This window comes from Bidens hawaiensis, unplaced genomic scaffold, assembly GCF_021521415.1.
Source record: "Bidens hawaiensis isolate Kalapana, Puna unplaced genomic scaffold, B.hawaiensis_p1.1 tig00008819_1, whole genome shotgun sequence".
In the NCBI taxonomy this organism is placed as follows: Eukaryota; Viridiplantae; Streptophyta; class Magnoliopsida; order Asterales; family Asteraceae; genus Bidens; species Bidens hawaiensis.
The window spans coordinates 110,798-182,886 of record NW_027491636.1 but is presented as its reverse complement, the minus strand read 5'-3'; the positions used below and the strand labels follow the sequence as shown (position 1 = coordinate 182,886).

General features: G+C 38.0%; 6 protein-coding genes across 6 annotated transcripts; 4 read left to right on the top strand and 2 right to left on the bottom strand.

Moving 5' to 3' along the window:
• Nucleotides 1-17,381: 17,381 nt before the first annotated feature.
• LOC143530018 (uncharacterized) lies at nt 17,382-18,230 on the bottom strand. The gene has a single exon (XM_077025661.1). The coding sequence runs from the start codon at nt 18,228-18,230 to the stop codon at nt 17,382-17,384; it is 849 nt and encodes a 282-aa protein (XP_076881776.1).
• Nucleotides 18,231-49,086: 30,856 nt separating this feature from the next.
• On the top strand, nt 49,087-50,976 carry LOC143530028 (premnaspirodiene oxygenase-like). Its single transcript, XM_077025669.1, has 2 exons — nt 49,087-50,089; nt 50,219-50,976. The coding sequence occupies exons 1-2, from the start codon at nt 49,211-49,213 to the stop codon at nt 50,831-50,833; spliced, it is 1,494 nt and encodes a 497-aa protein (XP_076881784.1). The 5' UTR covers nt 49,087-49,210; the 3' UTR covers nt 50,834-50,976.
• Nucleotides 50,977-53,672: 2,696 nt separating this feature from the next.
• On the top strand, nt 53,673-56,377 carry LOC143530027 (cytochrome P450 CYP71D312-like). Its single transcript, XM_077025668.1, has 3 exons — nt 53,673-54,414; nt 55,346-55,501; nt 55,763-56,377. Exons 1-3 carry the CDS (start codon nt 53,950-53,952, stop codon nt 56,375-56,377), a joined length of 1,236 nt encoding a protein of 411 aa, XP_076881783.1. The 5' UTR covers nt 53,673-53,949.
• Nucleotides 56,378-57,560: 1,183 nt separating this feature from the next.
• LOC143530026 (histone H2B.2) lies at nt 57,561-57,968 on the top strand. Its single transcript, XM_077025667.1, has one exon. It carries the CDS (start codon nt 57,561-57,563, stop codon nt 57,945-57,947), a length of 387 nt encoding a protein of 128 aa, XP_076881782.1. The 3' UTR covers nt 57,948-57,968.
• Nucleotides 57,969-59,860: 1,892 nt separating this feature from the next.
• On the top strand, nt 59,861-60,534 carry LOC143530025 (histone H2A-like). The gene is made up of 2 exons (XM_077025666.1): nt 59,861-60,119; nt 60,188-60,534. Exons 1-2 carry the CDS (start codon nt 59,913-59,915, stop codon nt 60,428-60,430), a joined length of 450 nt encoding a protein of 149 aa, XP_076881781.1. The 5' UTR covers nt 59,861-59,912; the 3' UTR covers nt 60,431-60,534.
• Nucleotides 60,535-62,904: 2,370 nt separating this feature from the next.
• Nucleotides 62,905-67,080, bottom strand: LOC143530050 (uncharacterized). The gene is made up of 3 exons (XM_077025685.1): nt 64,365-67,080; nt 63,720-63,790; nt 62,905-63,446 (listed from the first exon to the last, which is right to left on the bottom strand). Exon 1 carries the CDS (start codon nt 67,073-67,075, stop codon nt 64,391-64,393), a length of 2,685 nt encoding a protein of 894 aa, XP_076881800.1. The 5' UTR covers nt 67,076-67,080; the 3' UTR covers nt 62,905-63,446; nt 63,720-63,790; nt 64,365-64,390.
• Nucleotides 67,081-72,089: the final 5,009 nt, after the last annotated feature.

Below are 72,089 nucleotides of genomic sequence, written 5' to 3'. Positions count from 1 at the left end.
TATGCCACTTTAATAACGAAGACACGCGTAGACTCACTCTACCACGTGCTCACGTTATGCCCCTAACTCTATTACTAGACCCCTATCCACTTCTATGACACTATACTTCTACTTGTCTATAACCCACTTCCTATCAGCACATTATTTACATAATAAGCAAGTCACATCAACAATCATACACACTAATAACGATGGCACGTACAGGCTTTCCCTATCACGCGCTCGCGTTATGCCACTAACACCCTTACTAGACTCTTGCCACTTCTAACACACTCTCCCTCTACCTGCCTATATCACACTTCATATCAGTTCAGTATTTACGTAATAAACAAGTCACATCATAACATTCATACACACTATCAACCACTTGGAATTTACTATCCTTGGCGATACGTGCAATATCCGAAGATCGTTCACGTACCGACAAGCATTATAAAATATATACCTCGTATAACATCTATAGCATACACTTACCACTTAAGGTAAGTGTATTCACACTTCACATCGAGTATGCACACAGCCCCGAAAACATAACAAGGAAATGGGGCTAGAAACTCACCTGAACTCTGCTTCTTCCTCCGATAGTTGTAAATCCCTTCTTTAACTGAGCTCGGCTGACTGTATAAGTTACACGTATCAATACTCGCCTGATCTAATCTGGTGGCCTAATATTAGCTTACTTTTACTTATCGTTTTTAATCTATTTTCTAATCGAACTTGACTTTAGGCGAACTTAGCTTTAGGCGAAGTTAAACCTTAGGCGAACTTAGCTTTAGGCGAAGTTGTCATCAGGCGAACTCAGCTTTAGGCGAAGTTAAACCTTAGGCGAACTTAGCTTTAGGCGAAGTTGTCATCAGGCGAACTTAGCTTTAGGCGAAGTTCATCAGGCGAACTTAGCTTGCAGGCGAAGTTCATCAGGCGAACTTAGCTTGCAGGCGAAGTTGTCGGCTGCAGCTACTGTTCGTTCTTAAATCCTTCGTTTCTTAACCAAATAACTCGATTTAGGTATCCACGGAATCGTCTGACCAGCGCCTGCAAACCCCAACCATCAAATCGACCTAACATCGATGTTTAAAGGGTGCGATTTAGGCATATAGGTTACGGGTTCTTTTTATCAATCGATTAACCCATCAAATCATAACCATTTTCAGTAAGTTTAGCTTTGTTGGATTCGTTTTTACCATACAAACTCAGATCTATCATTCCTCAAATCAAACCGAACCTATACGAACGATTTCTAACTATAAGCGTACCTTGAACGAGTCGAACTACGAACACGGTTAAGCCTTGATGTTGTTTTGGTCCGTCACGGCGTTCCAGCACCAACAAGCTCGGGTTTTCGCCTTCGGATCTTGGTTCGGGTTATAAGATGGTGTTGTGTGTGTTTTGGTGGTGTATGGAATATGTGAGAATGAGGATTAAAAGGTGATTAATGGTATTTATATTTAGGGATCATGGGCTTAAGCCCATGGACTCTCCTTCCTTCTTTCATAACCCAAGTCCATAACCCATAACCATTACCCAACACTAGCCCGACCCATACCAACTCCTACTCTATTTATTTATTTCCCGATAACCCGAGTAAACTTTCCCTCTATTATTAAGTAATATAATTAATATTATTTTGGAAATTTCGGGATGTTACAAGTCTTCCCTCCTTAAAGAGGTTTCGTCCCCGAAACCAAATTTATCCCCTAGAAAAGGAAAACTTCTTATATTTACACACTTAATTGAATCGCCTTTGCTTTCTGGGTTATCCTTCTTACTCCTGACTTGTAGTCATCGAGCGGTGATCATGTGTTTTAGCTATTAAGGTAGCTTATCCATGAGGCCCTCAACGTGCCAAGTCTCATCTCACCTTCCCGAGAAACCTTGTTTTATATAATAACGCTAACTCCTAAGGCGACGCTCTAATTCAACACATCTATTTATCATAACCCACATGAATTCAAAACAGTTCACATCATAATTAATAAACACCAGTCTAAACTTCAATATAAAATAACACGCATAGTCATTAATAAGTCAAACATAACATAAAATAAAGTCATGGCTAGTAGCTAGCCTTCTTGAATGATCTTTTCCAAGCATGCAGAGGAAACTGTTAAACCTCAAGCACTCTTCTCCGCTTCACGCCCTTCATTCGGTATTCTGCAGTCCCTTGCTAGGTGTCCACGTCCTCCACAGTTGTAACACCTATGGTGATCCTTACACTCCCAAGAGAGATGTCCTACTTTTCCACACCTGAAGCACACACCTAGTCCCACTCTGCACTCTCTCGAGTGTTTCTTCCCACATTTTCCACAGATCGAGTACTCACCTCTCCTTGTTCCTCCCACCGTTATTGCTCCCCCACAATCTCTAGCTAAGTGACCCGACTTACCACACCTGTAACATTTCTGGTCCTCGGTGCAATCACGAGTTATGTGTCCCTTCTTCCCACATCGGTAACACTGGTTTGAACCAGCCTTGCATTCTCCTAGGTGCATCTTCCCGCACACTTTGCATGTTTCCCTCCCCGCAACCTTTGGTATCTTTTTCCCCGCATACTCCACGACATCTACAGATCTTTTGGTTCCTTTCGCTCCTCCCTTATCATCATCACCCTTCTTACTGTCTTTTCCTGCCTTCTCAGTGGCCCTTGCATGGTTTTCAGCAGACTTGTCAGTACGAAATTTCTTCTCTGCAGCAGCTACAGCGTAAGAAATGGCAAATTGAACAACAGGATCCAGCTGATACCCTTCATCGCTGCTTGGTCCTTGCAAAGTTTCACTTTTCTCCTTTCTCGTGGTAGTAACTAGTTCTTCAGAAGGTTTTCGGACAACGCGTATTCCAAGAGGACGTCCAGTGTGACCTCCCTTACCAACAAACCTTCTTGCTCCAGCCATTAGTATTCTAAAAGGGAAAACACAAACGTCATCACTCTAGGAATTATTTAGCACATGATTTGTAAAGTAAGTAGTTAATGACGTTGATCAAGTGTAATTAACTATTTGCGTTACTCCTCAGGTTCTACATACTTCCCTTCATGATTTCACTTGTGCTTGTTTATACTCTTAAACAGTTAATCAGTTAAGATCAACTAATCCTATCCCTAACCTGCACTCATTCTTCATTTAGCAATTAAGCCAACATTAACATACACCATTTACCATACACTTTACCTTTACTGAGCTTGCTTGAGTGACACATGGCTATCTTGAACTGGCATCTTCTTTCTTTCTCGTTTTAAATCTCATTCTCTGTTCGAGTCTAAGCATGTAGGATGCTTAAATCTCTCGAACTTATGCTCTGATACCAACTTGTAAGGCCCCGAACCCGGTAGCCCTACTTTAGCGTCGGATTTACTCATAAACACAGTTCTTACAAATCAGAGTTCATTAAAACTTTCGCGGAATATAAAAACTTTCATGAAACATTACAGCAAATCCAAAACTTGCCTTAATTAAACATTCTTGTCTTTCAAAATAAACGTCAATTACATTAAAACATCTTGAGTCTTCAGATGCCAGTCTCCTATTCGCCCACCATGTGCCCGCTCAAGCTAGCTGTCTCAATCTTCTCACCTGCGTGCATACTAAAAGTCAGCTACGCTGAGTGAGTTCTAGTTAATCAAGCAACTTATCATACAACCACTACATACATCATATACGTGTCCGAAGACACATAACCCACTGTCTAACCCGCTACTGCTTAACCACTTAATTACCCCTACAACTTAGCCACTTAATTACCCCTACAGCTTAACCACTTATGCCACTTGATGCCACTTATGCCACTTTATGCCACTTGTGCCACTTTATGCCACTTATGCCACTTTATGCCACTTGTGCCACTTTATGCCACTTATGCCACTTTAATAACGAAGACACGCGTAGACTCACTCTACCACGTGCTCACGTTATGCCCCTAACTCTATTACTAGACCCCTATCCACTTCTATGACACTATACTTCTACTTGTCTATAACCCACTTCCTATCAGCACATTATTTACATAATAAGCAAGTCACATCAACAATCATACACACTAATAACGATGGCACGTACAGGCTTTCCCTATCACGCGCTCGCGTTATGCCACTAACACCCTTACTAGACTCTTGCCACTTCTAACACACTCTCCCTCTACCTGCCTATATCACACTTCATATCAGTTCAGTATTTACGTAATAAACAAGTCACATCATAACATTCATACACACTATCAACCACTTGGAATTTACTATCCTTGGCGATACGTGCAATATCCGAAGATCGTTCACGTACCGACAAGCATTATAAAATATATACCTCGTATAACATCTATAGCATACACTTACCACTTAAGGTAAGTGTATTCACACTTCACATCGAGTATGCACACAGCCCCGAAAACATAACAAGGAAATGGGGCTAGAAACTCACCTGAACTCTGCTTCTTCCTCCGATAGTTGTAAATCCCTTCTTTAACTGAGCTCGGCTGACTGTATAAGTTACACGTATCAATACTCGCCTGATCTAATCTGGTGGCCTAATATTAGCTTACTTTTACTTATCGTTTTTAATCTATTTTCTAATCGAACTTGACTTTAGGCGAAGTTAAACCTTAGGCGAAGTTAAACCTTAGGCGAACTTAGCTTTAGGCGAAGTTGTCATCAGGCGAACTCAGCTTTAGGCGAAGTTAAACCTTAGGCGAACTTAGCTTTAGGCGAAGTTGTCATCAGGCGAACTTAGCTTTAGGCGAAGTTCATCAGGCGAACTTAGCTTGCAGGCGAAGTTCATCAGGCGAACTTAGCTTGCAGGCGAAGTTGTCGGCTGCAGCTACTGTTCGTTCTTAAATCCTTCGTTTCTTAACCAAATAACTCGATTTAGGTATCCACGGAATCGTCTGACCAGCGCCTGCAAACCCCAACCATCAAATCGACCTAACATCGATGTTTAAAGGGTGCGATTTAGGCATATAGGTTACGGGTTCTTTTTATCAATCGATTAACCCATCAAATCATAACCATTTTCAGTAAGTTTAGCTTTGTTGGATTCGTTTTTACCATACAAACTCAGATCTATCATTCCTCAAATCAAACCGAACCTATACGAACGATTTCTAACTATAAGCGTACCTTGAACGAGTCGAACTACGAACACGGTTAAGCCTTGATGTTGTTTTGGTCCGTCACGGCGTTCCAGCACCAACAAGCTCGGGTTTTCGCCTTCGGATCTTGGTTCGGGTTATAAGATGGTGTTGTGTGTGTTTTGGTGGTGTATGGAATATGTGAGAATGAGGATTAAAAGGTGATTAATGGTATTTATATTTAGGGATCATGGGCTTAAGCCCATGGACTCTCCTTCCTTCTTTCATAACCCAAGTCCATAACCCATAACCATTACCCAACACTAGCCCGACCCATACCAACTCCTACTCTATTTATTTATTTCCCGATAACCCGAGTAAACTTTCCCTCTATTATTAAGTAATATAATTAATATTATTTTGGAAATTTCGGGATGTTACAAGTCTTCCCTCCTTAAAGAGGTTTCGTCCCCGAAACCAAATTTATCCCCTAGAAAAGGAAAACTTCTTATATTTACACACTTAATTGAATCGCCTTTGCTTTCTGGGTTATCCTTCTTACTCCTGACTTGTAGTCATCGAGCGGTGATCATGTGTTTTAGCTATTAAGGTAGCTTGTCCATGAGGCCCTCAACGTGCCAAGTCTCATCTCACCTTCCCGAGAAACCTTGTTTTATATAATAACGCTAACTCCTAAGGCGACGCTCTAATTCAACACATCTATTTATCATAACCCACATGAATTCAAAACAGTTCACATCATAATTAATAAACACCAGTCTAAACTTCAATATAAAATAACACGCATAGTCATTAATAAGTCAAACATAACATAAAATAAAGTCATGGCTAGTAGCTAGCCTTCTTGAATGATCTTTTCCAAGCATGCAGAGGAAACTGTTAAACCTCAAGCACTCTTCTCCGCTTCACGCCCTTCATTCGGTATTCTGCAGTCCCTTGCTAGGTGTCCACGTCCTCCACAGTTGTAACACCTATGGTGATCCTTACACTCCCAAGAGAGATGTCCTACTTTTCCACACCTGAAGCACACACCTAGTCCCACTCTGCACTCTCTCGAGTGTTTCTTCCCACATTTTCCACAGATCGAGTACTCACCTCTCCTTGTTCCTCCCACCGTTATTGCTCCCCCACAATCTCTAGCTAAGTGACCCGACTTACCACACCTGTAACATTTCTGGTCCTCGGTGCAATCACGAGTTATGTGTCCCTTCTTCCCACATCGGTAACACTGGTTTGAACCAGCCTTGCATTCTCCTAGGTGCATCTTCCCGCACACTTTGCATGTTTCCCTCCCCGCAACCTTTGGTATCTTTTTCCCCGCATACTCCACGACATCTACAGATCTTTTGGTTCCTTTCGCTCCTCCCTTATCATCATCACCCTTCTTACTGTCTTTTCCTGCCTTCTCAGTGGCCCTTGCATGGTTTTCAGCAGACTTGTCAGTACGAAATTTCTTCTCTGCAGCAGCTACAGCGTAAGAAATGGCAAATTGAACAACAGGATCCAGCTGATACCCTTCATCGCTGCTTGGTCCTTGCAAAGTTTCACTTTTCTCCTTTCTCGTGGTAGTAACTAGTTCTTCAGAAGGTTTTCGGACAACGCGTATTCCAAGAGGACGTCCAGTGTGACCTCCCTTACCAACAAACCTTCTTGCTCCAGCCATTAGTATTCTAAAAGGGAAAACACAAACGTCATCACTCTAGGAATTATTTAGCACATGATTTGTAAAGTAAGTAGTTAATGACGTTGATCAAGTGTAATTAACTATTTGCGTTACTCCTCAGGTTCTACATACTTCCCTTCATGATTTCACTTGTGCTTGTTTATACTCTTAAACAGTTAATCAGTTAAGATCAACTAATCCTATCCCTAACCTGCACTCATTCTTCATTTAGCAATTAAGCCAACATTAACATACACCATTTACCATACACTTTACCTTTACTGAGCTTGCTTGAGTGACACATGGCTATCTTGAACTGGCATCTTCTTTCTTTCTCGTTTTAAATCTCATTCTCTGTTCGAGTCTAAGCATGTAGGATGCTTAAATCTCTCGAACTTATGCTCTGATACCAACTTGTAAGGCCCCGAACCCGGTAGCCCTACTTTAGCGTCGGATTTACTCATAAACACAGTTCTTACAAATCAGAGTTCATTAAAACTTTCGCGGAATATAAAAACTTTCATGAAACATTACAGCAAATCCAAAACTTGCCTTAATTAAACATTCTTGTCTTTCAAAATAAACGTCAATTACATTAAAACATCTTGAGTCTTCAGATGCCAGTCTCCTATTCGCCCACCATGTGCCCGCTCAAGCTAGCTGTCTCAATCTTCTCACCTGCGTGCATACTAAAAGTCAGCTACGCTGAGTGAGTTCTAGTTAATCAAGCAACTTATCATACAACCACTACATACATCATATACGTGTCCGAAGACACATAACCCACTGTCTAACCCGCTACTGCTTAACCACTTAATTACCCCTACAACTTAGCCACTTAATTACCCCTACAGCTTAACCACTTATGCCACTTGATGCCACTTATGCCACTTTATGCCACTTGTGCCACTTTATGCCACTTATGCCACTTTATGCCACTTGTGCCACTTTATGCCACTTATGCCACTTTAATAACGAAGACACGCGTAGACTCACTCTACCACGTGCTCACGTTATGCCCCTAACTCTATTACTAGACCCCTATCCACTTCTATGACACTATACTTCTACTTGTCTATAACCCACTTCCTATCAGCACATTATTTACATAATAAGCAAGTCACATCAACAATCATACACACTAATAACGATGGCACGTACAGGCTTTCCCTATCACGCGCTCGCGTTATGCCACTAACACCCTTACTAGACTCTTGCCACTTCTAACACACTCTCCCTCTACCTGCCTATATCACACTTCATATCAGTTCAGTATTTACGTAATAAACAAGTCACATCATAACATTCATACACACTATCAACCACTTGGAATTTACTATCCTTGGCGATACGTGCAATATCCGAAGATCGTTCACGTACCGACAAGCATTATAAAATATATACCTCGTATAACATCTATAGCATACACTTACCACTTAAGGTAAGTGTATTCACACTTCACATCGAGTATGCACACAGCCCCGAAAACATAACAAGGAAATGGGGCTAGAAACTCACCTGAACTCTGCTTCTTCCTCCGATAGTTGTAAATCCCTTCTTTAACTGAGCTCGGCTGACTGTATAAGTTACACGTATCAATACTCGCCTGATCTAATCTGGTGGCCTAATATTAGCTTACTTTTACTTATCGTTTTTAATCTATTTTCTAATCGAACTTGACTTTAGGCGAAGTTAAACCTTAGGCGAAGTTAAACCTTAGGCGAACTTAGCTTTAGGCGAAGTTGTCATCAGGCGAACTCAGCTTTAGGCGAAGTTAAACCTTAGGCGAACTTAGCTTTAGGCGAAGTTGTCATCAGGCGAACTTAGCTTTAGGCGAAGTTCATCAGGCGAACTTAGCTTGCAGGCGAAGTTCATCAGGCGAACTTAGCTTGCAGGCGAAGTTGTCGGCTGCAGCTACTGTTCGTTCTTAAATCCTTCGTTTCTTAACCAAATAACTCGATTTAGGTATCCACGGAATCGTCTGACCAGCGCCTGCAAACCCCAACCATCAAATCGACCTAACATCGATGTTTAAAGGGTGCGATTTAGGCATATAGGTTACGGGTTCTTTTTATCAATCGATTAACCCATCAAATCATAACCATTTTCAGTAAGTTTAGCTTTGTTGGATTCGTTTTTACCATACAAACTCAGATCTATCATTCCTCAAATCAAACCGAACCTATACGAACGATTTCTAACTATAAGCGTACCTTGAACGAGTCGAACTACGAACACGGTTAAGCCTTGATGTTGTTTTGGTCCGTCACGGCGTTCCAGCACCAACAAGCTCGGGTTTTCGCCTTCGGATCTTGGTTCGGGTTATAAGATGGTGTTGTGTGTGTTTTGGTGGTGTATGGAATATGTGAGAATGAGGATTAAAAGGTGATTAATGGTATTTATATTTAGGGATCATGGGCTTAAGCCCATGGACTCTCCTTCCTTCTTTCATAACCCAAGTCCATAACCCATAACCATTACCCAACACTAGCCCGACCCATACCAACTCCTACTCTATTTATTTATTTCCCGATAACCCGAGTAAACTTTCCCTCTATTATTAAGTAATATAATTAATATTATTTTGGAAATTTCGGGATGTTACAATTGGAGGGAAAGTGAATATTTGAGATGGAGAATGCAAGGTCTTAAATTTGAATCTGATCTCAATAAGGTTTTTCCACGGTTGATGATCACGGTCGAAGGCACTGATCAAGGATTGAAGATTTATATGTACCTATTCAACTTAAGCTAGTTAGGACAAGTATGGTGTCGAATCACGAGAGTTTGTTTAGTCCCATTTAGGGGTGTTCAAAACTATCCGAATCCGAATCCGTATCCGACTATCCGTATCCGAACTATCCGAATTTTCGGATATCCGAATCTCGGATATCCGAAAATTCGGATTCGGATATCAGTTTTTCGATTTTTCGTATATCCGAATTATCCGAACTATCCGATATTTTAATTTTAATATTTTTTAATTTTATTTTATATAACATATATATTAGTAAAACCCTAGATCTGCCAACTCACATAGCATAATAACAACATCGCCTCTTCTCTTCTGCCTTTCTCTTATCAACCCTAGATCTCCTCTTCCATACTTCCAACACCCATCATTGATCCCGTCTCCAGCCACCTTCCAGCAATCCCTTCAAGCACCACCATCTCCAGCCCCCTTCCAGACTTCCAGCACCACCGTCTCCAGCTATCATCGCCCGTCTCCGGCCACCATCGCCCGTCTCCGGCCATCGTCGCCACCCGTCTCCGGTCTCCAGCCACCCGTCTCCACTTGGTTGTTTTATGTTTAGTTTTTTTGGATTTAGAAACTTGTTATTTGATTATTGTATGTTTGGTTTCTTGGATTTGAAAACTTGAAATGTATGGTTTTTATTATTAAAATAAGTTTTTTTTTCTTTTTCGGATATTCGGATAGTAATTTTCACTATCCGAAAGGTTCGGATATCCGGTTTCAGACATCCAAAAGTTCGGATATCCGGTTTTGAACAACCTTAGTCCCATTGATGAATCATAATGATATCATGAAAATGCAGCACATACCCATCTATATGGAACACGGAAAAAGAATCATGCAAACACCAACCAGATAAGATGTCAATGTTTGTAATTAACTTATTTTAAATTATGAAGTTACTAGTTTGTATTTTTACACAATATAATGTAAAGGTTAAAAAATTTGATTAACGAGTGAATAAACTCAAATTGCAAGTAACAATTGACAAGTAAACAATTTAGGATTGGTAAACAAATAATGGAAATATAATCACACTAGAGTTCAACCAAGTAATCAATTAAAGATCCTCATTTTAACAGTTAACTTCTATGAACAATCAAGTTTTCTATCGTATCCTAATCAAGGACATCAATAATCGTCTATCGATTGCGACTGGCATAGAAATTCCTTCACATATCAATTAACAATTGCACGCGTATGTGTTTGTTGACCTTAATGCTTTATCATTGTTTTTTATTCTTTTTAATTTCTTTCAGATTAGGTCTTTAGATGTTCACAAACTTTTTGAGAGGTTTCCTCACATTTAAGAACAATCCTCACATTCATCTATCTTTGATTGTATTGTTATTTATGTTACTAGTATGAGGTGTGTTCCTGTTGATCAGTTTCTCATGATGATAATGAAAAACATGAATAATATGATAAATCTATAATTATATGTGTACTTGTTACAGTAGAGAGAGTGCTAACCGCAGCAGGGTATGATGTAGACGTACGACATAGTTGTTAGCTTGATCGAGTTCCCCTTTAGGATGTATAGTTAAGGATGGTGTTAGAGTTCTTGAGATGAACCCGACTTTAGGAGAGAGGAGGCACACAAAATTTTTATGTATGTATGATTAGGTTGTGATGTTAATATTTTTCTCTCATTACATACACCCAAGGGGAATTCCTTTATTAGTTAATTAAAGGTAATATGACTCATCAACAATTACCAAACTAATATATAATAATGTATAATTAATATTTTGATCTAATATTATAATGATAATGATGACCATATAATTAAATATATATTTATTATATGTATTCTTACATTCTCTTACTTGGCCGAATAATCATTTATTATGAGTATTAGATTAGTCTGATCAGAAGTTAATACTCATTTTAGCTTTTAACTCAAATTGAAGCAGAGAAATAAAGTCATTGAATTAAACATCGGCTCAAGACCCCCATTAATCATGTTGTGGTCCTTATTTAAAACCTAAGTAGTTATGACCAAATTTCAAGTAAGCCTTTCAAACTTTTGATTTGTATAATAATTTTTCTATATGTCATTATGCATTCTAAACATATTAAGAGACATACAAAATCAAAATTGGTGAGGATAATTAATACTTAATCATTCATAGTACGATATGCAGATGTACATGGTCATTAATAAACCCCTCATGATTATAAGCCCTTTCATAATACTTATGGGTAATAGACCTTTAGTTATAGGATCCTTAAGCATATCATGAATGTATTGGATATGAAAATTTAGATTCCTCAATTCGTTCATCAATGAATAATTAATTTCATATCAAAATTTAATGCATCACCTCTTAAATTGTTACTGTCTGAAAAACACATGATAGCTGACTTTATCAAAATAAGTCTCCAATATATAATTTATATGGAGTTTAATAAAACTTATGAGTCCACTAATAAATATTCAACAACATTTATTGACAACATCATTGTAATTAATCAACATATTATGTCGTTATAACTTAGGTTGTCGTTATCAGTTCATTATGACTCCTCCATGAGATAGATTTATCTACTGACATACGAATATATCCCGAAAATTACATTTTCTTATTTCTGAATATGACAAAGTTTGGAGTAATCTACCGGTTTGAATTCTCACTTCTTTTAAATTATAGTCTTTCGTTTTTTAAAGATATTTTAATACTCTTTTAGATGCTTCACATTAATCTAGACATATCTAGTGTGTTGCAATTTAGAGTAATATTTGAATGAGTATAGACTTGAACCCATATAAGGCTTCTACTCAATGAAGCATAAGGTAATAATCTCAATAATCCTACTATCCTCTAAATAGAGCAATTTGTGTGTTACATGTGTAACGACCCATTTAAGGTAAAACTTATAGAACAAAACTAACATCCTTTTGGGTCTATCTCAGAATGTTACGATATCTATTAGGTAAGGGATATCTCTGAGATCTGTCATATCAAAGTATATGCGAACAATGCTTTAACTTATATAACATATACTTGTCAGAAGAATGTCATCTATATAAGGACAAGTTTGTTTTTAGTTGCTCCCACTCATCTTGAGGTAGGTACATTAATACACTCTTTTTTTTATTTGGATTTAGCTTAGTTATGAACACTCTTAGGTGATTCAACCAAATCTCAAATATTATTTTGACTTATGGAGTCAATTTTGCTAATAATAGCTTTATTCCATTATAAAGATTAATTGATATTAATGGTTTAATTAGAAGATGTATGATTAATAAAGTTTCCAACATCCATTTCAACTTAGTTAAGGAGGTTACATAATCATCAAAGTAGTTGGTTATAAAACCTAGATGACCTCATGAGTTGATTATTGGTTTTATTAGAAGTTTTCATTTTATGAACTAACTATGGGTTAGGTTGCTATCATTTTCAGGATTCTAATTGTGTAAGAGTTGGTGCAATATGGTATACAAGAGGTGTAACTGGAGTTAAATTTGGAGTAAAATTTAATGAATCTCTCCCCCTGCCTCTTGTACTTTTGTCAAGTCATTATAAGGACTTTTATTGCTCCCACTGACCTTAGAAACCTGTAGAAAATTAGCATGCTTAGGGTCAATATTTACAGACCAATTGATTCTAACAGAGAAACAAGTTAATAATATAAGTTGTTGCAGTTTCTCTTGATGAGGATTAGTTTAGTAAGAAATATGAATTTGTCCACGTTTAAGCAACAATGAAACTTTTGTAAGAGTAATTGTAAATTCTAAAGAGATAAGTTTTGATAGAATAATGTTGTGATGGAGCAGTGTTTTGTACAAGAGGTGTAACTGAGATAATATAAAGTTTTCACTCCCCCACCTTGTAACATCCCGAAATTTTCAAAATAATATTAATTATATTATTTAATAATAGAGGAAAAGTTTACTCGGGTTATCGGGAAATAATTAAATAGAGTAGGAGTTGGTATGGGTCGGGCTAGTGTTGGTTAATGGATATAGGTTATGGACTTGGGTCATGAAGGAAAGAAGGATGAGACAATGGGCTTAAGCCCATGATCCATAATTATAAAAGCCTTAAACCACCATTTAATCCTTCATTTCTCATATTCCATACACCACCCAAAACACACACTTAGCTCTCACTCATCATACTCTCCCTCTCTAAGAAGAAGAAGAAGGAGAACCGATTTCCGACCCGAGGTAATGATAGTATGATATTGTAGAGGTCCAAAACTGTTAGATCTAGTTACGAAAAGACGAGCCAACACCGTTAAACCGTTCAAGTCACGAGATCCGGGTGGAATCGGGTTTAAACCAAACCTAAGATGAGCTTAGGGTTCACCCTAGCTCAAATCTGGATCGAACGGGACGAAAAACGGTGAAAACGGTGGTGAAACGAGCGAGATCTCGCTTTTCCAGCGAGATCCCATTATTCCGGCAATGGCGGCGCCGGAAAGGCGGCGCCGGAGATTCTGGTACGAGGTAGGGTAGTGTCAAGGAATGTTCTGACGTGATCCTAGTTCGTTAGCGGAAGCGTAACGAACTAACTCTGATTCGTTAACAAAGACATAACGAATTAGCAAGTAATTCGTTATGCCCATTCGCTAAGCCGAGATGACGAATTGGAAACATTTCGTTAATATGGGATAACGAACTAGAGGTAGTTCGTTAAGGGAATGAATGACGAACTAAGTCAAATTCGTTAAGCAGTTCATTAAGGGTTCAGTTCGCTATGAAGTTCAATTCGTTAACCAAACCATACGAATGAGGTCCAATTCGTTATGAGGACTGGTTCGTTACATAGTCCAATTCGTTAAGGACTGGATAATGAACTAGGAGTTGGGCAGAATTACAGAAGTGGTCCCTGGACTTAGATAAGAATGAGATAAATACATTATAGTCCTTAGACCTTGATAAATTATGAAAGATACCTTTAAGGGTGAACGATTAAAGATTAACTAACCGGGTAACGATTCAATGAAGTAAAACCGGCTTAGACGCGTAAGGCTAGTTAGGTAGCAATGAGAGTGGCTAGAGTGGTATTTGATATTCAATTATTGAACAGTTAGACGCGCACAGCTCGAGAAGGAATACTATTAGCTGAAGAAGTAACTGAGTTCAGGTGAGTTTCTAGCCCCATTTCCTTGTTATGTTTTCGGGGCTGTGTGCATACTCGATGTGAAGCGTGAATACACTTACCTTAAGTGGTAAGTGTATGCTATAGATGTTATACGAGGTAGCTAGTATATAATGCTTGTCGGTGCGTGAACGATCTTCGGATATTGCACGTATCGCCAAGGATAGTGATTGTCAAGTGGTTATTAGTGTGTGTAAATGTTATGATGTAACTTGGTTATTATGTAAATGATGTAATGATATGAAGTGTGTCGTAGACAAGTAGAGGTAGAGTGTGTTAGAAGTGGCAAGAGTCTAGTAAGAGTGTTAGTGGCATGATGATAGTACGTGGTAGGGTAAGCCTATACGTGACTTCGTTATTAAAGTGGCAAAGTGGCAAAGTGGCATAAGGTTATTACGTTATTAAAGTGGCAAAGTGGCATAACGTTATTCGTTATTAAAGTGGCTAAGTGGTAGGGGTGAATAAGAGGTTAAGTGGTAAGGTGAGCAGGTCTGATAATGGGCTACGTGTCCTTCGGATACGTATATGATGCATGTAGTGGTTGTATGATAAGTTGTTTGATTAACTAGAACTCACTCAGCGTAGCTGACTTTTAGTATGCACGCAGGTGAGCTGAATATAGAGTTAGCATGAGGGTGACACATGGCATGGATTGAACGGCTGGCATCTGAAGATAGAAGAAAAGATGTTTTAAATATAATGTTTTTTGTGTTATGGTATCAAAGAAAAAGGTTTAATGTTTGTAACGAATGATTTGAGTTAACGTTTCCGCGAAAGTTTAATAAACTCTGATTTGTAGAACTGTGTTTATGAGTAAATCCGACGTTAAAGTAGGGCTACCGGGTACGTGGCCTTACACACCTCTTGCAAATCTTGTAAGTTATGATTGAGACACTTAAGGCTCCCACTGATATTTAATATCTCTAGAAAAAATACAAGAGAAATTTCAATGATATACGTGATGTGAAAATTTGTTATATATATGTTAGACTTGATTTGATGTCATTAACGTCCACATGTCATAGTAAACTTAGGGGCATATTTAAAAGAAGTCGTATTAAGTATATATGAATGGATTTCTTTAAGGCCGTGGATCATAGAAGACAGATTAGATACAAATCAATAGCGTTTTAAATGATAAAAAATAATATTTGAATAAGTTCCATGAATGTAAGTGAAATATAACTTCTGATGGACTCATACTTATTTCTTAAGCCAGGTAATGTTTAAGGCATCTAACACATGATTTAAATCACTAAGAATGAGATAATGAAAAATCACCCTCGTCAACAATGTCATGATTTCTCATGAAATTTGGTTTTAATGGATGAATTTTATAGGTCTCATTTGTCTATTGTTAAATTTTATAGGAACGATTTTCAAGTTTGTTTATGGAGGTGGAGGGGAGAAGTGGGTAGCAAAGGCAACCAAAGGTGCGAATATGGGAGTATGTGGGTTGTTTATTGTATAATAGGTAAGTGGGGGTGTGGTTTTATTTTGTTTTGCTAGGTAGGATATGTATGAGATAAGTGGCCATTTGAAGTGCATGATGCCAAAAATTTTCGGGTATAGAAGCATGGGTGAGAAGGGTTCGAATAATGTTGTTAATGGAACGAATTTTTCGTTCGGCTTTTCCATTTTGGGAGGAGGTGTGAGGACATGAAAAACGGAAGACCATGCCATTTTTGGAACAAAATTCATGAAACGATTTGTTGTTGTATTTGGTTCCGTTGTCACATTGAAAAGTTTTAATGTTAATATTAAACTGTGTATGGATAAATTTGTGGAAGTTAAGAAATATATCAAATACTTGTGATTTATTGGTTAAAGGAAATGTCCATAGATAATTGGTTAAATCATCAAGAAATAATATGTAGTAACGGTGACCCGCGGTGCTAAGAACCGGAGAGGTCCATAAATCACTGTGTAAGATATCAAATGGAAGACGAGTAAAAGAAAGAGAATCATAGAATGGTAACTTAACATGTTTGCCAAAAACACATGATTGACATACACGTTTAACAGAAGGCTTATTATTTGAAATAACATGTTGTTTATTCAAAAAGTGTAATAAATCATTGCCGGGATGCCCTAGTCTTTTGTGCCTGAGATCTTTTGATAAAGCAGCAAAGGTTGTTGGATTGGTGAACATGGTGTCGGTAGATAGGGTGAGTGGGTAGAGATCGTCGGTACTATTGCTGCGGAGGATAGGGATCCGCGTTAGGTAATCCTTCACAAGAAAACCAAATGGGTCAAATTCAATAGATATCAAATTATCAATAGTAAGGCGACGTTCAGATAAAAGATTTTTTATGAGATTGGGTGCATAAAGAATATTATTGGCATGTATGGGTTTGAATGAGGTGTTAAATTTAGTGTAGCCGGTCCCTAGTATTGGAATTTGAAACCCGTTGCCAACAATGATATTGTTCGAAATGCGATTATTAAAATAAGACAAGAGAGTACCTGTGTTGTTGGTCATGTGATTGGTGGCGCCGGTATCTAGATTCCACTGCAGGTCCGGGTTGAGAGTCATGGTATGAAGTTCTTGTTCAATATTGGTTAGGACATATTGGTTAGGATAGGAAGTGTAATGGGCTTGAGGTGATTGTGGTGGGCCTAGAATTCCTGCTTGTGGGTGGGGTCTGGTTGTGGGTACGGTGGGATGAGGGGTGGGTGGAATGTGCATGTTGGTGTATGGTGTTTGAAGTGTTGGTGTGTTATACCCCCATGGAGTGTTATATGCTGGATAGTAGGTTCCCTGAGTGGATTGGCCCTAAGGGTTATTTTGGCTGGAATAACCTCTTCTGCGAGACCGTCCACGACCTCGGCCATGAGCGTTACCACGACCTCGACCACGCTGGGGCGTATCAAATGAACCACGACTGTCATTAACCGTACCAGAAGACCCACGACCAGATGTTTCACGGACCGTGTTGTTGAGGACAGTGAGTAGGGCAGTGCCTGTCTGGTTTGAGGTGAGTCTGGATCTCCGCGTTTCTTCTTGTGTGAGTCTAGATCTATCCTGAGAAAAAGTTGGCAGTGGAACGGTTTGACTAATAAACATGCCGATCGCATCGTACTCGGTATTGGTTAGACCAGAGACTAGTGGTAACACTAAATCTGCGTCAGAAATTGGCGCCTCCACGTTAGCCAATTGATCGGATAAGACTTTTAGTTCTTGGCAGTAGGTAGAGATATTAGGGAAGGACTCGAGTTTGATGTTGACTAAGCGAGTTTTCAAAGCTATGGCCCGGGACGCTTGATTGTCTTGAAAGAGATGAGCAATAGATTCCCAGGTCTCTTTCACGGTGGCTTTCGGTTTGATAACATTCATGAGAAGGTTTTGAGAGATCGTGCCGTATATCCATTGTTTCACGACGGCGTCCAAACGGTCCCATGAAGTGAGTACGACAGGAGCAGTTTTGTCTTTTTCTTTTTCTTTGTTATTGGCAGAAGAGGATGAAACATTAGATGGTATGATGTGGTCGAGTACTTCGAAGACGGTGCAGTGAATTGTAAATAATTCGACCCATGAAGTATAGTGCCCGTTTTCAAGGTCTATAATGAGCGGGATAAAGTTGTGGATGTTGTTAACTGTTAGGGCGGGGTGGATAGCATCCATTGAGGATTTAGAGAGGAGAAAGTGAGGTAGAAACAGGTATTTGCAGGATCGAAGGTGATGCACCGAGCAAAATAGGAAGTCTGCGGCTAGGACTTTGATACCATGTTTGAGTAATAATACGTGATAATAAGTTGCTGCCTTTTCTCATTGATCTCAATCATTTATATACGATATTGCAATCGTCCATTACGGCCATGATTTAGCTAAACATATATGGCAACTATATTCTATACAAATATAATATTCTAATTAGCTAAACATATATGGCAACTATATTCTATACAAATATAATATTCTAATAGTTATTATGTAATGGGTTTATGGGGTTACATTTAGGGTTTATTATATTTGGTAATGTCTTGACAAGCAAGTTAGATTAGTTTATATAAACCAATGTATGGTTTGACATTATAGATTGTGTGGTGTGATATGTAACCGAGTAGGGTTCATCTAGAGACACACACGAGATGTAACCGAGTTAGGGTTCATCAGGAGTCAAACCGAGTTAGGGTTTGAAGAGTTTGTATTCAGTTTTTTGAGTAAGATTTTCTAATTAATATAAACGATAATTAGTCGTTTAATTCGAGTGTTGATTATCGATCCGGGACTTGAATTGGTATCAGAACCAGGTTCGAGAAATCGATAATCAAGTTAACGGAGATTGGCATGAGTGGTGGCTTGAGGAGAAGCTATCATCGACGCATATCGGAACCAAGTTGGGTTTTCTAATCGGAGTTTCTTTTCACAAGCAAAAGTTAGTCGGACCTGTTGCGGTGGGTTGTGGTTGTTGTTGTCCTGCAACAACAATCAGAAGAACCAACGGGGAGTTTCGAATTGGCAACATGTTAGTCGGACCGGCTACCGGCGGTGGCAGGTTGCTCGGTAAGTTCCGACAGTGGCATTAGTCTTAAGAAGAAGAAGAGGGTTCCGTTTTTCGGGGTTTTGGAAATCGTATCTGAGAAGGGTTTCCGGTTTCGTGGCTGTTTATTTTTGCTTGGATGAAGGAGACGTGCTACATTGGTTTTTTTTTGTTTTGAAGTTATTGTGTAATTAAAGGAGAAGAAGTTCTCTATTGTGACAGTTGGTTACGAAAGAGAGAAAAAAATGAATTCAAGATCTGGTGGGCTTGCTTTGGTGACAAGAATTTCAACAAAACAATTTTAACAAGTTGGTTTATAATTATTTTTCTTGGGTCAATCGGCTAGAGCTTTATTTTATATTAGTTAAACAAATTGGGTTTGATATTTGGATCGATTTGGGAACTTAAGAAGATCAAGAAGACTGATGTTCGCTCGATTAGATGACCGAGAATGCAACCAACTGAGTGTTTATGCGTTTTCATACAGCCGAGTGAATGGTCGGGGACAGGGTCACAGAGGTAGTCGAGTTCGGGAGAGCCGAAACAACACAGTCATGTGAAAACCGAGAAGGTTAAGTTCATGGGTCAAATCAAACAGGGCAAAAGAGACATGTTCGGAGTTGAAGAGCCACCTATTTCGAGTCGTAAATTAGGGGGTGATTGATGGAAGTAATTTCCAACTTAATAGGACTATCACATGTAGGTGATCGGGTTGGGCCTAATGGGCCCGTGGGATTCATTATTATGTAATGGGTTTATGAGGTTACAATTAGGGTTTATTATATTTGGTAATGTCTTGACTAGAAAGTTAGCTTAGTCTATATAAACAAATGTATGGTTTGACATTAAAGATTGTGTGGTGTGAGATGTAACTGAGTTAAGGTTCATCTAGAGACACACACGAGACGTAAGCGAGTTAGGGTTCATCAAGAGTCAAACCAAGTTAGGGTTTGAAGAGTTTGTAATCAGTTTTTTGAGTAAGATTTTCTGATTAATATAAACGAGAGTTAGTCATTTAATTAGTGTGTTGATTATCGATCCAGGACTTGAGATGAGAATGTCGGACTACCATAGAAGTTGGCTCATCTACTCTATCTCGTCGTTGGAAATTCATGAAACCCTAACGTCGTTCCACCATGGAATTGTACACTGCCGGATAATCGAAACCGAACTCTTGAAATCCATTAATGATTGTATTATAGCCTAATAAGTTATAAAAGACAATCGTTGTCTTCCCCACCATGCACCGCGGTGGGACGACCGTCGTCGCTAGGTGAAGAGGTTTGCTAGAAATCGATTGACCACTCATTCCTATGTATTTCTAGATATTTGAGTGTATATGTGTGAATAAGAATACGCTTTTGTAACTTGTGAGCTTTAAAATAAGCCATAAGTGGCAACAAAGTAGAAATAATGTAAATCTCTACGTGCCAACAAGTTAGAAAGTGTGGCAACAAAGAATCTATACGTGGCAATAACACCAACAAACGGTGAATTAAAACAAAAATGAATACAAAAAAAATGAAGCCTTAGGACCCATCTTTCATTTACAACTCGGTGAAATCAACGCCGTTGTTATCTCGTCACCCGAGTTAGCCAAACAAGTCATGCAAACCAACGACCTCTTGTTCGCTGATAGACCCAAGCTTCTCACTGCCGAAATCATTGGATACAACCACATAAACATCACCTTCGCCCCGTATGGAGAATACTGGAGACAAATGAGTAACATATGCATCTTGGAGATTCTAAACACTAATAAAGGTTAGATCGTTTGATTCCATACGTGAACATGAGTCATGGAGATTCGTGAAGTCTATACTCAATGATGTGCGAAAAGCTATATATAAATATTAATAACTAATTTCGCAATTTCAACATTAAGTCTTAAATTTATAAAACTAAGCAATCCTAAATAAACTTTCCACAAATGGCAAGTGTACCGATTGCGTAGTAGCACAGTCTAATGGAAGTCCGGATGTCGAACACAAAGACACGTGAGAACGGCTCATATAATTAACCCTAATCTAAGTCCTGCATAAATAATATCTTTGTTTAACTTGTTTATTTAAAACTAACTTAACTAATTTAACTTAACTAACGGTGAAACTTAATAAAACTAATGATAATAAGAAAACGAATCACCTAGGTAGGATGACTTAACGACTATAAGATGATATGGATGCTAACACGTGGTTGAAACCAGAGTTCTAAAGATGATCTAGCATAGGTGAAGTCAAGGCACTGGTCCCTACGGTCAGTTTTACCAGAAAACTCTATCAACGTCTAGATAGCTTTTAATTGGTGGTTGTTAATCTACGTACCCTAATAACTTGTCACTTGGTCCATGTCTAAGTTACAGTTCCCACTAAGGCTCGAGCTAATTACAAACCTAGGAGAAGAGGGGTAATTCAATACTAAGGACAAAATATCTCAACTTACAAACTAACCTAGTCAACAGCTGGAAAACCGCACGTGGTCTCGCAACGACTAACCAAATTAACTAAACCAGCAAGATAAGCCGACACCTAAGGTCTTGGTCCAACTCAAAGGTGGTGAACCTACTGAATTTAATGATCCAAGAAGCACAAACCATAATGGAATGCCTACCACAATAAATCAACGCACAAAGTTTTAACCGAAACATGCAATTAACGGCTACACGAAACTAATTCATGCAATAATCAACCACACGGGGCACATGCAACCTGAGATACATCTATGGAAGCGAGCATAAACGGAATAATATCACAAAGTATGAACTTTACAATAGATAAACAATCAACCACTTGTTAAGCACCCTAAACTAGTTTATTTTAACCGTTAAACATCAAACCTAGGTAATTCAAGAAAGTTTAGCCAATCATAATTAATGAGAAGTAGGTAAAATAGTTATAAATGATAAACATGTTCATTAGAATCTGATTACAAAATTTTTGAATGTCTAAAACCCGAAAACGAACTCACAAACGTTAAAACAAGCAAAACCGACAATCGGTTGATGAAACTCCAATCTGACAGCTTCTCATTCTTGGTATTTCATCTGGAACTAGTCTTGGACGGCTTGAACAGTCTCCTCTTCGTTCATAGGGTTTTAGGGTTTAAATAGATTACTTAAACTTGATTAACAAGCCAAACTAGGCCCAAAACAAGCCTACAAAAGACAAAATAGTCGTGGTCAACGAATGTCAAAGGTCTGGGCAGCCCCTAGGGCACCACGCTATGTGGCCACCAAGGCCTAGGTGGTCGCGTGGCGTGGCCATGTCACTTGGCTGGTTTTACGTGTCTGGCTCGCTTATCTTCAACCGCGTATACCGGCTTTATCCGAATCCCGTTTGAGCTAATTTCTTCTTCCTTAAACTCGTTTTTTCGCCCTCTTCAACCATGGGACCTACAATAAACAATAACATTTAATTTCATGCAAGAACAAGTTGTTGGAAGTTTTTAGTGTGTGAATGAAGGAAGTGGTGGAAGTGGTAAAGGTTTGTCCCACATCGGTTTGGGAACAAAATAATGAATGGTTTATAAGGTAGTGACCTTACACCCATTTGAATTCTTTATGACATGTTTTACCACAAGTCCTGCACGCGCGCAGGGGGGTGCAAATTTGGGTTTCTGGACTAGAAATTCATCAACTCGTGCGAGCTCGCACGTCCCGCGGACATGAATGAAACTCCGAAAACCCGAGCCCGCGTCAGACGATTTTTTGAATTCGTTTTTGAAATTCAGAATATGTTGGTCTAGTCAATACCATTAATAATCATAATGATTATGATTATTGTGATTCAGTTTCAATTCCTTTTGATAATGGTCATTAGATGAGTATTATTATTATTTAATATTCTTTAATGGTCATAACTAAGAATTGATTATATGGTTATGACTCTTGGTTATAAATACCATGACCAGATTGTAGTCTAGACACACCAAAAATCACAACACAATTCATCTTCTTCCTATTGCAGCAACGATATTATTTCAGTTTACGTTTCAGGCAAGTGTCCGAGTCCGGAAGAGCACCGATTCTGTTTCGAACCGGAGTACCCTGGGAACAGACCAAGAATCTGTTTAAGGGAATTGTGTTAAACACAAGCCCGGTTTTACTGCATTGTTTATTTTCGTTTAATTTTCTGGAATTTATAATACAAGTTTTCCAACACAAGTTATATTCGTTAACGTTTAAGCACAAAATAACATTAAAACTATTAGGAAAGCAAGTGTGTTTTACACCACATCACTCAACGAAGGTCCGGTGAAGATCAATCTGACTAAGAATACTTTCACAATGATGAATGTGGTCGCGTGTAGGGTGGCTGTTGGAAGCTGATGCAAAGACCAGATGACGCTTCTTGAGTTGATCGAACAGGCAGCATTGTTATCCGGTGGTTTTGATGTGTCTGATTTGCATCTGTCTTTTAAATTGTTGCATTTGGTCACGGGAATGAAGCAACAGCTAACAAAGATACATAGCAAGATCGATAAGATCTTGGACCGTATAATCTTCGACCACCAAGAAAGTCGTACCCATGGTGGTGGTGGACAGGCAAACCCAAACGAAGATCTTCTTGATGTTTTTTTGAGGCTCAAAGACGATGGCGGGCTTCAGTTTCTGCCAAAGGATGATAATGGGAGAGAAGTAACAACTAAATCTAATTCTTGTACTTAACCAAAATAACACCGGTGCAATGATTACAAATATGATCTACTACAAATCATCAATTCAATGATTTGTGCAAACTCTTCACAATCTAGCAAGTAACGAATCTGAACTACACGAACAAGACTCAAACTCTAGATTGAACAGACTCTTCAAATCTAACCCTTTTTTAAGAGAAAATAATACGATCGTCTAACTAATAATAATTGAGAGGACTAATATATATATATATATATATATTTATATATATATGCTCTGCACCAACAACTTTGACCAGCCAACTGACTTGGACCCGCAACCTGCTACAAGCCCATCTTCATGCTCCGGTCCATCACTCTTCTTAACTATCCAAAGCCCAAATTATAAGCAAGCCCATATGAACCCAAAACCTCATACACAAATATTGAATTGAGTTAGTAAATATTTATTTACCTTATTACAGCCCCCCCCCCCCTCCCCCCACCACAATTCAATGACTACAAACATGAAACAAACATAAATGATTACAAAGCTCTATGTGTTGACCAATTAATAATCCTTTAGTAAATACATTGGCTATTTGCTTATCAGTTTCAACATCTATTGTAGTAATTGTACCTTTAGATATTTTATCCCTTACAAAAAACAAATCTATTTCAAAATGTTTTATTCTTTCATGAAAAACAGGATTGGCTGCAATAGAAATTGCAGCCAAGTTGTCATAAGATAGATTAACAGGAAGACTAACCTTTTTGTGAAACTCTGACAACATATTCACCAACCACATTATTTCAGATGTTGCAGCACACATTGCTCATTGCTCGGTATTCTGATTCGGCAGAAGACCTTGAAACGGTTAACTGCTTTTTACTTTTTCATGCAACTAAACATCTTCCCAAAAATACACATTAACCTATGACAGACTTCCTTGTTTCTAAACACTTGGCCCAATCTGAATCTGAGTATGCTCTCAGATCAAGTGTATCACTCTTAGTGAACAAGACTCCTTTACCAGGAACACCCTTTAGATATCTTAAAAGTCTTAAAGCAATTTGCAAGTGTGAATTAGAAGGCTTGTGCATATATTAACTTAAATAATGCACAACATATGCAATATCGGGTCTAGTATGAGACAAATATATCAGTTTTCCCACAAGCTTTTGATAACCGGTAATATCGGTTAGAGTTATCGAATTCTTTTTGCACATATTGGTGATCATAAAATGTTGTTATGGAGGACACTAACTGGTTTGCACCCTGTCATGCCATACTCAGCTAGAAGATCTACAAAATATAACCTTTGCGATAAACAAACACCCTCATCAGTTTTAATTACTTTAATACCAAGAAAATATTTAATATCACTGAGATCTTTTATTAAAAACTTAGTCTTAAAAAACTCTTTTTCTTTACTAATTTCTCTATTACAACTACCGATTAATACAATATCATCAACCTAAACAAGTAAAACAATAAACACAGAATTACTTGTTCTTATAAACATGGAATAATCACATTGACTTTGTACAAATCCTAAATCAAGTAACACATTGACGAGTTTCTCATTCCACATTCTAGGATCTTGTTTCTAACCATACAACGATTTCCTCAATTTACACACTTTAGTTTCTCCTTTAGAGAAAAAACCTTCAGGTAAAGACATATATACATCTTCATATAAATTACCAGGTATCAAGGTGTATTAACTCACCAAACATTTTTGCTTGATGATCCCTGAAAGAGAAAGGCTCCCTGTGTTTTTTTTGCCTTATGGCAAACTTCACATGGAACCAATGAGTTAATCTGTTTAAGATTCAAAGAATCTTTCAAGACATCTAAGACAACATCAGATGGATGTCCTAACATAGCATGCCACAAATTAACAACTCTATAACTATTAAAACACACATTATCAGTTAAGGACTTACCACAAATATAAAGACCATCAACTAGATTACCAGTCATTAGGTGTCACACCCCAACTTAGGGCCTAGGCGTGTGACCAATAATTGGTACCTGTTTTGTAAATACATCAGAGTTGTGGGTTTGTTTTTTAGCGGAAGTCTTGAATAAAATATTATTATATTAAAACTCAGGTTTAAATACCCGTTTGGTAATACAAATACTATTCTTTGGAAAAACATAATTCTTTATAATATTTTCGAATAAAATATCTGAGCCACCAGATAGCATCTAATGACTATAACTCCAATCTTCTATTCCTTCTTGCTTGTATGTTCTAACCTTTCTTGTTTCCCTGTAAAATGGGTTGGAAAATACGTCAGCACACAACTGGTGAATGACGCTGACTCTAAAAATAACTTTTCAATACCTTTGTGAAACCAACAATAATACCTTTGTGACTACTCATTAGGCACCCAACTAAATTGGGATCAAATTACCCTAAGTACCTTCTACAATTAATTATATACACAATATAATTTCTCTGAACATTCCCGTAGACCTTCAGAGGCATGTTGATGATATGCATGGCCTCGGGAAAATGCCGAGTCACCATGTATGAATGGATCCAGACACATGTATACTCTTAATCAGAGTGTCCGTTTCTTATTATTGTAACACGAGGTTTTAAGGATTCGCAAATCCTATGCAAACATTCTGACTCTTTAAAAGGTTTAGGGCATATTCACCTTTTTCTGTTTATAATCAGTTTTTGTTACTGATTCCTGTTTTCTGTTTTCTTCTTCTTGTTTTGTTACCTCGGACCTATAGTACGAGAATAACCTTTGTATAGCTTTAACCTTGATAAAATCATTTGTTTATATAAAACATTTGGACCTTTAGTCCCTTTCTTTATGTGCCAATTATATGCATCTATACTGAGTTTCTTCTTCAAGAAGAAACATAATTTCTTAATTATAATTTCTTGTATAATATTATATTTCTTAATTATAAAGAAATATCATTTTGACTATACCCTTTTTATATATATGCTTATGTTTCTTAATCAAGAAGAAACTATACTTTTACTATAACCTTTGCTTAAGAAAAATTATATTATTCTTAATCGTAATCAAGGTTCGGGCTATACCCCCGACTATGGTCTAAGCCATTTATAATAATATAATAATAACTTAGGCAGAACCCCTACCTCGCACGGGTATTCGGAATTAAATATTCCTAAGTTTATACGGGCAGCATTTATACTCTATACACGTTTATCGAGGTGTTCTTGATCAACCCTTCTTGGCACGCAAATCGAGACGATGTTCAGGTGTCGTCGGGTGGTGCACGTACTTCGAGACGGAATGTCGGGTTACTTTTAGGTGGCACGCACTTCGAGGAAAACGTCGGGTATTGGCACAGATTACGAGGTGATATTTTCGGGTCGGTGACACGCAAAACGGTGCTTGTCACGTAAAACGAGGTAGATAGAGAAAGTTGTTAGAGAGAGAGAGTGGTTGTGGGTGTGAGAAATGAGCCGTAGCCTCCCCTTTTTTAGCTGATTTTTGGTCCCATCGCGATACGCGATGGGCTCCTTCTTCAATAGCGTCGCGTATCGCGACGCCCACCTTTCTGAGATCACGCTACGTGTGCCCACATGGCCTGACACGTCTGCCACGTGTCCTGCCCTGCTGCCACGTGTCACCTGGGTGTGACACGTGTCCCTGAGTCATCACGGAGCATCGTAATACGCGATGGCCGTGTCCTTGGACTCATCGCGTATCGCGATGGGTCCCTGGATAATATTTTTCACTTTTAGTCCTTTGTCTTTAGTAGTTTGTCACATATGGGTCTAACTCTCATTGTCCAAAAATACTAAGGCGGCTCTCAAGTGGCTCGCGGTGATGCGAGCGTGCGAAGTGCAAAGTGCGCCATCAAAGTGCCACATTGCGCCCAACGCCGTCGCTGTCGCCTTCGCCATCGCCATCGTCCTCGCCCGAGCCCGTGCGTGTGCGTGTCGAGTGCTACGTACCCTCTGCTAGGACCACTTGGTGCATGATATGCATAAAAGAATATTACTATAGAAAATCTCTTCCTTATAAAGAGCTTCCATTTCTTTACCACTTTCCATGTGAGATGGATTCCATTTTCCTTATTTATACCCAAGTAAAGTGCTTCCACTTTCTTACATCCTTTCATATGGGATGAAGTTTCCTTTTAGTTATTTCCTTTATATGGGAAGACTTAACTTAGGAATTATTTTTATTTCCTTATTTTTCTTATATTTCCTTACTTAATATTTTCTCATGACTTGTTTTGATATTATTTTTGATCCCTCAACTCTCCTAATTTGTCAAATTTGGATCGAAATTTTGGGGATGTAACACCAGGATACTCTTTGTTAATGATTCTTGAATGTAACATTTAAACTTATCAAAGGACACTGAAAATTTACTATCTTTAGCTAGTTTGTGAACAGACATAAGGTTCACATTATAATCAGGTACAATAAAAAACATCACATAAAGTAACTTTATCACTTAGTTTTATGTTTCCTATTTTAGTTACAACTACACTTGAGCCAATAGGGTGTTTGACTCTGATCTTAAGATCAGTTACATCCATTTGATTTATTAACCCTTTATCGGACATAACCATATGTTGGTTAACCCAGGAGTCAACTACCTAACCAGTTGTACTGTTAGTGTTATCAAAATTAGCAAAACAAAACTGAGGTTTAGTAGATACATTATCTCCAGCAGCCTTTTCTTCTAGTAAGCTCAACAACCTAAGAACTTGCTCAGAAGCAAGACCAATAAATGATGGATTACAATTCAAACCAACATTATCAAAAAAGAGTTATTATTATTACCACTAACTTTTTTTTATTTCTTGGTTTCATCCAACAAGGATAACCAATAATCTCAAAACACTTATCAACAGAGTGTCCCGTTTTGTTGCAATGAGTACACTTTACACTTTGATTATATTGATTTTTAGTAGCATTCCTTTTATTATCAAATATTTGATTAGATTTGGAAACAAATCCCATATTTTGGGATTGCCCATTTTGACTATTACCACTAGATAGTCTATGTGACTCTTCCCTAGAAATTATAGAGAAAGCGTCCTTGACAATAGAAAGCCCCTCTCTAGTTAACAAATTTGATCTAACAGACTTATAGCTAGGGATGAGATTTTTTTCCTGAATACCCGTACTCGTACATGTTTAGTACATGTACTTGTACCCGTACATGTCTATTGGGTACGGGTATGGGCACCCAAATTTATTGATTATATGTACGAGTACTTTCGGGTACATGGGTAGAAGTACGGGTATTACGGGTACTCGTACCTGTTTAGAATATGTAGGGGCTTTTATTAGGTTTCCAACACTCATGACTTAACTTTCAAGCGAGATTTTCAAAACATAACATATATTAGTTGAATAAGTTCATTCTCAATCTATATGTGTATATTCATATCATGTGTATTTGCATATTTTTATTTCATGTATGTGTAATTGTATATATCATTAAATAACATGTATTAACTTTCTCTCTTGTTTTTCTATAAAAATTGAGGAAATAATAACAAATTAAGAAATGAAAAAGGAAAAGGAAAAAATGAAAAGATGACTACCGAAGATTAAACGAATGTTGATTTTTTTTCATAAGTTAATTTTGTTTTAAACTTTTTTGTAAAAAAAAATTTTAAACTTTGCATGTTTTGGTATTCATTATTTGATTTTGAATGAATTTGTTGGTGCATAATGTCAGTAGTTCAGTATCTAGTGTTTTGTATGTGTCTGTAATCGTGTTAGATTGTTTGTTTTGGTTTTGAATATTGTTTTACACAAGTTCGCCTGGGATGTAGGCGAACTTGGAGATAAGCGAAGTTGTGACAACTTTGCCTAGTATGTTAGGCGAAGTTGTCAAGGCTTATATAAACCTCACTTCGGCTTATCTTGTTAAGAAGTTTTTCCGAACGTGTATTGGTGATTATCGAGATCACGTGTTGAAGTGTTGCAATACAAACGTGTTTATTAGTATTGTGACGTGTGTTTGTGTATCGGTTCAACGTATTATATATCTTACGCTCGTATCGTATTACGTGGGGATTCCGCACCCTCGTGTTACGAGATACTCCTGTGTAGATCCGGCTGGGCACCCACAATTGGTATCAGAGCATTTGCTCGTGATTGTGTGGTTCGGGATTATCACACGGGTGTAAAGATCGTTCCGTTTGACTATTCGTGGAACGAGTTTACGTTGAAATACCTAGTTTTTGTGTCTTGCCCATCTCCCACCATCAAATATACCCCAAAACACCTTCGCATACCTCGCAATACATCCAATTAAAACCTGCAAAACCTCGTGTTCATCAGGCGAAGTTGCCGTCATCTTAAGTAGGGTTTAAGGGAACTTATAAGGTTTAAGCGAAGTTATAGTGAATGCGAAGTTAAGAAACAAGGCGAAGTTGAGTACAGGCGAAGTTAGGAAGCAGCGAAGTTAAGGTTCAAGCGAAGTTAAGCACAAGCAAAGTTATAATAACTTTGCTTTCTGATCACTGTTTACAAAATAAAAAAAATACTTTCTTTGTATTTCGAGTTGTGTTTCTTTCAACTATGACTTCAATAAACATTTCAGAACTGGTAAAAATGGAGGTTGAAGCCGGTTCAGCAACTAAAGCTCCAAAAATGGTTAAAGGTACCGATTTCGTTGCATGGAAAGATCGGTTTGAACGGTATGTGAAGTATCAAGACGCAAAAATGTGGGTTTGCATTCAAGATGGATACATTCCACCAACATCCTTGTTTGAAGGCCGTGAACAAATTAAGAAGTACAGTAAGATGGAAGAGGAGGAAAAGAAAATGTATGAGGTAGAGAGTAAAGCTCATGCAGCAATAACAATGGCTCTTCCACAAGAGATTCTTCATACCTTCAAGAAGTACAAAACTGCTAGAGAGCTATGGGAAGCACTAGAAAATAGATATGAAGGTAATGTGGGAATACGTGCTTCCAAGACCAAGCTGCTAAAAACCCAATTCTCTGTATTTGAAGTATTTGAAAAATGAATCACTGGACAATATCATCACAAGATATTATCACTTGATGACCGAACTTAGTAATTACTCCATTGAATACAAGGAAGAAGAGATAGTAGAGAAACTTCTTGATGCTCTTCCACCGAAATGGGAAATGTACACTGTTCTGATGAGAGAAGATAAATACTTTGTCAAGATTGATTTGGAAACAGCGGTCAATAAGTTACGAAATTTTGAACTTAATATGGTTCGGAAGGAGACACCAACTGATCAGGTTCAAGATCCGGGAATGTATGGTGCGAAAGTCACTCCAAGCTCAAGTTCAAAATCAGAATCCTCTGCCTACTACTCAAAGGGATAATCAAACTCAAACTCAACTCGAGATGGTCATGTGATTCTCAATATGGATGGCGACGTATGTTTCGTAGCTGGAGGTAGTAATCCTTCAAAACCTCAAGCCACAACTGGAAATTTCTCGTCAAATGTTCTGAGCTACAACTACTCACAGATGCCCATGAGTGTTAAATCAGCTGAACAGCAGTTTTCTCTCTATGCATCCTTCATTGCATCTTATGAGAACTACATCAAAGGTAAAATAGTCGACCCTGCAACGTTGTATGAAGACTATGATCAGATCGATGCTGATGATTTGGAAGAGATGGACCTGCAGTGGCAGATGGCTATGATAGTAAGAAGGGTAAAGAGATTCATGAAGAAAACGGGTAGAAAGTTCGTTGGAGAAAGACCAGGGTTTGATAAATCAGAGGTTCGATGTTACAACTGTCAACAAAATGGTCACTTTGCTAAGGAATGTACAAATGAGAGAGTCGAACGAAGTCAGAACAGGCCTGCACAACAGAATGGGGGAGGTAGTGAGAATAGGGCCATGGTATCTAGACAGAATGGTGGATACAACTGGAATATACAAGTTGAGGAAGTGTTCGAACAGGCTAATTTGGTAAACATCGAAACTGGAGGTAGTGAGAGGGAGACGGGAGAAAATCAAGCATATATGGCAGAAGTGAACGATCAGCTCTCTGAGGTAAGTTCTGAATTTCATTGTATACAATGTGAAAATCTATCTGAACAATTGAAAACAATAACTGATCAGTTTGTTAGTTTGGACACACAATTTAAAACCTTAAAAGAAGATCATCACTATACTAAAACTAGAGAAAACAGTTACTCGGTAAAAATAAAAGCTAGTGAAAAGGATATCAGAAGTCTTAAAGCCAGTCTAGCTGAAAAAATACAAGTAATTGATCTTAGTTATGAAGTGTTAGAAAAAAAACAAAACTAATTGCTGAAAAAGATAAACAGCTAGCTGATTACCAGGTAAAAGTGGTGGAACTAAACAGAAAAATTGAACAATTTAGAAATTCTTCAGCAATGCTTGATCACATCATAAGTGTTCAACGTTCCCTAGTTAACAAAGGGGGAATTGGATTTTCTGAAGTTCCACCACCGTACAACAATAACTATACTTATAATCCTAGTAATCAGCAATCTGCGAATGTTGAGATTAGTCAGACAGTTCCAATCAAAATTTCTACAAAAGAAACTGAAGTTAATAAAAGCGAGACGAGTAAGTCAAGTTCTAACGTTGCGACATCTGTCCCTAGCTCTGTCTCATCAAATTCGGACAAGTCATCCAAATTGGGTGAGGTAAAAGAAGAGATAGTGTTACTAAAACGTGGGGAGGAATATAAGCCCGATGAAAAGAATTCTTCCCTAAATCCGTTTGTTCCACCATATGTTAGACAAACGGGTAGTAATGCAACCTCGACATCTGCAACAACTGTTGAGACGAAAGTTGAAAACAGAAGTTGTTTCAGATGCAATCAAGTAGGACACCTTATTTCTGATTGTCCTCTAAACCAGAGAAAATTTAGAGGTATGAGGCTTCCGAAAACTAAGAATAAAACGAATATTAATTATGATACTGGTAAGAATGCGAACACACCAAATTTCAGACATTGGACTAATCCAAGATTTCAAAGAAATCGGTCTCATTTTTTCCCAGTTAACTACCAAACCAACAATTATAATTCAGTTAATTCACTAAGGTTTGGATGGCCTCATGGCCAATCCTCTAGAAGGTTTCCTTTCATAACTTACAGAAATCATCCTCAAACTGACTTTGGGCAACCAAAGTACTGGATGTCGGTCAACAGATTTAATCGACCCAAGACCAGTAGGTCTTGGGTCCCCAGATTTTAATCTATTTCTTTAATCGTGCAGGAACAGTCAAACAGAGCTGTAAACAATCTGTGGGTTGTTGACAGTGGCTGTTCCCGGCACATGACTGGTAACAAGAATTTTTTACGTGACTGGAAATCTGTTCAAGGAGGAAGGGTTAGTTTCGCTGGAAAGAGTGGAGGTAGAATCAGTGGTATTGGAACTGTGACTAATGGAAGAATGAAGTTAGGGAAGGTGAATTTTGTGGAAGAGTTGAAGCATAACTTGTTGAGTGTATCTCAGATTTGTGACAAAGAATACACGGTGCATTTTACAAAAAATGAGGCAATCGTTCTTTATCCAGGTTTCAAGATACCAGAGGCCTGGGTGGTGATGAAAGCTCCAAGAGAAAAGAACACGTATGTAATGGATATGAGGTCAACCGAGATGACTACAGAAGAGTCATGTCTTCTGTCAAAGGCAACTGAGTCAGAGTCAGAGTTATGGCATCGAAGAATGGGACATATACATCTTCGTAAAATGAATTACATTGTCAAGAATGGGCTGGTGCTTGGAGTTCCCTTGAAGAATTTTAACTTTGAAGATCAATGCTTTTCGTGCAAGAAAGGAAAGCAACACAAAAAACCTCATCACTCCAAGAAGGTTAACTCAATTGTCAGTACCCTAGACCTACTTCACATGGATCTCTTTGGTCCCGTGAATGTAAAGAGTCTAGGTGGAACGTCATACTGCTTGGTGGTAACCGATGATTACTCTCGATACTCTTGGGTATACTTTCTGAAGGCAAAAGATGAGACAGTTCAGTTGGTAATTAACTTGATTACCAAGGGTGAAAATATTGTTGGGAGAAAGGTTAAGTACATCAGGAGTGATAATGGTACAGAGTTCAAGAACTATCAGATGGAGATGTTCTGCTTACAGAAAGGGATAGAACATCAGTACAGTGCCTCATATACTCCGCAACAAAATGGGGTAGCTGAGAGGAAGAATAGAACGCTAATCGAAGGAGCCAGAACCATGCTGGCAGATGCTAAACTTCCCATGGTGTTCTGGGCTGAAGCTGTTGCCACAGCCTGTTATATCCTTAATCGTATTTTAACTGTTAAAAGATTAAATAAAACTTGTTATGAACTCATGCATGGTAGAAAGCCAAACTTGAATGGTCTTGAACCTTTCGGGTCCCCATGTTCGATATTAAAGACAAACTCAAAATTTGGTGAGAAAGCCGACGAAGGTATTTTAGTCGGATATGTTGTTGGGACACCCAACAGAAGAGTCTTTAATTTATCGAACAGCAAGGTTGAGGTGGTATGTAACACTGACATTACAAGTTACAAATCACCAAGGCCTAGCATGGGACCCGCTGAAGCTTTCGACTATGATAAACTATTCAAATCTTTTAATATGCATTACTTGGATTTTGCAGAAGTTGATGAGAAAATTGCTTCACAGATTCTGTATGACGAGGAGGAGAATATTGTGCAACGTCCGCGATATGAAGAAAGTCAACCTTCCTCGTCAAGTGCCGTTGATACTCCTGATGCCTCTACTGAAGAAGAATTCTACAATCCATTTCACTCTCAACATCAATCACCCACTGATGAACTCTCTTCAAATTTAGAAAACAATATGGAAGTCGGTCCGGTTCAGACTACTGGAATTCACAAAAATCACCCTTTGGAAAACGTGTTAGGTAATCTGTCTGACGGTGTTCAAACAAGAAGAAGTTTGGATGAACACACATGTGTTTACGCAAGCATTAAAGACACGGGTATCATAAATGAATGCTTGTACACCTGCTTCATCAGCCACATTGAACCGAAGAATTATAAAATGGCTCTAAAAGATAGCTCGTGGGTTGAAGCCATGCAAGAAGAATTAGCACAGTTTGAGAAGATGGAAGTATGGAAATTAGTTGAAAAAACACAGAATGTAAATGCTATCGGTACAAAGTGGGTTTTTAAATGTAAGAGGGATGAGAAAGTGATAATCATACGGAACAAGGCAAGACTGGTAGTAAAAGGGTTTAATCAGCAAGAAGGAATCGACTACAACGAAGTGTTTGCTCCTGTGGCAAGATTGGAGGCAATTCGACTTTTTTTGGCATTTGCTGCACACAAAGAGATGAAAGTGTTCCAGTTAGATGTGAAAAGTGTCTTTCTTAATGGTAAAGTAGATGAGGTGGTGTATGTTGAACAACCTCCGGGATTCCCTGACCCAGATTTTCCTGATCATGTGTACAAACTGAGTAAAGCTTTATACGGGCTACATCAGGCCCCTCATGCCTGGTACGCAACCTTGTCCGATTACTTGCTTGAGAATGGGTTCGAAAGAGGAAAGATCGATAGCACGCTGTTTGTCAAGAGAAAAGGGGGGGGGGATTATCTACTAGTTCAAGTCTATGTGGACGACATCATTTTTGCTGCATCAAAAGTCGCCATGTGCCAGGAATTTGAAGCAGTCATGAAAAAGAGGTTTGAAATGAGCTCCATGGGCGAATTAACTTTCTTTTTGGGATTGCAGGTAGATCAGAAGAAAGATGGGATGTTTATTCATCAAACAAAATATATCCATGATGTGCTCAAACGCTTCAAGATGGACGATAGCACCCCATTTGATACTCCAGTCTGCGTCAACCACAAACTGGGTGCTGATTCTGACAGTGATGAAGACGTTGACCCCGCCCAATATCGAGCAATCATAGGTTCTTTAATGTATCTGACTGCATCTAGACCTGATATTATGTTTGCAGTTTGTCTTTGTGCTCGTTTTCAGGCAAGCCCGAAGGAATCTCACATGAAGGGAGTGAAGAGAATATTGCGGTATCTCAAAGGCAAGCCTAAGTTGGGATTGTGGTACACGAAAGGGGGAGAACTGGATTCGGTAGCTTACACAGATTCTGACTATGGAGGTTGCAATCAGAACAGGAAGTCAACAACCGGTGGATGTCAGTTTCTGGGAGGAAGATTGGTGTCGTGGCAGTGCAAAAAGCAGACCTCAGTAGCCATTTCCACCTGCGAAGCAGAGTACATGGCAGCATCAAACTGCTGCTCCCAGGTTCTATGGATACAACAGCAATTGCGCGATTACGGTCTGAATTTCACTCAAACTCCTATTTGCATTGATAACACTGCTGCAATCTCAGTAACTAACAATCCCGTCAAACACAGCAAAACTAAACACATTGACATTCGTCATCATTTTATATGAGATTGTGCTGAGAAGAAATTAATTGTGCTTGAAAAGGTTGATTCTTTGGATAATTTCGCCGATCTTTTTACTAAAGCGTTTGACCGATCCCGTTTTCAAAATCTTGTTGAGCGTAATGGGATGATCAATCCCGAGTAACCTTGTTTTCCTTTTAGTTAAAAAAAACATCACTATCGCTTAAAATTATGTCGGTTGCTTAAGTTTGAAGGACACATCTTCGGATATGTTTGGTCCTCACTTCTACTAGTAGATTATGAGGATAGCCATTAACCAGATGACTGAAAGTGACCGGGGCGGTTTATGATGCGTTTTTATTCTTTCGCTGAAAAATAGTCGTTCATACTTAGTTAGAAGGACACATACTCGTATGTGGTCGGTCCAGCTGATACAATGGATCTTCAGGATAGCCGTTTACCTGAACACTTTAACTTGATCGGGGCGATAGAATTTAAATTTTTTTAGGGAGATGATATAATTTTTCAAGTCTATAACTTCGTAAGAAGTTTCAATACAATGTTTAAAAGAAAATTGATCCAACCATGGAAAGTGATAGAAAAACTAATTCTGTGTGCTTACCATAACAGCCATTGTATGTTATGGTAGCTTACTATGGTGCGTAAAAGTAGAAGTGATACAAACTAAATCTCCTCGATTTAATGTGGAGAATCATTCTGAGTTGTGCATGTCTCCATATGCATCTTTCCGAATGATAGGCAGAAAAGTGATTACCCAGTCATACACGAGCCCGTGAGTGTTCTGATTCCCGAGAAGATGGTGTGTCAAGTACCTGCAGTGATCCAGATTCGGGACTTGCAGTTGTTTATTATTTGAAGCTGTATTAATATCTTTATTAAAAAAAAACATATATGTTGTTGAGCCTTCTGAAGCTTATGATGTTTCAAATATCAATCAAGAGGACGGGAAGAAGACTCTAAAGATCGATATGTACTTACTGTTTAATCAGACACTACGGGTCGAGGTCAACTCGGGGTGACTTGGGGAAAGCCAAATACGCTTTGAGAATAGATATGAGGCATCACAATCTCTCAAGTGATGTCCGTCTAAAGTTTGAGCTTAATTGAACCTAATCCGTATCACAGAAGCGATGAAAACCATACTAAGTTATATACCTGCTTACAACCTGTTTCTTTATGTCATAATACCGCTGAACATGAATCTATGTGACAGCCACTTAATTAGTATGATTCCTGTTCGGATCTTTTCTAAAACATGCAGGTTCTCGTCAAGACTGAATTTTGATCCCGTTTATTTAGTTACTAAAATCTTCATTGCATATCTCGTTTTATGGTTTAAAACTTGGTTACTTGGTTCTTAAAAGCCATTCGCATTTTGATCAAATTTATAAGGTTTGTTTGTAAATTAAAATAGGCGAACTTGTGATAAGGTAAAGAGGCGAAGTTGACCACTTGGTTGACCTTAAGCGAAATTATGACAAGCTGTTTAGCAAGCGAAGTTGTCACAGGGGCGAAGTTAACCTTAACTTCGCCCATGTATTTTCAAACCTATATAAGGGGTCAATTTGGTCAAACTCCTTTCAAACTCTCAAACACTAGGCGAACTTATACCAACACTCTGAACCTCGGCGAACTTGATTCTTGAATCGAACCACATTTTTATCTATTTCTTTTCCGTGATAAAGGTGTGTAGGATCGGTTTATCCTATAATTCATATTAATGGTGTTAATCGAACCTTGAAATGATTATCAGTTTGCGCCGTTTCACTTATAGGCGAAGTTAGGTTTTAGGCGAAGTTGATCTCAACTTCGGCCTATGTATAACTTCGCCTGCTCAAGTTTTTATTTATTTATTTAATTAATCTGGTTTGTTCTCAGGCGAAGTTAATGTTTAGGGCGAAGTTGTACTCAACTTCGCCATATGGCTAACTTCGCCTGCTCATAAGATGTTATCATAACTTCGCTCATGGTAACAGGCGAAGTTATGATCTGCTACATAAATGTTCTAACTTAGACCGTTTGTTGTGCAGATATGGCTGCTGTGGCAGGGGCTGGTGGTACTGGTGGTGACGAAGGTGGTGACAACAACCGACAGTTCTTTCCGGGTCACAACATGTATATCACTTTGGATCCGGATGCTAGTGGTATCGACGATTATCGCGAGATCATATCCTTCCTCGTTCGCTCACGTATTTTTCACGCCATCACGACTACTCTCCCCATTTCTCTACCAAATATCGAGGACTTTTGGCTAACGGTAGAATATGACTGTAGAGTTGATCCTCCGGTTATGCGCGCTACAGTGAACAATCAGGTGGTGCAGTTCTCCGCAGATCAAATCAGAGTCGCCTTGCAGTTCGGGGCTGAAACTACAGATGATCCAATAGATTTTCCGGCTCCATTCAGACATGGTGCATTTCTACGTATGGGCTATTCGGGTCCGTTGGGTGACACTCAAAGGAGAAAGGGATTTTTATTAGATCAGTGGCGTTTTCTGATGCACGTGATGATTGTGTGCATGTCTGGTCGTAAAGCTGGTACTGATGGTATGGGGGCAACGATGCAATCTGCAATGACAGCCCTGACTTACAACAAGCCCTACAGATTTAGTCAGATGGTGTTTTATGAAATTGATCGTCAGAGACGCGCGGTCGCCAGGGAACAATTTTTAATGTACCCGAGATTTTTACAGATGATTCTGAATCATGTAGCCCCTACGCTGCCTCAACGACGTCCTATCCGTTATGTTGAGAGTGTAAGTAAGAGAATCTTTGCGCAATGTAGGTCATCAAGTGCTCGTAGCAAAACAGAGCTTCGTCCGCGACACACGGCACTATTAGATTATCTGGTAAATTCGGCTTACGTTGCTCCTCCAGGAGATGAATTTCGAGACCCGGCACTGCAACAGGCTAATGTTCCTCAACCACCTCATGTGGTTCAACCACCACCTGTGGTACAGCAAGCACTGCCTGCTGATCCTGTTGCAGCTCCGGAAGAACAGGTCGATCTTGAAGCCGCCTTTGGTGGGCAAGGGTTCTTTGACAAGGAACAAATTGATCCAGCTGCTGAGGTTCGAGCCCCAGTAGCTGAGGCTTCTGGTGTGATTGTTTCTATGGTCTCTACGTCTGTAGCGGATTCTGAGAGAACTGACTCTGATTCCTCCACTGATGATATCGCTGAAGCACAATAGATTCTGGTCAGACAAGAAAGAATACATGGCAAGAGAAAGAGAGACTCGGATGACAGTGAATCTGACTATGAGGAGGAGTTAGACAAGTTGATACGAAGATCGAAGAAGGTCAGAGCTGGTAAAAGTTCAGGAGTTGGTGAAAGCTCAAGGGTGGTTCGTTTCTCTCCACCCTCGTTATCTGGTATGACTATGGTTCCTGCTTCGATGACTGTGACAGTACCGATTACCCCGAGTGTTCCCGTGGTGACAACGTCATCATCATTTGGTATTCCACCAACCACGTTTCAATTTTCTGCTCCGGAGATAGTTTCCTTGCCACCTCCTACTGTTACTCCATCGGAGGTTGTTGCAAGATTTGTTGAGTCAACGTTGGTTGCTACTGCGGGGTTATCTGTCACAATACCACCCGCAGTTACTTTTCAGCCTGCTTCTGATACTCCAGCTAGTTTGGGAATACCTCCACCTTATGCTCAAGACGTTTCTCACATGCGTTTTGATTTTGATGCTACCTTGTCTGATTCTGAAAGGATAGCTGCTCTTGAACGGGTAGTTGCTGAACAGACAAGAATCAATCTAATCCAGACTCAAGCTATCCAGCGACTTGTAGCAGAAAATCAGATCCAATCGTCCTTCCTTGTTGAGCACGGTAAACTTTTTGATGCTCTAAAACAGTTCTTAGCATCTCAGGGGGAGACGAGCTGCAAGGGCGACGAGTTGAGAACCAAGAAGAGACAGGATAGAGACGATGATCCCAATGCATCGGAAGGTGCAGGTGGTGAGTTGCCAAGAACTGAACAAACTCTTGGGACTTCCACATCTCAGGGGGAGTCAACTAGAACGGCAGGTGGATCAGGTGGTGAAAGTGTCGTGGTTGTGGATGATGAGGAAATGTTGGGTGATGATGATGTGGGTGATGATGATGTGTTAACTATTGAGGAGATTGAAAAGATAGGAGAACAGATTGTGATTGATAGTGAGATAGAAGAAGGTGAGATTGTGGATGATAGTGTAGAACATGATATTCCAGACGTTGACAAGGTGAATGTGAGTCAGGATATGGATGTGTCAGATGAGTCAGAGTGGGAAGAACAACCGAGATGGAAAGAAGACTATGCTCAGTGGTTTGTTAAGACAAAGAAGCCAGTGGTTCCAACAATGTTCAAAAAGAGTTACAATATCAAGGGGTATGCTGAGTCGAAGAAAGGTATTATTTGCTGGCTGTATGATGAGCAGTTAAAGTTATTTGTGATTAAACGCTTTGATGGGATTCAGTATTTTAAGAGGACGTTGAGATCGCTCAATACCTTGCCTAAGTGTGAGGTGAAGGATTTGGCTAAATTGGGTTTGATTAATAGGAGTGATGACAATATGGCTAGAATAATTGGAAAGATTGTGTGGAAAGAAAGTGTGAAAGGGAAGAAATTTGAGTTGTTAAAGCCTCAGAAAGGGAAGTTAGTTGAAGATAAGGAAAGAGGAATGCGAGTTGATGGCAAACCTTGGATGGTGATGAAATATAAGCCGATTCGGTGTTTGAAAGAAGTGCCGATGAAGATAATGCCCAAGGATGTTTTAAAGAGTCTCAAGTGGTGGTACATTGATAGTCAAACAGCTGAAGCAGTTATGGAAGATGAGGACGAACAGGAAATTCTGAGAGTGTATCATCCCATGCACTTGCGAAATTTGTCTCAAGCTGATTTGCAGGTACTAAATGATAAGAAGATATTCTACATTCCTGCATGGAAAGATGAAGCCAAGAAGTACCAGAGGGTGGTCTCTGTCTGTGTAAGACAGGGGGTTCATGCTTGAAGACACGTGACACAAGATTTTTGGGTTTACTAGACACGAGAATGAAGATAGAGATATGAAGCTACTGCCAAGGGGGAGTCTATTGGTGCATAATGTCAGTAGTTCAGTATCTAGTGTTTTGTATGTGTCTGTAATCGTGTTAGATTGTTTGTTTTGGTTTTGAATATTGTTTTACACAAGTTCGCCTGGGATGTAGGCGAACTTGGAGATAAGCGAAGTTGTGACAACTTCGCCTAGTATGTTAGGCGAAGTTGTCGAGGCTTATATAAACCTCACTTCGGCTTATCTTGTTAAGAAGTTTTTCCGAACGTGTATTGGTGATTATCGAGATCACATGTTGAAGTGTTGCAATACAAACGTGTTTATTAGTATTGTGACGTGTGTTTGTGTATCGGTTCAACGTATTATATATCTTACGTTCGTATCGTATTACATGGGGATTCTGCACCCTCGTGTTACGAGATACTCCTGTGTAGATCCGGCTGGGCACCTACAGAATTTTATATCATGGTTGATTTGTTTCATTTTTAGTTTTGGTTGCGATATTATGGTTTTGGTTGTGGTAGTACGATTTTGGTATTATAGATAATTGATTGTCGGTACCGTACCGTTACCCCGATACCTAGTTTAGTGGAGATTTAAAAAAAGAACAAAGGGGTACCAAAGCGAGTACCGTACCCAAAGTACCCGTACCCGTACCATATAATTCAGGTATGGGTACCAATATTAACTGATTTCAGGTACGGGTACTTTCGGGTATAGGTACAGGTACGGTACCGATCTCATCCCTACTTATAGCTACTATCAAGTCCCATTAAAGTTGCATCAGTTTGATCATAATATTATTAAATTTCTTTGAAGCATTACAAGTACAGGCAGGTAACTGAAGAATCTGATCAAGTTGTTTCCACATAATGCTCAATTTATGATAAAATTTAAGATGCGGGCATGTTATTTTGAGAAAACATATTAATTGTTTGATACATATTAAACACAACTGACCCATCCACTTTATCATATATCTCTTTTAATTCATTCCAAACTTCACAAGCCAAATTAGGATAAACTTGACCGAGATATAGTTCCTCGGAAACTGAATTTAAAATCCAAGTAAGCACAATAGAATTACACCTATCCCACTGTTTTGCAAGTATCTCGTCATCTATGGATCTAATGCAAGAACTATCTATAAAACCCATTTTATTTTTTTACTTGAAGTGCAAGACTCATTGCATTAGACCATACAGTGTAATTCTCTGATCCAGTTAATTTGATACTTACAATAGTGAGATTACTAGAGTCACTAGCATGTAAATACAAAGGATCACTAGCATCAAGTTTACTAATCAAAGTACTAGAACTAGAAGCATCACTTATACTGACAAGTAACAAGAATACACACAAAGATCAATTAATATGCAACAATTAAATAATGCAACACATATAACAAGGGATGTCTCTCCCTGTTATCCACTCACTGGATTCTAACCAGCCAATTTTGCCTAAAACAATTTAATTCATGTAACAGAATTAACAAGGTACATGTACGAACTCACCAAGGGGCGCCCAAATTAGGGTGTTCCTTCCAAGAGTCAAGATCTAAAACCTTCACCTAGGGTTATAGATCTTTGGCATAAAAAATGCGTCAAATCAAAGCGCAGACAACATTAATATCCAGATGCAGTTTAACGAGCACCGCCACACTTCAGATACGCATTAAATCACCGTACACAGTAAACACCCAAAACTTAGGGTTTCAAATTAAAAACACTAAATCTTGCAATTAGTGTCGATCAACAGCGGAATCGCAAGAATAAGAGCTCTTACAGCTCTGATACCATGTCAAAAGATGATAATCAGAGAGAGGTAGCAACATAATCCAATTCTTGTACTCAACCAAAATAACATCGGTGCAATGATTACAAATCTGATCTACTACAAATCATCAATTCAATGATTTGTACAAACGCTCCACAATCTAACAAGTAACGAATCTGGACTACCCGAACAAGACTCAAACTCTAGCTCCACAATCTAACAAGTAACGAATCTGGACTACCCGAACAAGACTCAAACTCTAGATCGAACAGACTCTTCAAATCTAACCCCCTGAGAATAAATAATACGAGCGTGTAACTAATAATAATTGAGAGGACTATTATATATACATATATGCTCTACACCAACAACTTTGACCAGCCAACTGACTTGGACCCGCAACTTGCTACAAGCCCATCTTCATGCTCCGGCCCATTAGTCTTCTTAACCATCCAAAGCCCAAATTAAAAGCAAGCCCATATGAACCCAAAACCTCATACACAAATATTCAATTGAGTTAGTAAGTATTTATTTGCCTTATTTCAACAGTTTCCATTAACTTATGATAATATCAAAGCAGTTATCTTGGTTAGTCTCTTATTATTATAGATATATATTTTGTGTTTTCTGGATTATATGAGTTGGACCTCTTGGATTTTGATTTTGATAAATTTGAAAATAGCCTTTAGTTCTAGCTGTGAAAAACATTGGAAACTCATTCCCCGTTACAAAGTTGGAGTGTCTTTCCGTGAATAAAAGTAAGTATAAAATTTTTAAGTTACTTTTAACAAATGTGTAAAAATTATAGAGTAACCCGGCCCGACTAACTCAAAACCAGATTAACACGACCCCGGCAAACCCAAATCTTAATGGAGTCAGGTTGCGGTCTAGTTTTTCTTTAAATTAAAAAATTGGAAAAAAACGTCTATCTCAACCCATTAACCCGAGGCCCGTTCGGGTTGACCTGATTAACACTTTAATGGGTAAGCTCGGAAACATGCTGACATATTTAGAGGTTACCTCTTAATCATTCAGGTCTCTTAATGGTTTGCCAAACAACCTCTTATTTAAGCCTATGGTACACGTCTAAGTGTTAATGCGGTTATGTAAATACATGATATGTGTATAGCCAAAACAGATACTTCTTCGGTGATAATTGAATGGACAATGTTCGAACTAATGACAAACCCATGGGTAATGTATAAGCTACAAGTGGAGGATAGGCGCATTCTCAAGGGAAAGAAAAGGTTTACGAGTCGGATATTAAAGAACTTGATTACATAAGACTAGTGATCAAGTAAAGCTTAAGGTTGCACCCTTCTTTTCCGTTGTTACTCTCTAGATGGTGTTGGACGAAGTTTGAGATCGCGGGGTATAACATTCCTGTTAATACAAAACTTATTATCAATTCTTGATCCAGACTATTGGACTGATCCTGATAGCTTCATACCAGAAAGATTTAGCGGGAGTTTAGTCGACTTTAAGGGAACACACTTTGAATATATCCCATTTGGTGCCTGATATAATGCTAAACATATATGTTTCCCGTGTATATTTTATTTAGTATTTAATTAATTTTTGTTCGTTTTAAGTTAAGATTTGTATACTACTAATATTATTATGTTTGTAGGTTTCGGTAGTTATGGTCGAAAAAGGCAAAAAAACGAGTCAAAATAGCCAAAATGAGAAGCCGAACAACGTCGGGAAATGAATCGGAGGGAGAACCGGTCGTGCCGGCCGATCAGACTGCCCCCTATGTATAGCGCCGCGCCGCGTGGCCATGGGGTCAGTAATGTTCGCACGGCGCCTTAACTCAATTTTTCCAGAAAGTTTCCGATTTTGATAAGGTTTTGGGCCAGTTCATTTTAAATACACCATTAACGAATTTGGAGTTTCTTGGAGTATATATTTGCGATTCTTGGAGGTTTTGAATGCAAGGAATCACCCGGTGAAGAGCTTTGCGTTCAAGATCGAAGACTACGAGTTTCATCGCCTTTAATATTTCATTTCTCATATTTTCACCATGATTTCTTTTATCATTGTTTTGTTTTATTTTCATTACATGATGCTAGTTTAAACTTTATAAACTACCTAGGTCGTGATGAACCTTTGTTTGGTTTGATTGTGATCGGGATTATTTTCGTTATGGATTTTATGTTTTAAGTAAATTGTTGAGTTTGATTTAATTGATGCATATGATTACTTGGTTTTATTTGCTTAAGTTTATTGCTCATATTACCCTTGTTGATTGTTTCATAGGATAGGGTTTTGTTAGGTCATTTATTGTGTGTTCTTAACTAGTTTGTGATTGAATTCGAATAAGATCATAGAAATAATAAAACTAATCAAATAAATAAAAGTGAGTTGCTAGCCTAGAAAGCTGTAAGGTGATATCTGTGTTGGTCAGGATTGCTAGATTTAGCTCTTAGTAAGGAGTCCATCTAGGTTTGATTGTCAGCTTAGTCTATTAAGACAACTGAGTCTGCTTAGCTATCTTTGATTTCCGTGTTGTAAGGTAGGATTTCACTATAAAGATACTTAAACATAGATAAATTAAATAACTGTAAGGAAGTTTAATATATAAAACTGGTGTGTCTTAAAACTTGTTAGAAACTCATAAGTGTCTCCTTGAAGGGTCAAAGGTCCTGTTCGGGTTGTCTTTCAAGGGTTTATCTTACGATACCAGTTTCATAACTTAATTTTTCTAGTTAATTGATAGCCATAACTTAGGATAATTCTAGTCTAGGTAGTTACTTTCATCATTTGAATTAATCTAAGTAATTTATTAGTTTGTTAACATTTTAATTAATTAGGGTTTTAAGAGTTTTATAATATAATAATTAATTAGGGTTAAGATAAATCATTATAGTTTATTATTATTAATTAATTAGGGTTTAATTTTAGTTTAATATTATTTAGTTTAAAAACCCTTTTTAGGAATTGAGGTTTTATATTCACCGGCTAGTGTTTGTTTAAGTCAAAGAAAATATTGTGTCGAACTTTTATATGAGTTTGGGTTAATAGCTAGTAAACCTGTGAATACTCCAATTGAGCAAAATCATATTGTTACTAAATTTTGTGAAAAAAATAATACTTTTTTTAGAAAACATTTCATGTTATCAAAAGTTGGTTGGTAAACTAATTTACTTATCTCATACTAGACCAGACATTTCTTACTCTGTTCAATTCTTGAGTCAGTTTATGCATAGTCCTACAAGGGCACACCTAAGACTTGCATTAAGGCTTTTAAGATATCTTAAGAAAGCCCCTGGTCGTGGTGTTATGATAAGTAAAGAGGGTGGTTTTGAACTTAAGGCCTTTGCTGATTCAGATTGGGCGAAGTGCTTAACTGCTTAAGTAGTAAAAGATCTGTTACAGGGTTTTGTGTATTGTTAGGGAACTCTCTTGTTTCATGGAAAAGTAAGAAACAGTTAACTGTTTCACGATCTTCTGCTGAAGCAGAATATAGATCCATGTGTGCTGCTGCTGATGAGGTGGTATGGCTTATAAACTTGTTGGCTGAACTAAAGGTCCGTGTGACTTTGCCGGTTGAAATGTTTTGTGATAACTCAGCCGCTATTTCTATTGCTGCTAATCCGGTTTTTCATGATCGGACCAAGCATTTTGAAGTTGATCTCTTTTATTTGCGAGAAAAAATTGCAGCTGGAACGATTCGTGTTGTTAAAGTAAAATCTGCAACTCAACTTGCAGATGTGTTTACAAAAGGGTTGTTTCCGATGCAACATGACTTTTTGTGTAAAAAGCTTGTAATGTTTGATATGTTTGCACGATGAACTGTGTGTGTGTGTGTGTGGGGGGGGGGGGGGGGGTCTTAAAAGGTAACATTAAATATGTTGAATTTATCTCTTCAGTTCATTTTATATTTTGTAGTTACTAATATTGTTTATTATCTTTGTTTATGTAATATTGTTGCTGAGTGGTCGTCAAACTAAAAGAGCGTTTGGGCTTTGGAAGCTGGATTGCATTTGGGTTGCTAGAAGTTTATGCATGTGTCCAAGATTACAAGTCCAAGTTGAAGTCCAGCCCAGTACACAAAACCTAACAAAACAACTGTTATAGGAAGAGTTGAGTGTGAGACTATGAGAAAGAATCCAGACGATTTATTACTCATATTATTACTTTCTCTCACTAGTTTTATTTCATCTAAAATTTTGGTTTCATCTTTTCGATCTTCAGAATTATTGATAGTCTCTTTGTTATTATTCAAATCATCTTGTTGATGATATCTGGTTTATTTGAGATCTTCATTGCAGGGCCGGCTGGATAGTTATAGGAGCCCAAGCCCTAGCTTGAGGCCTCCATTATTTTTTGGCCCCCATTTTTAAAATAAATAATTATATGTTTTTTTATTTTGAGCATCTGCCTCTTTTATGTTAGATAAATAATAATATTATGGTTATGAAAATAAAAGAAAGCGTGATTAACTGTGTCGGCTACTTCTTTAATTCGGGAAAAATTGCATCTTTCCAAGATCAAGCGTTCCAATCAAATGGGGCTTCATTATATGGTGTATCTTCATTCTTTCATTGCTACTATATTTAGTTCTCTATTCCTTTTTCAATTTTGAGTGTGTTCAATTGCTTTTTTTTTCCAGCAGCAGCTGCTTCATCTCGCTTGTGTTTTGGTCACAATTTTGCATATTTGGTATCACAACTTGCAAATCAGGTGGCTTAGTGGCTGATCTTTGGCTGTTGAGTGTCAACACATAATTCTGGCATTCTTCTAAGTATCGGTTAGTACTTACTACAATCTGATTGCTTTTGATTGCTTTAGTTGATTTGTGGATTGAATTATATTTTAGTCTTTAGATAATAAGAAATTACTTGTATTGTATTCTTGATTTGTCGATTGATAATTGATTTGGCAAATCGAATTCGAAACATTTTAGTTTATTATTGTTAGTCCCAAGTCTGGGTAAAGGAGAAGGTTTATATCAAATCATTTTTAAAAAGGCCCCTACAGTTTAGTAAGGTTTAGGTCTCCGAAAACGTTGAGCCGGCCCTGCTTCATTGTAGTGTGGTTTATATTGTATCGGTTGATTGTGCTTTAATAAGATGAAGATTTCAATCTCTGTTTGTGACATACAAGCTTAGCTAGCACTTTCATTATTGTATTTCGCTATTAAGGTACTAAATGTTATTCGTTTATACGGATTCTTAATATTTTTGTTGTAATTACACCTAAACTACTTTTTGCCATTTTACCTCGTATGTTAATATAAATACGTATTAGATGCTTTAGTTTAACCAAAACGCTCAAAAACAATGTATGCTTTAGTTTAATCAAAACGCCAATGTGGAGTTTTTTGGACCCGTATTGATCCTTGCCTAAATATGCTTGATAGCTAAGGTTCATAATTTTACATAATCCGGTTAAAAAAGTATTACATAAGTTGGAATTACATTACTCCACGACCAATTTCTCCATTCATATAACCAATTCAGCTCTAAATATTCAAAACCAATAAATTCCATTCATTTGGTTATATACATACACCTAAGACTGGATTTGAGCTCAATATGCTCAGTTTTAACACGACTTGACTCGTTTGTTATGACCTTCGAAATAGGTTAGATCACCTAGAAGATGTTGATCAATGACATATAATTGATAAATTGATCGAAAATGGGGGGATTATGTACCTAGAAGAATTGATGAAAAGGTAAAAAAAATTGTTCCCATTTGAAAAGAAAGAGAGTCAAGATGATAAAGACATTAATGGCTATTGAGCAGATCGATTAAAGATTTAGCACATGACAAGGATCCTATCATCACTCCATTTAAAGGTATGCTTAATATATATTAAAATAACATATGTATACTAAATAGATACATCGTGTTTATCTTGATATATTTTGTCTTCTATATAGAACCAACCTGCATACGAAGTCAATTTGATTGATTCGCCAATACTAGAAGTCGGTCACACATTTATAAATGAGTTAAATATTTTTAATATAATTTGTGATGACCGTTGAAATTAATATAATCGAGCTTAGTGAAATTATATATTATACAAAGTTTAAGAAAGCTATTTAATATAAATAAATTTAAGTACTCCAAGCAAAATTTGTCTCTATGGTAACATGGTATCTTCTTCTTGTAGCTTTGGCATCTTTATAGTTTATATATGTAATGTGTGGGGATTCGGTAGGCTTGCAAATTATTAAATTAAATAAATGGAGTATTATTTAAGTACACACACCCACTAAACTTTTAATGGTAAAATAGTCAACGAATCAACCTTCACAATTGCATGTCAACTCTATAAATAAAAGCTTAAAAGTTAAAACCTAGTATTCAATCAAGCAACAATGGATCTTCAGATCCCATTTTCACTCATCATATTCTTCCTCACCTTCTTCTACTTGTTCACCAAATTCAAAAGCTCCGGTGCAAACACCGAAAACCGTCTTCCACAGCCATGGAAGCTGCCTCTAATAGGCCACTTACACCACCTCTCAGGATCACTTCCACACCATGCTCTTGCAAACCTAGCCAAAGCCTTAGGACCCATCTTTCATCTACAACTCGGTGAAATCAACGCCGTCGTTATCTCATCACCCGAGTTAGCCAAACAAGTCATGCAAACCAACGACCTCTTGTTCGCTGACAGACCCAAGCTTCTAAGTGCCGAAATCATTGGATACAACTATACGGATATCGCCTTTGCCCCGTATGGCGAATACTGGAGACAAATGCGTAAAATATGCATCCTGGAGCTTCTAAGTGCCAAGAAGGTTAGATCGTTTGATTCAGTACGTGAGCAGGAGTCATGGAGCCTCGTGGAGTCCATGGTCAACGAAGGTCCGGTGAAGATCAATCTCACCAAGAAGATTTTCACCATGATGAATGTGGTTGCGAGTCGGGTGGCGGTTGGAAGCAGATGCAAGGATCAGGCGACGCTTCTTGAGTTGATTGAACAGGCGGTTTCTTTATCTGGTGGTTTCGATGTGTCTGATTTGTTTCCGTCTTTTAAATTGTTGCATTTGGTCACGGGAATGAGACGAGGGCTAACGAAGATACATAGCAAGATCGATAAGATCTTGGATGGCATAATCTCTGACCATCAAGGACGTGGCGGTGGACAGACCGAGCTAAATGAAGACCTTCTTGATGTTTTGTTGAGGCTCAAAGACGATGGCGGGCTTCAGTTTCCGTTAACTTATGATAACATCAAAGCAGTCATCTTGGTTAGTACTACATTCAGTTGTTATAAGTTTAGCACGATATCGATCTGTTACAGTCATTTTAACCAATAATTTTCAAGCTTAAATGTTAAAGTGGTTTACGTTAATATGACTTTGGCATCCTTAATGCAGGATATGTTTGCAGCCGGTACAGATACTTCTTCGGTGATAAGTGAATGGACAATGTTCGAACTAATGATAAACCCAAGGGTAATGAATAAGCTACAAGCGGAGGTTAGGCATGTTCTCAAGGGTAAGAATAAGGTTTACGAGTCAGATCTAAAAGAACTTGATTACTTAAGACTAGTGATCAAGGAAACCTTAAGATTGCACCCTCCTCTTCCATTGTTACTACCTAGAGAGTGCCGGACGAAGTGCGAGATTGGTGGATATAACATTCCTGTTAATACAAAAGTTATTATCAATTCCTGGAAAGCAGGACGTGATCCAGACTATTGGACCGATCCTGAGAGTTTCATACCTGAAAGATTTAGCGGGAGTTTAGTTGACTTTAAGGGAACACACTTTGAATATCTCCCTTTTGGTGCCGGGAGAAGAATATGTCCGGGGTTCACTATGGGTTTGGCTAATGTAGAGCTTCTACTTACGAGGCTACTCTACCATTTCAATTGGGAGCTCCCGGATGGAGTAAACCCAAAGGATCTTGATAGGAGTGAGACTTTCGGAGCCACTTTGAAACGAAAAGATGACTTGTACTTGATTCCAAGTGTTTTCAACACAAATTAGTCCCCGCCATTTGTGATTTATGTATGTTATTGAAATACTCTGTACCTTAATAAGTTCTTTTAATGTAATAGCAAACTTGTAACACGCAATAAATGAGGGACATGATAAAAGTTGTATCTACTTAAATGACTTGACTTGTAATCATTCATAAAATTTCTCATTTTAGAAGTTGCAGTATGTTTGTGAATATTGGTTTATCGTGTATATATCATCCAATTTCTTTCAGTGGCTCTCGCATCTTTGTGTCTGGGATTAGGTAAGTATCCAAATAATTAATTCATTAGCGTGACTGATTCAACATACTACAATACTAGAAGTCATACACAATTAGAATTGAGTTAAAGTATTTTAATATAATTTGTGACGACCGCAAAAATTAACATAATCGAGTTAAGTAGAATATACCTATACTAATAAAATTAACATAATCGAGTTTTTGGTCTAAATGGATTTCTTTGATTTGAGACTAAATGGTGTCGTTGCAAAGGCCAGTTTTAATCAATGGTATTCTGTAGTCATGATTTCAATTGTAAGGGAGCTTGCGATGAGACCAGTACTTGTCTCATTTTCTCTTCAATTTAGCGGTAGAAGGATTACGTTAAATTTTCGATATATTGGTTGGTGGGGAGTTTTCATTGGGAATGATAAGGTTACCTTGTCACATTTGTTCATGCGGATGATGCTATTATCATGGAAAACCAGTCTTAGATCAATATGTCCAATATTGTTAGAGCTAGCGCTTAATTGTGTTTACTTAACTTCATGCTTGAAGTTAAATATCTAGAAATCAGGCCTTTATGAAGTCCTTGTAGATCTATTTGAATAATTTGGGGATTCTAATGGGGAATAATTTGAGAGGTCTTTAAAGAGTTGGACTCCGATCACTGAAAAACACGAACAAAGATTTAATTTTCAAAATGGAAACAAACTTATGATCCACTAGGGTTAGGTTCACGCTTATGACTCTAATTCTTGGTTCACTTGGGTATATTTCTTAACTGTATTTCGTATGCCAATGAAGATTTAATAGTTTATTGAAACAAACTCGGTCACTTTTTCTGGATAAAAACATGAATCCGATAAAAAAACTTTACCAGTAACTTTGAGGGGGGCGGTGTAAAGGATAGTTATGAACCATAACTTTACCGATAACTCTTCATTAAACATTGTCTAATTAAGTAAGCATTTTGTCGGTATGATGGTCTGGTATTTCTTTCAGTAGCTCTCGCATCTTTGTGTCTGGAATTAGGTAAGCATCAAAATAATTAATTCATTAACGTGACTGATTCTACAATACTAGAAGTTATACACATTTAGAATTGAGTTAAGTATCTTTTAATATAATTTGGGACGAACGTTAAAATTAATACAGTTTAACAAAGCTATTTAATATAAATCTATTTTATAGAAAACTAGTTATTTGAACCGTGTGTCCCGCGGGTTTCGGACATGCATTGTGATAGCAAGTTGAAGCGCTGATAACAACGCATAAGAAAAGACCCGGGTGTTGTGACGTGACTGGAATCGTTAAACCCTAAAAAAATTATACTGCAAGCTTTTGTACATTGCGGATAGGGACGTCCAAACCGCTCGTCGCTTGAACTCGCTCGCGGCTCGCTCGGAAATTGATCGGAAAATGCTCGCTCGTTTTTTCGCTCGATTGTAAACGAGCCGCTCTGCTCGGTTCGGTTTGTAAACGATCCAAGCAACGAGCAAAGGTTTGCTGGTTCGGTTCGGCTCGAACATTTTTAATTTATTCTATATATAATTATATATATATGAACAAATATATAAATAAAAAGACAAAACACATAAATAAAAGCTCACAATTATTTTAACCCCTTCAAATTTTTCCTATTCTGTCAGTTTTATAGTTTTGTTTGTTCACTTCAAGTTTTTATAATGCTATAAGTAATTTGTTTACATGATTATTAATTATATCTCAGTTCAAACTTATTTTTAATAAAAATTTACAATATGTTACACGTTTGTCTAAAAACTACTAATTTTATTTATAAAATATATAATTTACCACCTTCAAACTTGTTTCTTATTGAAAGTTTTAAAGTGAAAAAGAAATAAATAATGCTTGAAATTGCTCGATGTTCGATCGAAAAATGATCAATTCGATTTCGGCTCGTTTCGGCTTTCGCTCGGTTCGAATTTCAGCCGTTCGGTTCGGTTCGATCGTAAACGAGCAAGCTTTCGCTCGGTTCGGCTCGGCTCGGCTCGGCTCGTGAACAGCCCTGATTGCGGAGCATGGTAATCATTGCTAGAGATGAGAATGCCGGGACTTGCGGCTACAGTACAAGTTGGCTCATCTGCTCTACTCATCGTTGGAAAGCCATGAAACCCTACGTCGTTCCACCATGGATTTGTACATTGCCGGATAACCGAAACCGAACTCTTGAAACCCTTTGATGATTGTCTTTCTGGATATGTAAGTGTATGTATATGTGTGAGTGTGAATAAGAATACGGTTTTGTAACTTGTGAGCTTTAAAATAATTCTTTACGTGCCAACAAATTAGAAAGTGTGACAACAAAGAATCCATACGTGGCAATAACACCAACAAACGGTGGATTGAAAGAAAAAATAATACAAAGATCGAACACTTAGGGGGTGTTTGGGATTCCTTATTTTTATCTCCTTATAACTTATAACTTATGATAAGTTAAAAAAAAGTGTTTGGGTTTCCTTATTATGTGAGAGGATTGTTGATAAGTTACATATTTGTAACTTATGACTTCTCCCTAAAAGTTATAAGGAGGTAAAAATAAGGAATCCCAACCACCCCTTAGAATTAAGATACAACAAACGATAAAACCTATAAATGAAGCAACAATGTAGATCTCAAGATCCCAATTTCACTCATCATCTTCTTCCTCACTTGCTTCTACTTATTCACCAAATTCAAAGGCTCCGGTACAAACGCCGAAAACCGTCTTCCACAGCCATGGAAGCTGCCTCTAATAGGCCACTTACACCACCTCTCAGGGTCACTTCCACACCATGCTCTTGCAAACCTAGCCAAAGCCTTAGGACCTATCTTTCATCTACAACTCGGTGAAATCAACGCCGTCGTTATCTCCTCACCCGAGTTAGCCAAGCAAGTCATGCAAACCAACGACCTCTTGTTCGCAGACAGACCCAAGCTTCTCGCTGCCGAAATCATTGGATACAACTACACAAACATCGCCTTCGCCCAGTATGGCGAATACTGGAGGAAAATGCGTAAAATATGCATCTTAGAGCTTCTAAGTGCTAAAAAGGTTAAATCGTTTGAATCGGTACGTGAACAGGAGTCATGGAGCCTCGTGGAGTCCATGGTCAACGAAGGTCCTGTGAAGATCAATCTGACTAAGAAGATTTTCACAATGATGAATGTGGTTGCGTGTCGGGTGGCGGTTGGAAGCAGATGTAAGGATCAGGCGATGCTTCTTGAGTTGATCGAGCAGGCGGCTTCATTAGGTGGTGGTTTCGATGTGTCTGATTTGTTTCCGTCTTTTAAATTGTTGCATTTGGTCACGGGAATGAGACGCTTCTTGAAGAGGTATGCACCCGCCTTAACATCGAGCGGGGTGGGTCAACCCACAAGATATAGACAAGAGGCTTGAAATCAGGATGTCATGAAGACGCAAAGCCAAAACCTATGCGCGTGGCGCATATCACATATGCTCACGCATATCACATATGCTCACGCATCACATCTGCGCGTGGCGCATCTGCGCGTGGCGCATATCACATATGCTCACGCATATCACATATGCTCACGCATATCACATCTGCGCGTGGCGCATCTGCGCGTGGCGCATATCACATATGCTCACGCATATCACATCTGCGCATGAAACATCTGCGCGTGAGAATAAAGAGAAGACCTCGCGCATCCCCAGGATAGGCGCATATCACACATGCACACAATCAACCACGTCCTTATCCAAATCAGGATAAGGACAACCATGATTGTGCTCATCAGACAACCTTCCAGAAGGTATCCTTTAAGGAATAAAGAATATGCTGATGTTGACAGCTGCCAATGAAGGGTGGACAACTCAGCAAAGCCCATGTGCTACCACGTGATTGCACATGGGTCAGGTGAAATACCTTGGTCAGAGAATAATCAATGAAAAAGCACCAGGTGTCCTAAGGACACGTGGCGCGAAGCAATAGGAGGAGGCCAAAAAGGCCCTAATTGGGTCTGAGCCCAATCATTGGAAACCCTAATACTATAAATACCACACCACCTCCACAGTGGGAGGTAAGAAAGAAAATATATTCTGAGCCTTTACTCACTTTTACATTCTTATTATCTTCTCCTACACAATCTTATTCTCACACCGGAGGGTTACCCAAAGAGGACCCCTCTGTCCCTTTCTGAGGGGTAAGTTCACGGTGCTGTTCATTTTGTAGGTGGAAGAACTCATATTCCGGAGAATCATCGGTGATATAACACACTCATACCCGAGGGACGTTGATCGTATACTAGTAAGTCGATCTACGCTTCTTCAGGACCGCATAATCTTCGAACACCAAGAAAGCCGTACCCATGATGGTGGTGGACAGGCCGACCCAAATGAAGACCTTCTTGATGTTTTGTTGAGGCTCAAAGACGATGGCGGGCTTCAGTTTCCGTTAACTTATGATAATATCAAAGCAGTCATCTTGGTTAGTTTCCCGTTATTATAGGTATATATATATATATATATATATATTGATTAAAACTGTCTATCCCGAGCCAATTAACCTGAAACCCGTTCGGGTTGATCTGATTAACACCTTAATGGGTCAGTTTTAGAAACATGCTAACCTATTTCGAGGTTGTCTCTTAATCAGTCATGTCTTTTAATGGTTTAGCATAAGATTGTCAAACAACCTCTTATTTAAGCCTATGGTACATTAAGTGTTAATGTGGTTATGTAAATACAGGATATGCTTATAGCCGGAACAGATACTTCTTCGGTGATAATTGAATGGACAATGTTTGAACTAATGACAAACCCAAGGGTAATGAATACGCTACAAGTGGAGGTTAGGCGCGTTCTCAAGGGTAAGAAAAAGGTTTACGAGTCGGATATTAAAGAACTTAATTACTTAAGACTAGTGATCAAGGAAACCTTAAGGTTGCACCCTCCTTTTCCGTTGTTACTCCCTAGAGAGTGTCGGACGAAGTGTGAGATTGGTGGGTATAACATTCCTGTGAATATAAAAGTTATTATCAATTCCTGGATAGCAGGACGCAATCCAGACTATTGGACCGATCCTGAGAGTTTCATACCTGAAAGATTTAGTGGGAGTTTAGTTGACTTTAAGGGAGCACACTTTGAATATATCCCGTTTGGTGCCGGAAGAAGAATATGTCCGGGATCTACTATGGGGTTGGCTAACGTAGAGCTTTTTCTTACAAGGTTACTCTATCATTTCAAATGGGAGCTCCCAGATGGAGTAAACCCAAATGATCTTGATAGGAGTGAGTCTTTCGGAGCCACTCTAAAACGAAAAGATGACTTGTACTTGGTCCCAAGTGTTTTCAACACAAAGTAGTCACCAACAAGTGTGCTTTATGTATGATATCAAAATACTGTGTACCTTAATAAGACTTTTAATGTAATAGTAAACTTGTAACACACAACAAATGAGGGACATGATAAAAGTTGTATCTATTTAAATGAGTGGTAATCATTCATAAAATTTCTCATTTTTGAGTTGCAGTATGTTTGTGAGTATTGGTTTATCTTGTATATGTCATTCAATAAGTAAGAAAAATTCAAATATACTAGGTAAATACAACATGTTCAAGCTTTACTATGATAAACCATCCCACCCAAAAAACATTAGAGGTGAGCAAAAAGAATGAAATTGAAACAAGCGACACAAACTGATAACCGATGGTTTGGTTTTCTAATAGTCGACTTATATTTAGTATATATGTATTATTGTTATAGGCTTTTATAACGGGATCTTATCTCCAAAATAGAAGATCACGTTGTATCATATATATTTGAGGATGAATGAATGAGAGGGCAACCAATCAAAAATATTGTCTATATTGTCTATCATTCTATCATTTTCTTCCTGCTATAACTCGCTCCAAAATAAAACTAAACCACCAAACTTATTTTGGAATACATGTTTGACAGATTTATAGCACAAATTCATCATTTTGGGTAAAAGTTAAGCGCCCCTATCTAATGATAGTGATTAACGAAAACTTTGGTCTAGAAAATTAGTTAAATTCATTATTTTGGGTTATTTTTTGTTCAGTCTACAAATTTTAATACGAGTTTATAGCTGAAAAGAATTCTATATAACCAAACGAATCAATACAAAAATAAAAAACCAATCGATTTTCCATTTTAGTGTTGATTCGTTTTGAGCCTATACGACATCCACACCCCTATTAAGTTTGAAAGTCTGGTTAAATTATATATATATATATATATATATATATATATATATTTTTCTTTAATAAAATGGCGGTTAAATAATTTTCAAAACAAAAATATGATGTCCATTTCTTTAATAAAATATGATCAACGGGAGACGTTTCCACAACAAATCTCAACCATCCATTTCATGCCACGTCACCGATCCATGTAAGAAGTAAATCATCCAATAAAAACCAATTCACCCCTCATATATAACCACCATACCACAACCTCCTCCAAATTACAAACCCTAGAATCTCCATTTCAATTTCCATTACAATCCTCTCAACAAAAACCGAATGGCACCAAAGGCAGAGAAGAAGCCAGCCGAGAAGAAACCAAAGGCCGGAAAGAAGCTTCCAAAGGAATCTGGTGGCGTTGATAAGAAGAAGAAGAGATCGAAGAAGAGCGTGGAGACGTATAAGATTTATATATTTAAGGTGTTGAAGCAGGTTCATCCGGATATCGGTGTCTCGAGCAAGGCGATGGGGACCATGAACAGTTTTATTAATGATATCTTTGAGAAACTCGCCCAGGAGAGTTCCAGGCTTGCCAGGTATAACAAGAAGCCGACTATCACCTCCCGGGAGATTCAGACCGCTGTTCGGCTCGTGCTTCCTGGTGAATTGGCCAAGCATGCTGTTTCCGAAGGCACGAAAGCGGTTACCAAATTTACCAGCTCTTAGAAAGTTTGTTAGGATGAAATGTTGGTTATGAATTTTAGGTGGAATCAGTTTATTATAATATCAATTATGTTTGTTATTGTTATGATCTAGCGTTGTGATATATTTGGTTCTATAAATTTGTTAATTTGTCACTTGATCTCTTTACTAAGGTTTAGATGGCTAGGTGAAATTAGGCGTGTTTTGGTTTCACGAGACAAGCTGGTTTTTTTTATTAAGGATAAGCATACGGATTGTATTAGAACAAAACAATTTAATTCGTCAATAAGACATCATGAATACCACCACACTGCACATCAATTATTTGATAAAAACAACTATATATTAATATGAACCTCAAAGGAACATTTTTTTTTATAATGGGGCCTCAAAATTTTGGGGCCTAAAGCTAGGGTTTTAGTTTCCTATACTATTGGGCCGACCCTAAGGCCTATCAACTAGGCTTAATTAAACACCATTTAACATATCTTTTGTATTTCAGTATACGACCCGTATACTGAAATCTTGGATTTTATTTTTTCAGATATCATATTCTTTGTATGTAATGTTATACGGTTCATATAGCTTAGATTAACAAAAATACGAATCATCTGAAATGTGTACGAGTCGTATGAAAAATGTAACATCCCAGTTTTTAAATTATTTATTAAAATAATAGTTGGAAAATATTGATTTCAATATCATAGTATATTCCACGTAAGTCATAAGTTGACATATTTATATAATGATTTTATATAAATAATAGTTGTAATGTTTTATAAAAAATAGGAACAACAATAACTTTGGTGTAGTTTGTATGAAAAACTAAACTTAGGTTTGGTACCTGATCATCAAGTGTGAAAGTGTGAGGACTAACTTGCAATATAGCTAATACCTGAAATAAAGTGGAAAACTCCAGCTTATACAAGTAATACCCAAAATCAGAGGGTAGTTGTGGTTGTGTGCATGCAATCGGTGACGGGGATGCACAGATCGAGTGCGAAATTGAAAGTCTTGCAGCCTGAAATCTGAAACCTTATATTCACCTACTTGGGTGGCTTGAAAAACATTTTTATTCAAGTCGCTAGCAATGGTAAATGCATGACTCCTTGGTGGGAGAATTGAGTAACACTCTCCACTTACGGAGAATTGACTCCTTGGTATGTACAGTCCGGTATTTAGAACCCGGTATTTTTGGGTGATTTAATAGAACATCGTATCGCCGATTTTCTAAAGATACCGCTTTAAACCGAAAAACCGGTTTTAAACCCAAGAGATTTTTGATACTTTTTTTGCGACAAATATTTTTTATAAATGACTTAACATGTCATATAAATTTAAACGAGTAAACACAGTAAACGGTTAATCAATCAATTTTGTATCCTTCTAATGCAAGGTGGGTTTATTTACATCTTTTGTAACTTATAATTTTGTATATAAAATACGAACTTCCTACTTGACTCGATCATTGTTTATGTGAGAGTTTTATCAATGTACTAATTTTGGGTTATTTTTTTTAGTTAAAGTTGTATTATATGGAATTACAAGGTAAATTGTTTAACCCGGTACATCCGGTTAAATCAGATACATCATTTTTAAACCAAATTCGGTACGAGTAAAAAACCTATTTTTAAAACATTGCTAACAATGAAAATGTAACCATTTGATAATATTTTAAAAAATTATTATTATTTCACCGTTTAAACCGAAATTTTCAAAGGCGCAAAAGTGGATGAAATTTGAAAACCAAAACGAAAAAAGAACACACTCTTTAGGCGGGAACACGAAATAATTCACTTATCCCAACAAAAACTTAAAATAAATTTAAAAACCAAAGCCGCATTCTGATTGGTCCATTTTCATTCACGCGGATCGTAATCCAACATACCCATTTGCCAATCACTATAAATAAACAACCTCAAACATTGTTTCTTCACAACCATACTTTCCAACAAATTCATTTCTCATATCTACACAATCTTTCAAGAGATGGATACCAGCGGAAAAGCGAAGAAAGGAGCCGGTGGAAGGAAAGGCGGTCCAAGGAAGAAGGCGGTGACCCGCTCAATCAGAGCCGGTCTTCAATTCCCGGTTGGAAGAATCGGCCGGTTTTTGAAGAAAGGACGTTATGCCCAACGTGTGGGTACAGGTGCTCCGGTGTATCTTGCTGCGGTTCTCGAGTATTTAGCGGCTGAGGTAAGTTTGATTTTTCACTTTTTATATTTTTTGAAAAGTGTTAATTTATTATTTTTATTATTATGCAGGTGTTGGAGTTGGCTGGAAATGCGGCTAGGGATAACAAGAAGAATAGAATCATTCCGAGGCATGTTTTGTTGGCGATTAGGAACGATGAGGAGCTTGGAAAACTTTTGGCTGGAGTAACCATTGCTCATGGTGGGGTGCTTCCGAATATTAACCCGGTGCTTTTGCCTAAAAAGACTGCAGCTGCGAAAGAGCCAAAGTCTCCTTCGAAAGTGGCTAAGTCTCCCAAGAAGGCTAAAGTTTAGTTAGATTTGGATCGTTGTAGTATGTTTTAAAATGGATTTGTTCTAGAGAATGAAACCCCTGGTTTCTTTTGTTTGGTTAAAAATGTATGGTGCTTTTTGTTTATGTTTAGTAGTGTTATGATTGAGTATGTAAGGTAGTAGTTTTTGATTTTCATATCCACCGTTAAATCAAAACTAATACATATTACAATTAGTAGCTAAAAAAAGTTATTCAAAAAGCTTGAGGTTCGTGACTTGCTTGATAAAAGCTTGAATAAAACTAGCTAAAAAACTTAATTTGAAACATTTTGAGTTGAGTTGCCTTATTTTTGTAACCAAGCTCGGCTTGACCTAGGCTTGGCTCGATCATGGCTTGGCTTGATTTAAATCTTGTTTAGCTTCAAAATCAAACTAGAGCCTTAGCTGAGATGCCTTGTTCAATTTCAAGCCCGAGCTTGAAATCCCCCTGGCTCAACTCGGGATTGACTCATGAACAGCCCTAGTCACTAACCAGTAACAAATCCAACCACCAACAATTGCCGAATTTAGAATGGGTTTGAGATTTGTAGGTTCAGTTGTACTAGATTTGCCGGATTTCGTAATCAATTGGTGGTTGATTGATCTTCATTGGAGGACCGACGAGAGTTGATAAACACAAACAATAGCGCTGGCGAGCGTTGGCTAGTAGCGACGAGTGACAAGATGAAACGATTAGGATTGCAGGACGAGGCAAAGTCAATAAGTTCATGAGTCGAGCCAGGGTGGTTTCGAGCTCGGGCTTGAAATTAAACGAGGCATCTTAGCTAAAGCTCTAGCTTGATTTTGAAGCTAAATGAGATTTAAATCGAGTCAACGAGCCGAGCCATGATCGATCCGAGCCTAGGTCAAGCCGAGCTTGGTTACAAAAATAAGTTAACTCAACTCAGAATGTTTCAAATTAAGTTTTTTTAGCTAGTTTTATTCGAGCTTTTATCGAGCAAGCCACGAACCTCGAGCTTTTTGAACAGCCTTAGATGTTGGCTACTGGTTGCGTGATAAACGAAGCTTAGGTTTGCATATCATATATAACTAGTATTTTGAACCCGTACATTGTGGCGGGATTGTTCTTTTTTCATTAAAACCCAATATACACACAAATATATACGTAAAAATGAAAACAATGTAAATAAAAGTTTCAAAGATACAAAATTTCAGAGTATCACAAATATAAATGTTTAAAAATGAAGATAATATTTGTAACCCGAACGATGCCTTCATACTTGTGTAACGCCCAATCTTAAAAGACTTGAACATCTCGGCACTCACATTCAAAACTTTACCTATAGTTGCCCCGTTTGTCCGCATGACTCGAACACTTTCATAAATTACCTACACATTATCACTACGAAAGATTAGCCATATCTAAGTGAGGACTCATAATTATATTCAATTGTATGATTAATTAATTATATTCTGTTTGTGATCATCCACTTGACCCGTTTACTTCCAAGCTTCGAAGCACCTAGCTTGATAACATGCCAACTTTTAATACTAGAACACACAAGGCAGATATTCAAATCACCCAACCATTGGTATTCTTCACTTATCGTTCATTTACTCATTTCAAATTTCTTTATGAAAAAATATAGCATGGCATAGTTTAAATACATACAGCTTGGCATGCTAAAAATGCTTACGAACTCTTAATCAATTTAGTTTGCATTAAATATCCCTTTATCATGACAATAGAGTTTTTTGTAATCACGACTAACATTATTAATTATTTACGGAGTATAAAATTATTAAAAACAGACAAAATCATATAACGTATTGATGTGCCAACCGAGGCCTAATTTAAACACAACTTGACAAATTATCCAACCCGTCCATGTAACTAAAAATATTTTTTGGATCTAATATGAAATAAAGGGGTCGAACTGGTCAAACATTTGCTCTTCTAAAAAAAGGAGCGCATGATATTGATAAACAAGGTCGATTCTTATATTACAATAAATCCGAGAACAACCACAGAAAACCTAATACATAAATTCTTGCTTATGCTAAAAGTGTAAAACATAGTAACACACCCTTATAGAACAAATAAACTCTAAACAGGAAACCAAAACAATTTTCTCCTTGTCCTTGTATAATTAAAACGTTACCAAATAAAAGTAAATAATAACAAAAAACATTAGCGAGTAATAAATAAACTAAAAAGAAACTCTTGACCCGAGATCAAACCGAGCTTTGGCTTGTTTAAGGTTTTTCTCAAAAATGTATAAAAGTAACTAAAAACGTATATAAATTAATAAATAAATAATAAACGAGCCAAGCCCGAGCATGAAAAAACAACTCACGAACTGAGCTTGAGAATTAGAAAAAGAGCTTGAAACGAGCGAGCTTGAGCTCGAGCTCTCGTAAGTCAAAACTATCGGAGCTTGGGCTCGGCTTTGTTCGTTTACACCCCAAACAATAAGCAATCATAAACAATGTGAACTAAATGTGGATAAATATTAGCATCAAAACAAATTACGAACTTAAAACATCTAAACAATCATTAATCAGCCTATATAGAAATTTCATTAATCCCCAAATTTAACCAACAAAGTCAAACCTATTTCAAATACCCCAAATTCCCTTTAAAAAACTCATTTGACCAAAATGCAAAAAATTAAGATTCATAATTAAAATGTAGTTTTGATTAGTATTACTAAGAAACAACCCTAATCGAACCAATTAACCATACGTAACGTAAATTAGAACTCACCAGAGTAGATCAACGAGCAGTGGACGATCGAGTCACGGCACGCGAGAGAAGTGGGCAAATTCAATCACCAACGATGGAGACGCCAACGTCGCCCGTGGTTTAGTGAAACGCCGACCAGCGTAACCAAACAACTTGTTCATTTATAACTATCGACCCGATCCACCCAAATTAATATTATGAATTTTTAACATGACCCAAATTGACCCATACGAATGGCTTTGGGTCAGGATTGCCCCCTCTAATGCTGATCAAAGGACTCTCAAAAAGGAGCCACCTATAGAACTGGATGCCCTGTACAGAGAAAAAACAATACAGGTTATACTTTTAAATCATGTATAAATAGCAGAAATAATTAAAACAGTGAAGAATAGCTGTTAGCAAAGAGAAAACAGCATTTGAATAACAATATGACTATTAACCGCAAAACTCAAACCACAATGACAGCCAACCATATACAAATTTAATAATTCTTTGTAAACAAGGAGCTAATAGCTTATAAAGTCCAAAGATTTACAATTTTCATTAAAATTGAATTTTCTAGAAGCATCTGTAAAGCTGACTCACCAAGGGAAGTAACCCAGTCTCCATGATAAACGGCTTCTGTTGGTGTCATCAGACCACCATAAGAAGTTAACCTGCACAAACAAATTTTATGTCTTACAATAAACGCTTCATTCGGTAACTATCTCAATGAATATCAAGCTTCATGAGAGACACATAGGCTTGTAAACGAACCGAACGAACACAAGCGTGGCTTGTTCGTGTTTCGCTTTACGTTAAGAAAATGAATGTGTTCATGTTTGTTTGTGTCCGTTCGTGTTCGTTCTAAACGAACGGTTTATGAACAACGGACTTAAAGGAACACAAACGAACACTAATAAAAAGTGAAGGTGAATATTCAATTTAAAATCTAAAATACCACCATGTTTACAATTACATCTAACATTTTAAAACTAAACAAAGATATCTTCAAACTGATTTTAAATTGGCTTTAAGGATTTTAGAATATCACAATCAGCTTGATTTTAGTAGTAAACAAATTTGAATAATTTTTAAACAAGCGCAAAGGAACGTGCATAAGTGAACAAATTTAAATGAACGATAAAAACATGTGTTCATGTTCATTCGTTTAACTAAATTAACAAAAATGTGTGTTCAAATAAACAAACATAAACGAACTTCATTTGGTTGATTTACATGCCTACTTACATTGATTGTTGAATAAAATAAACGCCCTAAATCACATCAGCTTCATCAGGCTTCAATCCTCTTTTAATCATATCATCACGAAAGTCAGCAGCTTTGGTCAACTCACCAGCAACGCAACAACCATGGATTATAATATTATACGCCACTATATCCGGTTTCAACCCCTTAACAATCATCAAATCCCATAACTTTATCGCTTCTTGTAGCTCACCAATTCTACAATATTCATCAATAACAGTAGAATAACTCACAAGATCCGGTGAGATCCCATTATTATTATTCATCTCAAATAAAACCTTCACAGCTTCTTGAATTCTACCCATTTTGCAAAGACCCCGAATCAAAATATTGTATGTTATAGTGTTTGCAAAACACCCTTCAATCATTACATTGTGAAGAATAACTGCTTTTTCCATATGCCCTAAATTAATAAGGCAATCAAGAAAGCAACCATACGTCATGTGATTTGGAATTATGCGATTAACGAGCATTTCTTTGCATAAAATTTCAGCTTTATCTACAAACCCTAATCTACATAAACAGTTTATAATCACAGTGTATGTCACAACATTCGGTTTGCAACTTTCAGTAATCATAATATCCCAATATCCCATTGCTTTCTCAAGATCTCCTCGTTTACCAAACGCATCGATTAAGTTTGTGTATAAAACATTATCAGGAGTTAATCCTCGTTCGTGCATTTGTTTCAATAAAGATATTATTTTACCAACACCACCTTGCTTAGCGGCTGCGTTTATAAGAACAGAATAACAAACGACATCCATGTCAATCCCGTTTATTTCCATCTCGTTGCAAGCGTTAATTGCGTCATCAAAATGTCCAGCCTGGCAGTAACCTTGCAGGAGAGCACTATAGCACATTTCATTCAACTTATAATGTCGCTTGTTAAGGTTATTTACAAACTCTTTAGCTTCATAAACCTTGTTAATATCACACAGACCCGTAATTAAAGATCTGAAAGTATATGTATTCGGTTTAAAACCCTTTTTCTCCATGTCATCAAGCAATTCAAAGGCTTTGACCAAATTGCCCTCTCGACAATACCCTTCGATCATAACACTGTAAGTTATCTCATTAGGCGTAACATTTTTATCCATCATTTCATGAAACAAATCACTTGCTTGTGACATCATATTTTCATTACAAAAACCAGAAATCAATGAAGTAAACGTATATACGTTTGAAAATATCTTCTTTCCAGTCATTTCATGATAAAGCCTCAATGCCTTATGCACATCTTTGTGTTTGCAGTACCCGTCTATTAAACATGTATATGTTACAACCGTTGGATTAACACCATTGGAAACCATGTCTTCAAAAAGAGATTCTGCTATTGTAAGTTTACCTAACTTACAACATCCATTTATTAAAGCATTATAAGGATAAATAGACGTTTGGATCGATGATTTATTCATTTCACCAAGCAAAACACAAGCAGAATCAAGTTTACCTCTTTTGCATAACGAATCAATAATAATAGAGTAAGTAATATCATTAGGTTTTTTACCTTTAGCACCCATGTTTCTAAAAAGATTATCCGCCTCAACCGTACGCCCCTCTTTGCATAACGAACTAATCAACGCGTTATAAACATACAAACTCAGCACCACTCCAACATGCTTCAAATCCAAGACCAAATCATAAGCATCAATCCCATCTCCATTTCTTCTCAACCCATCAACAACTCCCGAAACAACTGCCTCACTCGGAACAAATCCCAACTCCACCATTTCATTCAAAAGATTCCTACCCGTCTTAAACCGTTGTAACCTACAACACCCCATAACTAAACTACAATACGTCACCACATCCGGTTTCAAACCCTTTAAACCCAACACGTTCTTCACCTCCATTGCGTCCTCCATCTTTTGACCTTTGCAGAGTCCATGAATCAAAACATTATACATCACAACGTTCACCTCATACCCGTTACACTCCAACCATCGTATCATTTCCTTCGCTTTATCATAATCCTTCAACTCACACAAACACCTAATAACCGCACTATGTATATACGCATTACCTCTAATCCCAATCTCAACCATCTCGTTATAAAACCCCAAAACCAAATCGAACCGCCTAATTCGAATCAACCCGTTAAACACATCACTTATGGTTCGAATCTCCGGCAATAAACCTCTCTCCTTCATCAAATTTATTATCAAAAATGAATCCAACACCCGCTTACTTTGCACATACGCGTTAATTAACAAATCAAACCCTAATTTTCTGGAAAAGTTGTAACTAATAAAAGCATTGTGAAAATGTGCAAACACAACACGGGGATCCGACGTTCTAACTAATAAAGTCTGTACCAAGGATGACGCGGGCCACATGAAACTGGACTCCACGAGTGCGTGAACAAGGATGCAAAACGACGTCGTGGAGTGGTTGAAGTTTTTATGAAGGCCTAGGAAATTGAAGAAGCGTAAAGCTAAGCGTGGGTCGTCTAAGGTACGGAGGATGACGTGGTCGACGTGGTGTGGTTGTAAGTTGTTGGAAATGGAAGGGGTGTTGAAGATGGATGTCCAGGTTGGTTGGTTGTGTCGGACGATGGTGGTTAGTGTGGATATGAAGGTTTCGACGTTATTGTTGTCGTGTTTGGTGGGGTGTAATGGAGTGGGTGGTGGAATTGGGTGGGTGAGTGGCCGGAGGGGATGAGGACGGTGGATGGTGAGGTTTCTTCTCATTTGGGGGAAATGTGGAGGCTGAGTGAGTAGGAGAAGTGGACCGAAAATAAGGATGTTTACAAGTGGGGGGAGTTTGGGATTTGGTTATTTTTTCCGAGAGTCAAGTGTCACTTTAATACCTGTAGTTTGGCCAACTATACAACTTTAGTATCTAAACTTTATTTTGTGCAACTAGCTACCCCAGCTTCAAAAAACTTTCCATTTTAGTACTTTTTGCTAACCCCGTTAATTTTTTCTCGTTAAGTCAGGGGTAAACTTGTAATTTCAATTATTTTATTATAAACTCAAAAAAATATGTGGTGACAGGGACTCGAACTTGCGCCTATGGTTTTTACAAAGTTTTAACGAGGGATGCACTAGCCAGTAGGACAAGTGATTGACTTGTTCATAAGTTGGTTCTGAATACTTTTATAGTCAAGTTTGAAAGACCCCCAAATCCTCATAAACCATAGAAATGTCAAAATTGGTCATAACGGATCATGCAACTAGTTACACCAACACAATTGTGTAACATATTGTGTAATCCCCTGCTTAATCAGGTCAATGCACTGCACATATTGTGTAACATCATGTAAATTTCGGGCCAAAAATGTAAAATTTCCAAAGTCAAGGGACCAATTTTGCCAATTTCCAAACTCCGGGGACTAAATTGAAATTTCTGTTGTCTAGACCCATCGCGCTAGGTGTCTGACACAACGTGACACGTGTACCACGTGGCACACGGTGGCAGCGCCTGCTGCCACGTGTCACCACGTGTGGCGGCGCCTGCCACGTGTTGACACGTGTGGCGGCGCCTGTTGCTGTTGACACGTGGCAGGTCTAGGGTCTGACACAGCAGGCCTATATCGCGCTACGCGATAGGCGTGCCAAGTGACTCATCGCGTAGCGCGATGGGGTCCGATTTCAGCTTATAAAATATTGAAAGGGCTTAATACCCTAAGTCGAAGTTATTCTCGATAATCAAAGAAAGATATAACAAAGAAAATAAAGAAAAGAAAAGATATAATATATATATGAATATATATATATATAAGATTATTCTTTGTTATAAAATATATTATTTAAGTATAATGAATATACTTAAATAATGAAGAAAAAGAATACGTTTCTTAAAGAAGAAGAAACGTCGGGTTTTATAAATAAACTAAAGGTTTATAAAGATTACTTTTTAACTAAAGGTTTTAAAGTAAAATAAAATAATTAACTAAAGGTTCATCGAGATGATAAGACTAAAGGTCTTAAGCCGGATCGTGTATCCGACTAATGAATGTTATACTCGTACTATAGATGCGAGATAGCGAAGGAAAAACTAACGGACGGTGTTGGAAGCCGATCCCATTGAAAGGTGAACACGCCCCTTTTTTACAAACTTGATTTCAAACAAACAAACGTGTTATGTGTAAAACTTTACATGAGGCTACATGTCTCTAAAAACATAGTAAATAAGAGTATAAGTCAGCCCTCAGGCTATGGTATACGTTTGTCTGGATCCTTTCATATTTGGAACGCGGTGGGCACATCGCACCACGCTTGGTCATGACCTCCAGCCACGATGGGCCGGATCTAAGTTACGTCCGAGTGGGGAATGGCCATGTGCATATTTGTTGTACCTAAGTTATGTCATAAACGCTGCGGTGTTTCGCTGAGGTGACCTAGTGCAGAGACTCAAGTTTATGATGATTGTTTATCTTACTTATTCCTAAGCCAAGATGGGCCGAGACTTACGTGGTCTCGAGGGGTACTTAAGTAAAGAAAATATTTTAAGCGTCAGCATATTCACCAGCATTTGTTGCTGATGTATTTTATTTATATTTTGCAGGTAATCATGAGTAGAGCTTGAAGGATGAAGAAGCTTAAGTATCCTATGGCTCGGATAACTTTTATGTAAATATTAAAACTTGGTGGTTTTTGTAAACTTATAAACAAGTAAAACAAATCGAGACTTTCGTCTCGTATTTTGTGATGTAAATATTTATATTATCGATCCTTTGTTTTTATAAAGTATTCCGCTTAAACCCGTAACTCTGATTTATTTACAAATATGGTACCAACTATGGTTCACACTCCTAGGCCTAGATTGGGGGTGTGACAGGTTGGTGTCAGAGCCATCGACCTTAGCGAATTGGGTATCATAAAACAATACCCAAGCTTCGATTCAAGCATATAATATTTATTTATTTGAATAGGGATAAGATTGGTTGGTAACCCTTTCTTTCCCTCTCTACATTCTAAACCACCCAAAAAGATGTCGTATGAGATTTAATGAAGTATTATGATAATGAAGCAAGAAGAGCAAGGAAGTATTATAAATTCCCCAAGGACATTATGAGCAAGGATTATTTCGAGTCATTTTTCAATTTCAATGAAGGACCTAGCCAACATCCCAACATGGAACCAAGTCCTATCTATCATTTGGATAACACCCCAAACGAAGTGTACCAACCGCCAAGACACTCGAGTTATCACCCGACAAGTCTGCCAATGTATCACTCATTAGAGGTACCAACATATCAACCGATGGAGACCCCACTACATTACTCAGATCCAACATATGTGCCGCCAAATCCGCATCCGTCATACTATTTTCTTGCCAACAAACAAGTAAAGGAGGAACCCAATTCTCCTTCTTCCGAATGGATGAAATGCCATTCCGGCCAGAGAAGGTGGCATACCGGCACTTCAACAATGGATACTGCCAATTCCCACATCAACAATAAAGGGTCGTCTCACAAGCCCAAGATGAGGGTGACTATGCCATACGAGAAGATCTACATGCCCGCAATAACTGAAGAAGAGCTGGAGAAGGAGCCGGAAGAGGAAACTGATCCAGAAATGACCGAAGAGGAACCAAACGAGGAAACTGACCCTGAAGAGGAGTATCTGGACAATCCAAATGAAGTAACCACACCAATGGAGGAGCAACACTCGACCCCAAGCTATGGATCTGTGAACCCGTACATGCAATTCCTCCATGAACTCAAGGGAAAGGCGTCAATAAGTTTCTCACCATATCAAGGCGAGATTCCATCCATTGAAGAACAGGCCAATGAAATTCGTGAGCAAAATGAAGCAGCTGATGCATTTTTCAATTATCCCTCCGATGTGACTGCATCACCATACCCAGATCCCAAGAACCATTACGACATTGTGATGATGGGTTACCGAGACCCACCTCCAAGATATGGGTATCCTACCGACATACCGCAGTCCCAGGAGGAGCATTTGGATCGAGCCTTACAAGAAACTGATGAGTTGAGGAAGAAGATTGATGCTGATGGAAAGAAGAAAAAGAAAATGGGAGACAAACTTCTACGCAAATGCAACAAGCTCACTAAAGTTGTGAGGAAGTTTATAAAAGAATGAGAAGAGGATGGCATGTGAAGAAAAAGTTTATGTGCATAAAATAGTTTGTATGATATGTGTATAATATGTAATAAGGATAAGATTTTATATATTGTTTTAACAATATATAAAGTATGTTGTAAAATAATAAACAAATCATTTATGATATGTATATAAATGTGAAATAAATAAAGTTTGTATAATAAGAAAAGAAATGTGTTAAATTTCAGATCAAAGAATATAAAAGATAAAAAGATTTAAAAGAGAATGTCTAGACAAAGTGATAACCGTGAGGTTTCCCGAAAGGAAGCCGAGAAACGAGAAGCTAAAGGGAAAGGTCCCGAGAAAGAACGAGAGGATCCGATTCCCGAAAAGTACATGAATCAAATACAATAAATGATCGATAAGGCTGTTAGAGAAGCATCTGAAAATAGATCCCAAACAAAACATTCTCATTTTGAAAATCCTTCTTGAAAGTCTGTTTCCAAACCACGATCCAGACCTTCCCGCATGGACGAAAGCATGCATGAATCAAATGCCGATGGAGGCATGAGACAAGAATTTAAGAAACTTAAGATAAGTGGTTGCTCGTTTAAAGATTTTAAGAATTACGGACCAAAAGAGTTTTACGGTGACAAAGGAGCCATCAATGCCGTAAGGTGGCTCGAAGAGATGGAAACGAATGTGATCACGAGTAAGTGTATGGAAGAAGAAAAGATACAATACTCTGCCTTGATGTTCAAAGGCGAAGCACATGAATGGTGGAACGCATTAATCTTGAGTAGAGGAATGGAGGTGATGTATAGTCTGACGTGGAATGAGTTTAAAGAATTGTTGATGTCAAAGTTCTGTCCGATGCACGAGACATACCAGATCCAAACCAAGTTCTTAGCTCACAAGGTTTTCGGAACAAACCTTCGTGAGTACAGCGCGAAATTTCACGAGTATTGCCGCTTAGTTCCCCAGCTGGTTATCCCGGAATCCAGCAAAGTCACACGTTATATATGGGAACTACCTCGTGAAATTTGTGACATTGTGAGATCGCACTTTCCACAAACTGCTGACTCCGCGATGAAGTTAGCAGGATACTTGATGGGCGGAATGATCCGCAATAAAAAAGAAGATAAGAAGGTCGTGACGACTCACGACTCAAGGAAAGGCGGAGATACCCGCTTCAATGGTAAAGGGGTTGACCAACGAAGGTATAGCTCCAATTTCGGCGTCCCTCAATGTAAAATTTGCAAGAAGTATCATCGAGGTAGATGCAACTTTGCTTCCCGAGTCTGTGAATCGTGTAATAGACCCGGCCATGCCATGACCGATTGCTGAAAGAAGAAAATGACTTGCTACAACTGCAAGGAAATGGTACATCTTAGCTTTGAGTGCCCCAAAAATAAGCCCGCGACTGGTGGTGTGGGTGGTAGCGGTCAGAAGAACGAGCCCAAGAAGGGCAATGCAAGAGTCTTTGTTCTTGATACGAATAAAGCGGCTGACATGCCAAAAACTATCACTGGTACGTTTCTTGTTAACAACGCCTACGCTAGAGTCTTGTTTGATTCAGGAGCCAATTTAAGTTTTATAGATTATAAATTTTGTAGTCTATTAAACAAACCTTTAATCAAACTTAATAAAACTCTAAGCGTCGAAAACGCTAATGGTGACATTGTTAAAA

Coding starts and splice junctions, on each gene's coding strand:
- LOC143530018 (XM_077025661.1), bottom strand. CDS start 18,230: ATGGATGCTATCCACCCCGCCCTAACAGTTAACAACATCCACAACTTT.
- LOC143530028 (XM_077025669.1), top strand. CDS start 49,211: ATGGATCTTCAGATCCCATTTTCACTCATCATATTCTTCCTCACCTTC. Junction 50,090..50,218: donor ACATCAAAGCAGTCATCTTG/GTTAGTACTACA, acceptor TCCTTAATGCAG/GATATGTTTGCAGCCGGTAC.
- LOC143530027 (XM_077025668.1), top strand. CDS start 53,950: ATGCAAACCAACGACCTCTTGTTCGCAGACAGACCCAAGCTTCTCGCT. Junction 54,415..55,345: donor CCGCCTTAACATCGAGCGGG/GTGGGTCAACCC, acceptor ACGCTTCTTCAG/GACCGCATAATCTTCGAACA. Junction 55,502..55,762: donor ATATCAAAGCAGTCATCTTG/GTTAGTTTCCCG, acceptor ATGTAAATACAG/GATATGCTTATAGCCGGAAC.
- LOC143530026 (XM_077025667.1), top strand. CDS start 57,561: ATGGCACCAAAGGCAGAGAAGAAGCCAGCCGAGAAGAAACCAAAGGCC.
- LOC143530025 (XM_077025666.1), top strand. CDS start 59,913: ATGGATACCAGCGGAAAAGCGAAGAAAGGAGCCGGTGGAAGGAAAGGC. Junction 60,120..60,187: donor TCGAGTATTTAGCGGCTGAG/GTAAGTTTGATT, acceptor ATTATTATGCAG/GTGTTGGAGTTGGCTGGAAA.
- LOC143530050 (XM_077025685.1), bottom strand. CDS start 67,075: ATGAGAAGAAACCTCACCATCCACCGTCCTCATCCCCTCCGGCCACTC.